General features: G+C 35.1%; 1 protein-coding gene across 1 annotated transcript; it reads right to left on the bottom strand.

Moving 5' to 3' along the window:
- Positions 1 to 3,995: 3,995 nt before the first annotated feature.
- LOC136026007 (cytochrome P450 18a1-like) lies at positions 3,996 to 17,362 on the bottom strand. Its single transcript, XM_065702156.1, has 6 exons — positions 16,957 to 17,362; positions 14,045 to 14,166; positions 12,537 to 12,803; positions 11,361 to 11,788; positions 7,845 to 8,175; positions 3,996 to 5,516 (listed from the first exon to the last, which is right to left on the bottom strand). Exons 1-6 carry the CDS (start codon positions 17,297 to 17,299, stop codon positions 5,466 to 5,468), a joined length of 1,542 nt encoding a protein of 513 aa, XP_065558228.1. The 5' UTR covers positions 17,300 to 17,362; the 3' UTR covers positions 3,996 to 5,465.
- Positions 17,363 to 72,089: the final 54,727 nt, after the last annotated feature.

Here is a 72,089-nt window from a genome sequence, read left to right on the forward strand (position 1 = left end):
CCTTATTTAGTTTGAATTTTTTTTTTGAAAAATACTTTTTATTAATTTTTTAATTTTCAATTGTCCTATTAGGGGATATTTTTGGGAGTATTTGTAGATTTTTTTTCAGTTTTTATTCCTAAAATATAAATATTGGACTTTTTTCATTCTTAAGTTTTTGGCAAATCTAAAAATCCAGAATTTTTTTTAGCCGTTGTTTTTTTTTGTAATAATTCTTTATAGTAGATGGGGGTTTGTGATCACATTCGACTGAAAACTGGCATAATATTTAACCTTCTATTTGAAAGAAACCATCCTGACCCAACTCCGTAGACATCCTGGAATACACGTACCTTGATCAAATATTTTATTAAAAGAGCCTTTGAAGCTCTATATGGTTGAAACTGTTGTTATAAATAAAAGTGCTGTTATATATATAACTGTTGTTATATATAAACTGTTGCTATATATATAAATAAATTTATAAAAGGAGTTACATTTTGTTGTATTGAAGAAACCAGATTTGTTTTCTGAATTTTTCCGTCTTAATTGAGGCTCCTTACACATTATCTACATGCACTAATTCATTGATGAAACAAACTATAACTGATTCTCCAGCAAAAAAAAACATTTATTTTTTGTGCTTTTTTATTCAATAATTTCTCCATTTCATTTAATTCGTCCTATGTTAATTCCAGGCAGCTTTCCCTTATAGTATCAATAATATCTCCTAGGCCATATGTTGGTTTGTAATATTTTTAAGGTATTAAAATGTATAACATTTTACTGGTATGCTTTCACACCAGTAAAGCTGCACATACTTTCTTAAACAAAACTGCCATTCAATTTATAAATTTTAAAATATTAAAAATCAGGGTAAATATATGACTGTTCATATTAATGACTTACCAATAAAGTGAACATACCACTCGATTACCTTTTTCTATGCTCTTTACGTATATAATAGTGAATAATAAAACTGACAGATTTTCAATTAATATTTTCTCAATGCCAAAATTATTTATAATAAATTTAGTTTAGGTTAGTTTGGGTTAGGCTAGGTTAAAAAGTACTTAAATTTGAATTTGCAATAGAAGCGATTATTATAATCGTAAAAACATAAAAAAAGGCACCGAGTGGTATACTCGCTTTATTGGTAAGTCAATAATATGAACAGTCATATATTTACCTAAATCAGAGCCAACATTATAGCGTTGCCTATAGTGAAGGCCATCAAGCTTCAGTGTTTTATTATTTATTATGTTTTCTGGACTTTTTTTGTCTTCATTGAGGCTTCTTTCACCCTATTTACAGGCACTGTAGTTTTCTGGCGGGTCAGTGAAAAAAAATCCACGCTCCGAATCAAACAACCAACTTCTTCTATAAAAGTGGCTGTTCTTATTGAGATCTCCTTAATCCCGAGTACTTGCCCCGATAATTTCAAGCTGATCTAAGATACCAACGTTAGACCTATTTGGGGATGCCACGAATAGATATAGACCTTTTTTTTTTGCAATGTTAGGTAAGATTTATCCAGTATACTTGCCTGTAGGTTGCATTCCGGTTGGAGACGAAACAGATCTGAGAAAACACAGTATGTTGGTCCAGTTTCAGGTCCAAATGCCAATACAACCAATTTTCCATATATATTTTTATTTTCATTGAGTCTGTCTGGTCCTGTATACATGCCCGATAAGTTCCAAGTCAATATTCAATTCAAGTCAATCAAGTCAACTCTAATAATCTTGCTCAAGAGAACGATCCCGAAGGGTTCTTAGTTTACCATTAGATCAAAACTAAACATTAACACCTTTTCTAGTTAAGCCTGCAACTGAAATCTGGGCAGTTTAAATAACTAAGGACCATTGTATTTGGGGTATTTAGGGGTTTGCTAACCCCAACAAACAACAAAAAAACAAACAAGCATCCGTGATATTTTTTCTGGTAAAATAATACAAAATTCCACATTTTTGCAGATAAGAGCTTGAAACCTCTACAATAGGATTTTCTGATAATCTGAAACTGATAGTGTGATTTTCATTAGATTCTATGACTTTTAGGGGGTGTTTCCCCTTTTTTTCAAAAAAAAGGCAAATTTTCTCAGGCTCCTAAATTTTCTACATGAGACACTTGCACCACCCCGGGCCAGATAAAGGGCGATTGGACCGATTGAATATAATCATTCCCCAAATTTGAAAGGGGCCGCGTTACCATAAAAAGGAAAAAGACTTTTAAGTTTAAATGAAATTATTTTTGATGATAAGGGATAAGTTTTAAGATTTTAAAAGAACTATAATGTATTTGTTAAGTTTGCATTGCTGAATGAGATTTATTAATGTGTTTATTATTATATAATATATACTTTATAACATAGAAAACTGATACCCGTAAAAACTCATGTCAAATCTATTGAATTTAACCGGGATAGCACTACCTTAGAGATTTTGTACTTTGTTCGTGAACTACTTTACATACGTAAATTACTATGCAGTTATATTTTATTTAAACAATTAATATATATATATATATATATATATATATATATATATATATATATATATATATATATATATATATATATATATATATATATATATATATATATATATATATATATATATATATATATATATATATAGGGCCCCGCAAAACATGCAATTGGGTCCTGTACTTATTCAATCCTGTTCTGATGCCGGTGAGTATAAGCAGTGCTGATAGCCATTACCTTTTAAACGTTTAATACATTTTTACTTTATAACAGCTGAACCTATTAGGAAAATGCTTGAATCTTTGTTAATTATAGCAAATGGAAATTTCGTGTAACAAAATTATTATCGCACATTGTGTGGTTAAGAGCTATGACTGCATGAAATCAATTTTTACTGGGAAAAAGATTAAGATCAGCTGTTTATGGTAATTCAATCAGGGGAATCACCAAAAGAGACATATTGCAAGGTCTATAATTGTATATTGGTGACTCAGGAGTTATTTTTAGAGTAAATTGATGTTTTTAAAGAGTTTGATGATCATCTAAACTTTGGTTTGAATTCAAAACATCTAGAGTTATTATTGGCAAAAAATTAAAAAAAATCCCCTTTTGCTGCATTCCCATTTTTATTCGACATTAAAACCATCCTAATGATCAAAATTCAAGACACAGAATTGACACAAACTTTATACCACAAAATTTCAGTGTCACTTACTGTCCAGGTCAGGTGTTAATACAAGGTAAGAATATTACATTGGTTGAATGAATTGATAAGTTGACATAGCAAAGTGAGCGTCTTCAAGATGTTATGATTTTCAGAATACAAAATCATTTTCCACTTTTTTTCAGAGCTAGAAAAGGTGCTCAAATAAGCAATTTGGACTTAGTAGCGTTGCATAAAAACATTTAGATTTGCTTATTTTATCGCTGATTCTTCTTGTAGTGTTCAGGATTGATTTGGTTTCCGGAATTCTACTGGTTTGGCTCACCCCTGAAGTCAAATGAAGAAGAATTCAAAGGATCAGCGTAATAGTTCAGAGTAACCGAACCAAATAAATCTGTAACTTTATTAAAGGAGCCACATATTAGAAACCTAGTGAACCAAGTGAACCATACTTGGTACCCTTTCATGCTGCGAGTATAGTTAACTCTGTATTAGCTTAATTATAGACTTATTAATAATTGTTGTCTATTTAAACACGGTATATATCAAGGCCGTATCCAGGGGGGCGGCTAGGGAGGTTCTGAGCCCCCCCCCCATATGTTTGTCTGACTCGTAAAAACATAAAAAAGGGAATATAAACAAAATGTTGATATTTTAAAAGTTTTTGTACACCCCCCCCCCCCCCCAGAAAAATTATCTTGTGTTTTTCAAAACTGCTCCGCAAAACTCATGAAGCATTTCAATCAATTCAGTCATTATTATGCGCATTGGTGGGAGAGTCTTTTCTAGTCTAATCTTAAACATTCACATCCTCTTTCAAACACTCCATAACCTGTTCGATGAATTAATTAAAAAGTAGGACAATTACTTGATAACATTGTAATATATTTTATCAAGACGCTAGTATAAATAAATTAAGCAAATCACAGTCACAACATGAACCCATAATGTGTATTCTAACACTTTTAATGTAAACAATAAACGTGGGGAAAGCAAACACATTCAATGAAATCAACTAATAATAAATACTATCTTGAAACACCGAGTTTCTTTCCTATAATCCAACCGATTAATTCAACGGAAAAAGAAAATAAAGCAATGGATGACTAAAGGTTAGAAATAGTTAATTTTACTGCTTTTACTATATGTTTAGTGATTTCTTATAGGAACTAAGTCCAGAAATTAATAGATAAGCAAATAATTAATTCAGTTTCAATAATTAACAGCCATTGATATTCAGGCTCTGTTCTGTCCTACATAAAAGAGGTTTGACATCAGTTTTCTGTTACCAGTTACTAGTTGAGTAACTAGTTACTTGTAATTACTAGTTGATATTGAATTACACTTAACGAAGTTTAGGTTGTTAACTAATGTTTAGTAGGTAAGTTGCCGTTATTCATAGTTAAAAAAAACAACAACTTTTAAACAAATTTAGGATATGGGTTCATCATCCAGGTCAGAAACACAAACTTTAACCGGACATATAAGCAGAAATAAGGCACTAAAGGGCGTAAGAGCATATACAATAAAGATTTTGCTGTTTTTTGTGCTTAACACACACCAGACCCATGTTTATTTAATTTAATTTATTATTTTATTAAAATTAAGAAAATGGAATTTCTGAATGTCTGATAGATAAAGGATTTTTATCCGGGATTTTGTAGCAAAAATAAAAATTAATAAACGGACTAAGAATCTATTTTCTTTGTTTTTTTTTTCTATTGAGGATGACCGTCCAAACCGAAATATGAGGCGTGTAAAATTCAGGTTTTGGTTATTGCTCTTTAAAGTTCAAGGTTGGATTGAAAATTAAACACTTCGAACCGGTACAAAACATAAAGAAGACACAGAATGACAAAAGCACTGCCATCTGTCTCAAAGAATTATTCTTTGTAAGACTTTTTCATAGTAGCATGCATTCTTCCAGATGTTTCCTAAAATATCTGAGCTAAGAATTTGCACCACATCTAGCCCCAAAACAAGGAACACAAAAAATAAGTCAATTCTTTTGGGCCGAGTAACTGACACAGTTTTGGTATTAGAAGAAGCATTTGTCATAAGTGTTTTTTTTTTTTTTTTTTTTTTTTTTTTTTACAAGGGTCATTTAAAACAGCAATTATCATGACTAGATAAAAACATAACTAAAACAAGGCTTAATATACTACTGGGACTATCAAACGATTCATATAAAAATATAATATAAGCTTTTTCGCCTCCCTTCGGTGGGATTCGATCACAAATGGCTTATTTCACAACCATGCTTTTTATGGCAAGCATAAAAATCGGCGGGCTTGTTTCTAAGTCTTCAGCTCCTCACTTGGTTCATGATTTGTCCTAGGCTTCTTTCTTTGGAATAGTTTCTATTTGACGAGGAATGGCACACATCTGCAAAAAATTACTTTAGTAAATAAAAGGAGGGTTTAATTTGAATTCAGGCAGTCAAAAGGCATGCTTGCACATAAGAAAATAGAAAGCCTTTTGCCAGACCAAAACTTTTTGATCCTTTTCACAAGAAAATTTCATGAGAAATTAAAATAGGTAAGATTCAATTGTTTGGTCTTATTATTAAGTTTTTTTTTTTTTAAATAGGTCACAATTAAATTTCTCATCTTAAAGTTTTGGCTGCATGAATTAATACCAAGGGTTTAATTTAGAGGAAAAGAGGAATGACCGTTTCCAAACTTTTGACCAAAACCTAGTTACTTTCCTTGTCAACATTTCTGTGCCTAAACATTTACTGTCCTCAAATGCAGTCCTCAAATACCCATCAAATGGATATAGTCGTAGTATTTCTCTAGGACCATTAAACTTTAAAAAGCCTCACAAAAGATAAATGTTTTTTCTTTTTTAATCCCTGTAATGTAGTCAAATTAGCCAAATTACAAGCTGATTGTCCTTCCACTTTTTACTCTTAAAAAGAACACAAGATCTTTCAATTTCCTATCAAATCAGCCCCATCCTATCCGAAGCTTATACGATGACCATCGATTCCATAAGAACCTTATATGCCTGGGGCATAACTTACAACCCTCGAACCTGGGCTGTGGAGGGTAAATGCGGTCCTCAAATATCCATCAAATGGATATTGTCGTAGTATATGTACTAGGACCATTAAATTTTGACAGAAAAGCCTCACAAAAGATATTTTCCTCTTTTTGTACTCAATGTAATTTAACCAAATTCTGGTAAAGAATATATATTAATATGTATACTCTCTTTAAATATATATATACGTATGTCTTTTTCTACTTTTAATTACAATAAACAACTTTTCATTGTAGATCTGTAGTAATATTTATTTAAAAGCAAATAAACTTATTGTTCAAAATGAAAAACGTTTAAGTTTTCAAAAAATGCGTTAAGTAAGAAATAATTTTCCAGTTGGTTCCCTCGCCAAATGTGAAGAGGTGCATTTATTTCATGGAATGTAAAGGGAGAGGAGACGGGGCATGGACGGGGACGAAAAATGGCTTATTAGACGCAGTTAATAGGCTTCCAGGCTAACTTTAATACACTATTCAATGATATAAAAAGCCAAATTGTTCAGCCGTATAACGTTATTTGAAAAAAGAAAATGCTCCCTTATTCAGCTAATTCAAAAAGAACTGTTGGGCCGACAAGTTAATAAAATTTATTTTGGCTTTCTTATAAAGATCATAAAAATGTGAAATACGCCCTTCCACTTTATTCGTGACGCGCAACTAGGCAATCAGACCCCTTCTTAGGCCACCTTATGGCCACAAAATCTGTCGCGGCAAAGAATGATATCGCATCAATAATTCTTGGTATAATCTGTCAAATTCTACTGAAGTTCTAATACATTTTTTTTATTTTCATCTTTATTTATTTCAAAAATTCCTTTAGAGCCTGCATTCAAATAGTATTGATACATCAGTCATTATGTCATTGCTCAGTCATAATCAGTCATTGATACATCAGTATACATCAGTCAAAATGTATTTTCATAAGAAAAAAAAGCATTGAGAAGAAATTTTAAGAGTCATTTTATCACCATTGAATTCCCCTTTTATATTTTAAATTAATTTTTAAAACTTCTTCACAAGACAAGTTTTACAAAGAAAAGTAAAGAGCTCGATTAAGCCAAGAATGAGCTAAAATTAAGTCAAATAATCTTCCAAGCGTAAAACTACGACAAATCACTAACAAAAATAAAAGACACTAAAAACGAACAGAAATTACAATAAATAGCCGAACCAAACTCAAAACGAGCAAAAATTAACATGATTAGGGCTAATAACCCCTATGCCTTCTCAAGACCATAACACAATTTGCGCTTCACTGAAAAAAACAAACAAACAAAAGAACTTGGATTATCAGTTTAACTGACATATACTGACATTTCTTCCTTAGTATTTTGATAATTTTTCATTTATGAAAGTAAGAAAGGTGAAAATATTTCAAACGTATTTTGTTTTCAGTAAAGCGCAAATAGTGTCCCGATCTTGATTTGAGTTTTTTTTTTTTTTTTTTTAGTGATTTGTGGTAGCTTTTTCAATCAAATAACCCTTTCGAAGTTCTTCGACAACTCCCCTCGATACGAAATGCCCTGGTCTAAACAAAAAATTATACATTGTGCTCACATAGCTCTTTACTTAAGTCAGTGCCATTGCGCTGCCTACGATTTTATTTTAATGCTAAACAAAAGAATTGCGGTGCCATGAAGAAAAAAAAGGAAGAGAAAGGAAGACTTACTAGGAACTTATTAGGTGTCACTGTTGCACCAACGTGTCCTTTAAGACTTGGTAGTGGTTCGTTTTCAGTTGCAGTTATTGTGAACACATGCAAAAGGGACGAAAATACAAGGAACAATTCAGCCTTTGCTAAGGTATCACCAAGGCACATTCTTCGCCCAACTCCAAATGGGATGAAATAGTCTGGTTTGTGTATGGTATCATCTTGGATAAATCTATCGGGACTGAATTCTTTTGGATTTTTCCAAAGGGTTTCGCTCATATGTACAGCATGGATAAGTGGTACAACTTGAGTTCCTTTAGGAATCAAATATCCTCCTAAATATGAATCCCTGAAAGAAAACTGGTTTTAGAACACGGATCGGAAGACAAATACTGAACAGGGCAATTAGTAAAAATTTGGAGAGAGTTTCTTGGATTATCTTTCAGGTTAAGAACGATAACACTGACCTAACTTTTAATTCATAAGGTTATATATGCCCTTAAATGACGGCAAGACCTGTTATAATAGTTTTTAACGCCTTAAAGATAAGTCGGATACAAGTTATGGTTAACATCACAATGTAACTATATATGAACTATATATATGTATACTAGCTGTTGGGGTGGCGCTTCGCGCCACCCCAACACCTAGTTGGTGGGGGCGCTTCGCGCCCCCCCCCCAAGCCCCCCCGCGCGCGTAAGTCGTTACGCGCCATAATAGTTACGCGCCATTGTAGTTGTGTCCCTATGTCCCACCTGTGAATATAGATATATATATATATATATGGTTTTAACTACGTAAAACTTGCGAATATACAACATTCTTTGCTGTCCCATTGTCTTTGCATATAAATAGATTGTCAGGTTATCCCCCTGTTTCCCCCGGTGTCCCCGTTGTAGTTGTGTCCCTGTGTCCCGGTCGTCATTTATATTCCCTGTGTCCCGGTTTTTTCTTTTTAGTTTTTTTGTAGTTTTTACCTTCTTTTTAGTTTTGTTAATTTTTTTTTTTACTTGTGTCCTGGTCGTCATTTATACTCCCTGTGTCCCGGTGCTTTGTTGATTGCTGTTTTTTTAGTTTTTTAGCTTTTTTATTTTTTTTATTAGTTTTTAGTTTTTTTTGTAGCTTTTGCCTTTTTTTAGTTTTTTCAGTTTTGACGTCACCTGATCCAGTTTTTTCAGGTGACGTCACCTGATCCACGATCCACAGATCCACAGGCAACTTATTTTTATATATATAGATAGTTTTTTTTTTTTACTTATGTCCTGGTCGTCATTTATACTCCCTGTGTCCCGGTGCTTTGTTGATTGCTAATCGAACATTCCTTTTGTCCTGGTCGCTTTCTCTTTGAGTGTCGTCATTTATTAGTTTTTTCCTTTTTTTTTTAGTTTTTTATTGGTTTTTACCTTTATTTTAGCTTATTTTTCAGTTTTTTCCTTTTTTTTAGTTTTTTTTTTTATTTTTTATTTTTTTTAGTTTTTTACCTTTTTTTAGTTTTTTTAGTTTTTTTAGTTTTTTAGCTTTTTTACTTTTTTTATTAGTTTTTAGTTTTTTTTTGTAGTTTTTGCCTTTTTTTAGTTTTTTCAGTTTTTTTTTTAGTTTTTTATTGGTTTTTACCTTTATAGTTTTTTTAGTTTTTTAGCTTTTTTATTTTTTTTATTAGTTTTTAGTTTTTTTTGTAGTTTTTGCCTTTTTTTAGTTTTTTCAGTTTTGACGTCACCTAATCCAGTTTTTTCAGGTGACGTCACCTGACACATCCATCCACACATCCACAGACAGACAACTTATTTTTATATATATGTATATATATATTCAGATATACTGATAATGTGGTTAGCATGGTAATGCGCCAACCCAATTTGTGAGTGACTCTTCTCCTGCTATTATTCTCGATAAAACTTAATCACCAATTCTAAACGAGCCTTGGATCTTATTTCTTATCATTCTTAGGTGATAATACATTCCAAAAGACGTTATTCGCGAGGCTTGCAAAGTGAATAAATTATATGGCTGAATTGGTCTCCCAATGCTGTCAGATCGATTTTCACGACAAGCCAAACATTGGTTGTTTTTTTCTTTTAGATCAGGGCACTTCGTATAAAAGGAGTTGTTGTAGAAACTTCAAAAATGAATCATTCGATTGGAAATTCAGAGGGCTAGTGCACTTTTAAACAGTTGAAAGTGATCCAAGGATAAACGGTCATCCGCATCCATCATTTATCCAAACAATTGTGATCAAAATTTTGAGATAGCCATTTTGTTCAACGTAGTTGAAAATGAATCCAGGCTGATAATTGAAAGTGTTCCTGGCAAGTGGGTTTTGGTGCCAAACTAAAATGTTTATACTCATCTCTACAAAAAAAAATCTACAGACTTCATATCTTTAAACATTCTAAATGGTTAAAATTTTGCAGAATTATAGGTGAAATCCAATTAATGTTGACAGTTAACTGATATAAACTGATTTGGACAATGGAAGCGTAGCTGATTTTAAAATATCTAACTTTTTCAGTTGAAACTTACGATAATTTTTTTTTAGTCAATCTTATTAGCTAGCAAAACTTTCAATTAGATTGTCACGGCTGAAACTTTCAAGCTGTTAGGGCTAACCATCGTGATTTTTATGCAATGCTGTTTTTTTCTACGTAAAAAAAAAATTAATAACAGTCGTAATTTAAAGGACCTGGTTTATTTATGTTTATTTAATTTCTGAATAAAAAAGGAGAAGAAGGCTGGTTTCATTTTTTATCATTTGTTTCTGACACTATGAAAGAAAATTAAATCTTGTCAATTGAGTTTGTTGAATAGAAGCGTAATTCACGAGAAATGAGATTAGTTTTTCTTTTGATTCGACAAGTATTCTAGAAAACATATGGTATTTTAATTTCGTATTTTTAATCTTTAAAGGAGTAAAAAAATCATTTTCAACTTTATATATTTTCTTCCTATAAGTCATAAAAGCTGCATAGTCTAGTTTCAAAGGAACACTAGCTTCTAAAATTTTAACTATTATAGTAAGTTTCATGCGCCACCACAAACCAATTACAATTTAAAGAAAATCCCTCTAAAACGCTTTATATAATAGCTTGTTTTTCATTTTATTTTTCCACCGGATCCTGGTCGGTGGCATTTGTTCATTGGATAACAGCAATTATTACAATATCTCACCTGGTCAGTACGATATCTCACTGATGAACCTGATTTTACTATTATGCTGAGTTTCCAAGCAGTGCCGTCACTGGGATTTTTCAATTGTCTTAAAGAAACTGAGTACGAATAAAATTAAGTGTTCATCTTAATACACGGCTTGTCGCAAAACCCCGGAAACCTATGAGATTTTCTCAAAAAAGAATTTTTATTGTTGAGTATTTTAGTATAAGAATTGACACCTTATTAGGCAGAGTTTATTTAAGAGACTATTTAGTGCATTTTTAAGCTATTTAAGTAAGTTACTTTTTACAGATAAAATATAAATTTTATATTAAAATAGTATATTAAAATGTATTGGGAATTCAGAAATAAAAAAATAAACCGTACCTGCTTGTTGAATGAATAGTTCCCAAAGGTACGGCAGTTGACCTCCTCATACACTCCAAAATAAATGCTTGTGTGTACGGCAGGTGAGGAAGATCATCCAAAGAAGGTAATCTGGAACGGCCCACAACCCTATCGAGCTCCTCTTGAACTTGTTTTTGCTTATCTTGTTCTCTTATTGCAAATATTATAGACCAAAGTAAGGTCGTTTTGACAGATTCAGATCCAGCACTGAACATATCCCCGATAATTTGTTGAATTTGTTTGTCAGGGTTTCGTCCTTCAAAAAGGGAGTCGAGACGATTTTCTTCTTTTGCCTGATGAATCGCCAAAAGGTATGCATCAACTATATCACGCACATTATCTGGGGAGAAACTATGGCGATGTTCATCGACAATTTGTTGGAAAAATTCGCCAATTTCGTCACGATTCTAAAAAAAAGAAATTTTATTTCATTGGGAAAGTCTGGATAAAGTAAATGTCACTGGGTTGGAGAGAAAGATTACTGGAATCAGATGAACCTCAGACAAACATTATCCTGTTACAGAAACTAAGCTAGAAATACATTAATTATACTTGGAATAATAGTATTTTTAAGCAATTCTAGAAAAATACTTATGTTTTGTCTCATTTTAAAAATTGATCATCTGTTTTTTACGGAAAAATGATGACGCTAAAATTTTGCCTTAAAAACAAGTTACAAAACCAAGATTTATGTTTACCACTTATCTTCACTCAATTTCAAATTAATAACGCACGTGCAAATATTCATAAATATATTGTACCTTATTCCAAATTTTGCCCGATGATTACATTTTCTGTTCAGAAGAAATGGATCTTTTTTTTTTAATGATTCTTTCTAAGTAGAATAAAAGGTTATGATACTACCGAAGCGTGAAAATTTGTTATGGTCTATTTCAATTCAAAAAGCTGCGACAGTTTTAGTCGAAACAGATACATCATATTTCAGGTCTATTCGGAATGAGGAAAGGGGAATAATAACCAACTTTCCCAGAACATCAAAAAGTGACTTTATTCCGTGTTTATCTGCTTCCAATTACTCATTTTCTGCAAATATCTTGCAAATTTTTGAAACCGATTGTTTTCCATGATCTAGAGAATCAGAATTTAGTTTTATAGAGAATCAGAATTTGTTCTAATTCACAATTTTATTATTACCTTGCAGATTTGGGTGTAGGCCTTGCTCATTCCTGGAAGAAATCGAAGAAATGGTAGAAAAGCAGCGGCAGCCATAATAGTGAAAAGTCGGAAGCCTTCATCCAAAAGATGTGTAAATCGCTTGAATTTGGAGTCGTCATGATGAAATCTTACTGACATTAACATAGAACATATTACGTTGGACACTGTGCATGATAAATGTGTAGACAGATCAACCGGAGCTGAGTTAAGACTTCCCAGGTTTTCAATTAATTCCTCAACTTCCGTCTGAAAGAAAATATTAGGCTGTTAAAATTGAAAGTATTTGATATTTATAAACTTTAAAAAGAATTGCTTTAAAAAATACTTATTTATTTTCACAAAATGCAGAACAAATCAAACAAAATTATGTTTGAAGATGTTTCTTTTTAGACACCTATGTTACAAGCCTGACATTATGGATCAAAACTATAATTGTGTATGATCTGCCAATTAAAATTCATCATGATTAATAAGGTGGTTCATTGCATAAAATATTCAAATAATGAGTAAATAAATATTGGTTAAAACCTTAACCAAATGTGACTATTGACCTGGATAAGTTTTGCTTATTTTGACAGTTATTTAAGGTAAGCTTGATCACACACTTTAAAAAAAAATAGAGTTTCAAACGTTTTTATTTTCGTAGAACTTAATAGTATTTTGAATATCAGAACTGGCAGGATGACAAAATATCAAGAATGAAGAAGTAATCACATCTCTTCTGAAATATTCAAACATAAGATTTCGTAATTAATTAAATACAAAAAGTGGGTATATGGACCGGAGAATGGATGACTGCCAACCTTTTCCTACCAACCCTACACCTTAAGCATGAGGTTTCAAAAAAAAGTTATATTCCGGTTTTCACTTTCACGGGTCGTTGTCCAGAATATATTTGACAGCTTTTTTTGGCAATATGTCTGTTACTGTTTATGGCTATCTTATAGAGTAACTAAACAGGAGTAAAGAGTTAATTGAGGGCAGATTTCTAAATGAATAATTCCTCTGGCCAGTTGTATTGATATACGAGCTTTTGAACACCCAGTGAAGTGTTTTCTTAAATTTTTCAGAGATTGAAGAAAAGGATATTCAAAACGGCGTTAACTTGGAAGTGGTTTCAAAAATCACGTCTTACAAGGTACAAATTTAATTCTGGGTTCCGTCATCAACGAGCTAAATATTGCATTCCGTAGGAGATTGCTATATCTACCTAACATAAGAGATATGGACACATAAATTTATTTGGGGGGATGGGGAAGCTGGCACTATTAAACATGGGCAAATTTCCGTGAAGAATATTGGAAATTATAAGGAAGTCGTAAAAAACCGATATTTCGGTGAAAGATGACTTAGACTCCCTCCTCCCCATGCGAGGATGCGAGGATGCGAGGAAACGAAAAGTTTTCAAATCATAATTGGGGTAAGTTACTTCTTATCATTCTAAAGAATACCGGAATATTGACATTAAATTCGAATTGGTATCTCACCATAATTCTGTCTTCCATCATTTCACGTCCATTGCCTGCATGTTTAATTCCGAACGATCTTAAGCGATCATGCAAAAATCTTCGTTGATCCTTCCAGAGCTTCCCTTCAGCATTTATTATGCCTAAAACGAAAAAAAAATATACCATATTCTTTTTTTCTCAAAGCCAAAAAAATACCTAGTATACGTTAAACAGCCAGTGCATGCGAACCCTAAGGGATATACAGTAGAATTCCACCTAGCCCATAATACCACCAGTAACTGTAACGTTAGTCAGACCCCCAAAGACCAATGACCTAATGATTCATCTATCCAGCCTGACAGATTGCCACACAAATCAAATAACGGGGGGCTTGACCTTGGGGCTCCAACCTGTCTGGATTTAAACTCGATAAAACAATTTATAATGCCTAAAGGCTTATTCAAACTGAACCAGACAACCAGCCGTCAAAAGAGACGTGATAAAATGACCAGAAGTACTTACACCGGGAAACCCCCTCTGCCTGGAACATATTTACGTTGGTTTACTTTAGATTAAGTAAGCTTTCCAACTTTCAAGACCTTTATTAAGCAGGGCCGTATCCAGGATTTTTTCGGGGGAGGGAGTATTTACAATAGGAATTTTTTTATGGGGGAGGGATACAAAACAAACTTCAAAAAACGCATGAAAAATTCGTTTATACTCATTTTTGTTACGTTTTTACGAGTCGTACAAACATTTTGGGAGGTGGGTTGGGGCTTTAATCCCCTAACCCACACCCTGGATATGGCCCTGGTATTAAATTATTGTCAAGATCCAACTGCAATAAACTTGACTTTTTCACTCGACCTTAATGTATTTTGAGTTTCTAATACTAAGTTAATGGAACAAATACCCCCTTGACAGTTATTTTGAGCAACACTAGCTAAGAAGGAATACAAACAAAGCTTAAAAATGCCAACAAAATAATTTTGTATGGGTTTTGCGTAAAAGACAATAAATTTTGTTAAAAACAGCATTTTTGGGTGACGGGGCATAAAAATGCAAAAAGTATAACTTTTTATAATGGTTTGGAAGGATAAATACCTGATGTGGCCTGGCCAGGGGCTGGTATAAAATTCAATAAATCTATAAAATCAGATATTATTTACAGCACAAAGTTGTGCCTTATTGGATTGAGTAAGTCTCTTAAAATTCTTATTTACTGTTGAGCCTATGATTTACGCAGTATCTAGCATTGATTTGAGATGGCTTTTAACTACGGGTTAATCTTTTATAGACTGTATAAAAGTAGCTCTACAAAGAAACATAAGAACACAAACGGAGACGGAATTTTTTTTGTCTTTCCTGAGATTCTAACAAGATGAGTTTTGTGTATCTTTTCTAAGGATTATATGCCCCCCCCCCGAAAAAGTCCTGAATACGACCCTGACAACATTACATTATACAATTGATCAAATCACTAAATTATTCGAAATCCACACTATGTTAAAACATATTTAAGTAAAATGAACACTGCACTCAATTCCATGGGAGCATAACTGACATCACCAACACTTTATCAATGAAAGGGTGTAATACAAATCCTAACGTGTATTTTTCACTTTAGCCTCTTGCTTCCCTCTGGGAGCATCCGTATAGAATTTAAAATGTGCATCATTTAAAGGGTTTGATTTATTATAATACATAATGTTAATAGGCGCTTTTTTCTTACGAATCCTGAAATACTTATTTGTTACTATTTCACGTTCCGTTTTTCCTATCTTCACACCAAGCCCTAAACGTACTGCAATTTTTATTTCGTCAATTAAAAAGCGTTAACTGTAAGGAATTTTGCATCTTTTTACATACTTCATTGAATACAAGATTACTGAGACCGAAAAATTGATCCCTGTATGTTTTTATTCCACTATTTCTTATCTAAAATACATCAGAGTACTTATTGTACTATATGGTCTTTAAAACGACTCTTCGCTTTCCCGGAGTGTTCTTTTATGGCTATTTGTCAAAATAACGAATTTTCAATGCTTAGATTCTTTCTCTGATCGGGCTAAGATTAAAATTTCAGAATATCTAAGTTAAGTGTAACAAAACATCTGAATTTACAAGATATACCGAGTCTTTGTACAAGGCTTCATTTCCTTATTAGCATTATGGCTTAACATACTTTTGTTTGCTTGTTCTTAATAGTAGTAGCAAACGTATTAAAATAGCTATTAAAAATGTTCTAGTTGAGTTCATTGGTAAAAACAGATTGTACACTGCTTTTGCAGTTTTGGTCTAGTATACAGACAAATTTATGCTTACCCTTTTCTGAATTAAGGACCTGGTATTAGTGGGATCACGGAATGTTGGTTTCAATTATGTTAAAACTGTGTGTTATGAACTTTTCACTATATTTGAAAGTTATTGAGCTAGAATTTGACATACCCCGCCGGGTAGGCGTTTCAGTATCCTTAATTCTGTCCCTCCTTGAAAGCGATGAATATGGAAAAATTTGAAAGATTATGTACTAAGCAGACATAAACTTCACAAATAATCTTGTATCCTGAATAATAATCTACAGCCCAAATATGATTCAGGTTTATAATCTCCAGCTCAAGCACTGAAAACCCCCCGTCAGAATCTTTAAAGCCTTACAAGTAAGGAAGTATTGGTAACGGAAGCTCAAAACAACGTGTCATGGGCTTTATATCAAATTCCTTGAAGATTAGATTCACCTTGCTCTATAGCTTATCAAAATAGTTAAAAACCCCAAACTTTTGCTTTACCCACTCTCCCTTTTTTAAATATGAGCCATGGTATCACGAACTAGGTTGTTGTGATATAATGTCCGGTTCTGCATAAGCCTTTCAAACTATTTCGCTATTTGACCAGTCTATTCAGCAAAAACATGAATATATATAAAAGGATATAAGTCATAAGTAACTTACCGAGTCCATCTAATATCTTCGAAAATGTATTTTCCGGTCTTGCGCAAAACTCCTCTTTTCTAAATGCTTCGCGAATCAATTTGTGGTCACTTAAAACTACAAAAAGCTCTTGTCCAAGTCGAACACTAAATATTTTGCCATACTGATGAGATAGATCAGTTAAATTCTCATGAAAATCTCCTTTGATAAATGGTAGGTATCCAAGGATAGGTAATCCATTCGGTCCAGGTGGCAGTTGTCTCCATCTTTTGTGTGTTGTGAGAAGCCAGTTCAAAGTGAATATGAGAAATAAAACAGAAAATCCAAAAACTAAATTTCCGATAACAAGGACATCTCCAATCATTGTGACTTGATGTTCGAAGAATACTCTTCCAATTTAGTTAGTTTACAACTGAAAAATTTCACTGTACATTTTCACTTTATATAGTGCTCGGAATATAGTGCTTTATCAGAGAGGTGGGAGCACAGCGTGTAAGCTCCGCCTACAACCCAAAGGTATAATCTATGCCTAATCCGTCAGATTTATATCTAGTGCAAACATTTCATTGAATAAGCTGCTATAAAAAAAATACCCATCGTAGTCAAGGATTTGACATTTGACTTTCTCTTTCCAATAAAAACTGGTTATAATAGCTTAAAATTTGTCGGCTTTCGTTTACGTATTTAATCATCATCATATCTCGTCATAAACATAATGGAATCTGGAAAGGATAATTTTGTCCCAAAGGTGACATAAAAGGCTTTCCACAGTAAGCAATTTAGAGTGTAACGTGTGCATAGACCTCTGGAAGGGAACCCGCGGTCACGCAGAGTCTAAACTCTGGGACTGAGGTATATGTATTTTATTGCTTTATATAGCTACCTCTGGCCCCAATATTTCAGAGTTCCACGCATTTTGATTGATTTTCCCGAGACAATCCCCAGGGACTGCCGAGTTTTAGAAATCCCGAACACAGAGAAGCATTAGGCAAGTGTGGCAAAAGTGTGCCGGGCATGGCAGAATTGTGCCAAACATTGTGCGAACTCTGCTTAGTGTGGCAGAGCTCTGTGGAGCACATGTCACTTCAAGATATGCATCAGGTGACGGAAAGCGCGTGACCTCCTGGATATTCCCAAGAGGATAGGTTTCTTATATAGGTTTCTTTCCCCCCTTTTTCATCAAATTATAGACATAACTGAAATAAACAGTATTTTAACCCAAAAGTTCCACTCGAAATGGAGAGGGAGAACCAATTTTTTCTTTTTGTAGAAAAAGGAGGCTGATACTGAATATCATATTGAATTCTATGTAGTTTATGAAACCCACGTTCTAAATAAAAATATCACATGCTCCCCCAACATTTTAACAGCTTGTATTAAAATTTTAAGAAGATCATCAAAGTATTTGAAGAAGTTCCCCTTCCCGCTTTCCCCATGTTATCATGTGGTATGAAGCACCCATATACCTAATTAATCCAAAAATTGCGAAGTTTTCTGATTGAAAGCAATTTAAGTTTTCAGTCAAATTACGACAGCTTTTTTTAGACCAAATCATGGTAATACAATCACAGTCAAATCATTCCTAGCAATTAGTAGGTCAATTACGCAAGAGAAAAACAGTTAACCATTCAAAAGTGCAATTCTAAATCTCTGTTCCACTAAAGGTGCTCGCTCAAACATTATGGGCTGCCAAGCTCTCAGGGTTATTGCAGAATTCTATTATTATTGTTTGTAGGTAGATTAACCCGTCTTCCATCCCAGCCAGTGAAGAAAGGCCAGATAGAAAAAAGGTAATAAATTGCCACGTACGAAGCAATGAAAAAGAAAACGAGTCGGTTCCCTCTATTGCAGTATTACCATACGCTTTCAAGTTGGATACACTTCAAATATATCGCAGCATCTTCATATAGTCACTGAAAGTTAGGCGTTAAATATACAAAACCCTTTTCAAATGAAAGCAAGAAAAATATCAACTTTAAGATCAACTTAGTCTGTATAAATATAACCTTTATTTTGATTGGTGGATTATTTTAAGCCGACGAATGTTAACGCATTTTCTATTCTCACGCCAGGTAGCTAGCGGTCCGGAGTGACAATATGAAATGGCTATGAATCATTTCGTACTTCTCTGTTAGCCAGTACACACTCGAGAATTTAGATCTGCAGGTACGGGATGGAAACAACTGAGACGTTTGGGAGATATATGTCTTAATAGTCGTCGATATATGTCGCTTGGGAGATTAAATATATATATATATATATATATATATATATATATATATATATATATATATATATATATAATATGGGCTATATATTTACACATTAGGGTGGGGGGGGGGGTAGGTATAGCGGGGCTGCATAGAAAGTCTGACCTAACCTAACCAAAAAACCAACTAAATATTTATTAAAATATTGCTACAATATAGTTTTCCACTGAGCCAAAGCTTTACCAGTTATTACCTCATAGATCCAAATTTTCGAGTGTGTACTGGCTAACAGACAAGTACAAATTATCATAAACGAAAATGTTTCCGAACTCTGAAATACTTTAATACTAAAGTTTTATAGTTGGTTTAGCGAATACTAGATATTTTACTCCAAATATCCCAAGTTGGGAAGATTCATTTTTCAAAGGGAGTGTCAGCCCCCCCTCCCCATTGAAATGGATAAGCACTATGTTTTAAGAACTATCTTTGAATTTGTGAGGATGAGTAGCAAACAAAGAGATTGTCCGACAACTGAAAATGACTACGAATTACCGCTAGCAAAACACGCCTAGTTTTTGTGTACTAAGCGGTCACACCCTATAGTCAACACACAAACGAACAAGACCTAAAATTATCAGTGAAGAGCTTAAAGATGAGGACATCAGACGGCTGGCTTACTGGGAAGGCAATAAAAAATAATCCTGTTTTGGCTTCGTTAACAAGGAAGCCCCTGTGAATTGGATTGTCTGCCGATGTCAAAACCGTTTTCAGCATTGCAGGCAAGATTTTGGCTCCCTACTAGACAAGACCAACATTTACAAACAGTAGAAATTTTGGTAAAATTCTAGTTAATTGACTTCTTGCTATCTCGGAAAGGGTTTAGGTTATGAAAATGAACTGGGTCTACAGGCTAAAGTATGCCCAGGGAAGGTATTTTAAAGTACCCACCTCCACTCCTCCCTCTAGAGGGCCCTGAAATTTGCCTACATGACAGGTCTATACCTATTGAAATTTGGACAAAACAACATTTTACCTTAATTTTCAGTTACTAGTTGCTTTTTCTCTGCCCTTGGTTCTGAAAATGCAATTCATGTTATTTGAGTAGAATTTTGAGCCATATCAATGTTTTTTTTCAAAATTTAGGAAATGTATTTGCATATCTTTAAAACCTTATAAATTGGAATTGAGTAAAGTTATGAAGCTGAAAACAATTTCGTTTGTACTTCAATTAAGCAGAAGGTGTATTTTGCAAGGTTTTGCTTTTATAACACACATATTTTTAAAGGTCATCAAAGGTCAGGGCCGTCTTGAGGGAGAAGGAGTGGAGGTAATTGTTTCAAAATACCTTCCTGGGACATACTTTAGTCTGTAGATTCATCCCTGTAAGTCTCACTTTCCTAACCTAAACCCTTTCTGAGATGGCAAGAAGTCAATTAACTTGAATTTTACCGAATTTTTGAAATCCGTATTTTGGAATGATTTCGGCTCCAATTTGTTTATGTTTTATTGCACTTAAAACGTACATGGAAATAATGGTAGCCAGTAATTTAATGGTAACTACTTGAAAATGGACAATTCTGATAGCTATATTATCTAACGCTAAAGTTTTTATCGTTTTAAAAAGTAGAGTTGCGAGAAAGAATCAAACTTTAGCGCAAGGAGCGGGGTGTTGAGGAGGAAAAGCCCCTTTCATATACGGAGTAATTTCTGTTCGTTTTAAGTTTTAATGTCGCTCCTTACTTTCATTTCAAAAAACTTGTTTTTTTTACTTAATTTCTGAAAATTTTTGTATTAATTCATGTCTGATTTTGGCTCTCCGTACATAAATTATTAAAATTAAATTTGCATATTAATTCTTTTTTTGGCTAAATGGCTTTCTCTTAGTTTTGATCAGACGATTTTGAGAAATAAGGGGCGGGGAAGGAGGCCTAGTTCCCTCCAATTTTTCGGTTACTTATAAAGGCAACTAGAACTTCTAATTTTTAACGAACGTTTTTATTAGTAAAAAATATATGTAAGAATTAACTTACGTAACAAACTTTTATGTTCTTATATTTTTATTATATATATGAGAGGGTTTGTCCCCTCGTTAATACCTCACTCTTCACACTAAATCTTAAGTTTTGTCCCAATTCTTTAAGAATGACCCCTGAATCAGAAAGGCCGTAGGATAAATAGTTGAAATTACTAAAAATAATTTAGCATAAAGAGCGAAGTATTTATCTCCTCCTAAATACCTCGCTCTTTAAGCTAAAGTAATTTTAGAACCCCTCATATGCGTAATAATCTCTGCTCGTTTTATGTTTTAATGCTTCTCCTTACTTTCAATTGAAAGACTTTTTCATGTTTATATTTTCATTGTTTTTTTTTTTTAATAGTAATGCTAGAAAATCCTGCACCTTTTTCATTGAATTTCTCTTCCCCTATGAAATATTCCTCCAAGGAAAGATCCTCCCATATAGCCCTCTCCCCTGAACCCCACACCGAAACAGAAAAATCCCCCTGAAAACGTCGGTACACTTCCCAATAACCATTACTGTATATAAACATTGGTCAAAGTTTGTAACTTGAAACCCCTCCCCCAGGGACTGTGGGAGGTAAGTTATCCCCAAAGACACAGCTATTATGATTTCTGACTATACGGAACAAAATGGCTATCTCAAAATTTTGATCCGTTGACTTTGGGAAAAAATAAGCGTGGGAGGGGGCCTAGTTGCCCTCCAATTTTTGGTCACTTAAAAAGGGCACTAGAAATTTTCATTTCAGTTAGAATGAGCCCTCTTGCGACACTCTAGGACCACTTGGTCGATCCGATGACCCCTGGGGAAAAAACAACAACAAACAAACAAACGAATAAACACGCACCCGTGATTTGTCTTCTGGCAAAAATTCAAAATCCTACATTTTGTAGATTGGATGTTGAAATTTTTTCTATAGGGTTCTCTGATAAGCTGAATGCGAGGGTATGATTTTCGTTAAGATCCTATGTCTTTTAGGGGGTGTTCCCCCCTATTTTCCAAAATAAGGCAAATTTTCTCAGGTTCGTAACTTTTGATGACAAAGACTAAATTTGATGAAACTTATATATTTAAAATCAGCATAAAAAATCCGATTCTTTTGATATATCTTTTAGCATCGGAATCCCTCTTTTTAGAGTTTCGTTTACTATTGAGCCGGGTCGCTCGTTACTACAGTTCGTTACCACGAACTGTTTGATTCAAGCTTTGAAAACAGCCAACATTTTTTATCTCTAAATGCAAAGATCCCAGGATCTATCTTCAGTTACTTCATGCTACAGTTCACTTTGATATCGGCTGGAGAAGGAAAAACAGAAAAAGATGGTGTTTAATTTGCTTGTGTTTCAAATTTTGATAGATATGTTTGATCTTAGATTACAATGAATTTTCGATCCTAAAACAAAGTAAGACTTTATATCGAAACTACTAAATGTAGCAAAGCCCAGATTAAACATATGATACTTTAGAGCGCATATGCAGAAAATTAACTCAAGGGGGGAACAGGTTTGAAGAAAAAACAGATAAAATAGGTGAATTATAAGGAAAATATAAAAAATTATATCTATAATCGTACGAAGATGGTGATTTTAGGCAGGAGATGAACGGGTTTAATTCCCCACTTTCTGATACTGTTTTCTTAGGCAGGCCTGCAAATCAAATCCAAAAACGGACATTGTTAAAAAAAAAGGTGAAGGCAAATGCTCAAAGCCGTAGCCGTTAGAGGAATTCGTTGCTATCATAAGAGCACTGAGCTTTTATCAAGATATATCACTGAGCATAGCACTGATATGAGCATGAGCATATAGCACTGAGCATGTGCATATAGTATGAGCATGTGCAAAGCTCAGTGCATATAGACTGAGCATGAGCATATAGCACTGAGCTTTTATCAAGGAATTCGTTGCTATTAAAAAGCACTGAGCTTTTATCAAGATATATCACTGAGCATAGCACTGATATGAGCATGAGCATATAGCACTGAGCTTGTGCATATAGTATGAGCATGTGCAAAGCTCAGTGCATATAGACTGAGCATGAGCATATAGCACTGAGCTTTTATCAAGGAATTCGTTGCTATTAAAAAGCACTGAGCTTTTATCAAGATATATCACTGAGCATAGCACTGATATGAGCATGAGCATATAGCACTGAGCACGTGCATATAGTATGAGCATGTGCAAAGCTCAGTGCATATAGACTGAGCATGAGCATATAGCACTGAGCTTTTATCAAGGAATTCGTTGCTATTAAAAAGCACTGAGCTTTTATCAAGATATATCACTGAGCATAGCACTGATATGAGCATGAGCATATAGCACTGAGCACGTGCATATAGTATGAGCATGTGCAAAGCTCAGTGCATATAGACTGAGCATGAGCATATAGCACTGAGCTTTTATCAAGGAATTCGTTGCTATTAAAAAGCACTGAGCTTTTATCAAGATATATCACTGAGCATAGCACTGATATGAGCATGAGCATATAGCACTGAGCACGTGCATATAGTATGAGCATGTGCAAAGCTCAGTGCATATAGACTGAGCATGAGCATATAGCACTGAGCTTTTATCAAGGAATTCGTTGCTATTAAAAAGCACTGAGCTTTTATCAAGATATATCGCTGAGCATAGCACTGATATGAGCATGAGCATATAGCACTGAGCACGTGCATATAGTATGAGCATGTGCAAAGCTCAGTGCATATAGACTGAGCATGAGCATATAGCACTGAGCTTTTATCAAGGAATTCGTTGCTATTAAAAAGCACTGAGCTTTTATCAAGATATATCACTGAGCATAGCACTGATATGAGCATGAGCATATAGCACTGAGCACGTGCATATAGTATGAGCATGTGCAAAGCTCAGTGCATATAGACTGAGCATGAGCATATAGCACTGAGCTTTTATCAAGGAATTCGTTGCTATTAAAAAGCACTGAGCTTTTATCAAGATATATCACTGAGCATAGCACTGATATGAGCATGAGCATATAGCACTGAGCACGTGCATATAGTATGAGCATGTGCAAAGCTCAGTGCATATAGACTGAGCATGAGCATATAGCACTGAGCTTTTATCAAGGAATTCGTTGCTATTAAAAAGCACTGAGCTTTTATCAAGATATATCACTGAGCATAGCACTGATGTGAGCATGAGCATATAGCACTGAGCACGTGCATATAGTATGAGCATGTGCAAAGCTCAGTGCACATAGACTGAGCATGAGCATATAGCACTGAGCTTTTATCAAGGAATTCGTTGCTATTAAAAAGCACTGAGCTTTTATCAAGATATATCTACAAGCAAAAAATGCAAATTAGACAAAATATATCAGGCATATACAAAGCCTCTATTCCCTATAAAGGAGGGGGAAGGTAAACATACTATTTAAACACCAGCTCACAAACAAAAAGAAAAAGAGATGGAGAGAGAGCGAGGGATGGAGAAGGATTTGAGCAATAATAATAGTCTGATCTAATCACTTGGCAAAAACTAGACCGGCTCCAACGGAAGCCCGACAATTATAATTGCTATTGAGAAAAAGTTATTATAATAATCAACAAAAATAGCACAGAAACAAAAAAACTGTCACTACTCTTTTGAATATGGTAAGCGTGTGTTTTTTTTTTTATTGACAAAACAGGAAATATATTCCATATAACTTGATACGCAAGTGGAGGATTAAAATTGAATCTCTCACTTGGAGTAACTGGAACATGGATACTCTGAGAGCCATGGCCGTGACAGTTCGACCGAACTGACAGTGGAGGTGACAATTCAGCCGAACTGATACAAAAGATAAAATAAATCTAAGGTTGGCGCACAGTGAAGATCACCGTGCAGTTAAAGAAAATTCAAAGGCACACAAGAAAGATACTTCAGCTTTCCAAAATCATGTAATGGCTTAGCTACTGAACGATTTGTTTCTAGGATAAGATGTATGTAAACTTTAATATAACTTTAATATAAACGTTTGGAATCAGTTTCAGAAAATAAGGAAAAGATATGCTTGAGAAAAGATGGCTTGAGCATGCTTGAGATCATTCTGTGAGAGCATTCAAAACTCTTAGGGCCATTTTTTCCCAATTTTTGTGAGGGAGCTTTCAGATAAAGGGTAAGAGCGGATTTTCCCCTAGCATTCATTAATTTGGAGAATATGTTTTGAATAAGCATACAAATTTGATTTAAGGGTGTAATATCTCCACTTCTGGAGCAGAAACGGTTTTAGCGTCAAAAAAAAAAAAATCTTATACTTGCTTACCAAAGATTTCAGGATTTTCTTTCAATTTATGAGAAATCTCTAATGTAAAATACATAAACACAAATAAAATCCTTTTAGCTCCTTCCACAAATGGCTTGGGACATATAGATCTTTTGATTTACCTCTGCCGTTCGTCCAAGTAATTTTTGATCTCCAATTGCCCCCTAACAGTCCGTGAAATATTCAGCTCAACCCCTAAGCTGTTCCTAATGTATTACAGATACATTATTTGACAACTTGAGTAAACACAACATCTTTCGATGTATCTCACTGCTTCAACATGAAAAGATTCTATTTTAATGGTGGCGGCCTAAGATTTAAAGCGTAAACATTTTAATTTGGATTGGAGACGAACAAATTTTAGCTCCCTGACCTTCTTTATTCCCCCCATACAAAAACCTGGTCTGCTAAACCCAGCCCCATAAAAAATTCAATGCCTACTTGACCCCCCTCCCCAAATACTCCTTGAAAGTTTCAACTCTACTCCATTAGCCGTTACCAATACATGACTGATAAGCTATTTTTTTGTCCTTGGTACACATAGTATCTAGCGATTTACATCAATTCCCTTCCCACCCACATGAAGTTGTGATCCACTTGGCCTCCCAACACTCCTTGAAATTTTCAACTGGATCCCCTGAGTGCTTTCCGAAACATTCCAGACACCCTATTTTGATGGCCTGCTACTTCAACCTGAAAGATTTTCAAATTCTTAGGTGCTTAAAGCGCAAAAACTTTTGTGCAGATTGTAGACCAAAAATATTTTATCTCCTCTCACTTTCTCCCTCTGATACAAAATTTGATACCCTGTAGGCCCTAGTTATACTTCCTAAAGTTTCAGCTCTAGTCCCCAAACTGTTCCCACAATTCTGATAACCTGTGGACACACAGCGTCTTAACATTTATTACCTCACTCCTTCATTATAAACAAAAGGACTTCAGAGGCTTACAGCCCAAAATTCTCAGTTGGATCAGAGACAGAAGATTTTCGGGCTCTATAGTCACTCCATCAAAGTAATCGTAGACAAGGAAAGCGAGGGAAGCCGGCTCTTTGGCTAGTATCGTATAAAGTATTTAAGACAAAATACTGTCAAAATTGTAGAGTGATAAATACAAGGACCCGAGGGAATTGAGGGGAGTAACAAAATTTCGCTATTTTGCTAGTATCGTAGGTTATTGATCATCATAAAAGGCCTTTTTCCGTAGAATGGTTGTGGATTGGACAAATTCCGAATATTCTGTAGGCGTTTTTTCTTGAACATTAGACTGCATTCGATTGATCTAATAAATATTACCTAGAAGTCAAAACACTGGAGATAACATAACAAAGCCAATGTTTAAGTTTAAACAAGGTTTTCAGTGTTGTAATATCCCCTGCAAGAATATTGCAAAATCAAATTTTAACAATGATTTAAAATTAGTTGTATGTGTGGAAAGTCACGTTCAAAAAAGTCCAGTTACCAGACTATAAAATATTTAAAAAGACTAAACTTAAGCTTTATTATGTGATTAACCTTGCTGTCACGTAGAGGCTTTATAGGTCAGCGACCTAGAATGGTAATAGATTCCCAATATTTGAGACAGTTGCTTAAGTTATGAAGGTGTGATCTTGCTGAAAACACACTATGAAATCCAACAGTTCCAAAAACTATCCAGCGGAGGTTTCAAGCTCCTGTATACAAAAAGACAAAATTTAGTACTATTTCATCAATATAGGTAGCATTTTTTTTCAGAGATCGTCAAACTATTAGTCTTAAGAATATTGGGAGAGGGCTAATTACTGGTCATATAAAGTTTGGAGGGGACTCATTCAATTGCAGATTAAAAGTTTGAGAGTCCATTTTAAGAGTAAAGAGTGATCGAAGGGGAAACCAGCCCCCGCCCTTTAATGCCCACATACATCAGATAAAAATTTCGGGATTGCCATTTTGTTCAAGACCGTCCAAATAATCAAATAACCATGCCACCGGAGTAGACAACCCCCTAGCCCCGAGGCATGGGTTGTAAGCTATGCAAGTTGTCCACATTTAAGATACAAGGTTTTTATGGAAAGGGTGATTGTTTAAACCTGGAGAGTGGTCTTTCAATTGGAAGTTCCAGTGCCCTTTTTAAGATTAAAAAGTGATCCGAGAGCAACCATCACCACACCCTTTTCCCCCCAAATGCAACTGATCAAAATGTTGGGGGAGCCAATTTATTCAAATAGTTCAAAGTTCGAAAATTATGCCTCCGGGTTTACACCCCCCCCCAAAACCCAACGACAAGGGCTGTAAGCTATGCAAGTTGCTCATTGTTAACATAAAAGGTATTTTATTTTTATTTTATTTAGAAAAGAGGTTTTGATCCTGGATCTTCAAAAAGCTTAGAGCATTAAAGTGAAAGTTTAAGGAAATATTGAGAGGGATAGTAAAGACAAACAATAGACACTTTGTCTTTGTGGGTTGTGAAAAGGGAATGTCAGCAATATCTATGGAATGGCTGATGGTATTCGGTTGAAACTTTGAATATATGTTTAGGATGAGTTTAAGAGAGATTTAAGGGCAACCGGTCCCCTCCTTTCTCATTGCCCTTTTTATGTGTCCCCCTCTCCTTAACAATGGTCAATATTTTATAAAATTTGGAGGGGGCTCATTTGATTACAAATTAAAAGTTCTAGTGTCCTTTTCAAGAGTCAAAAGTGCCTGGAGGGTAACCAGCCCCACCCCCGGTGTTTTTCTGGGATAGGAAAAACAAATTTTTAGATAGCCATTTAGTTCAAAATAGTGTAAAGGTCAAATAAAACCATACCCCAGGTACTGTAACTTATGCAATTTGTCTATTGTTCGCATGCAGGATTCATCATTAGGAAAAGGGAAAAGATTGATTCTGCGTGTATCCGAAAGGGCCAAGGGTAAAAGGGAACACTTTGGAGAATGTTGAGCGGTATTTTAAACTAAATTAAAAGGCACTATGTGCATCCAGTTTATCAAAAAGGTGGAACTGGGACATCTTAAGAGCGACTTAGGTTATTAAGTCAAAACTTTGAGGACATGTTGAGGGGGATGTTTTTAAGTGGCTGGAGAGATGCCAGTTCCCTTCCCTTGCTCGCTTAATCTCTCCTCCCTCCAAAATCATTTGATCCAGATTTGGAAATAACAATCAATTAAATAGTCTAAAGTTAAAAAAAACTTTGCCTATGGGGGGCATAACACTCCACAGTTTTGGAGAGGAATTCCGAGTATAAGTAAAACACACTATGTGCAGGCTAGTTGTCAAAAGGGAGTAACAGTAGTATCTAACGAATGGCTGAGGATATTAAGTTGAAACTTGCAAGGTATGTTGAGGATGATCTGCTAGACGTTTTCAAGAGAAATTGCCTACGAATCGTTTTGGGTACCCCGCTGACTGACCGTATTTCAAACAGTAGGCTCTCCGAAAAGTTGGGTTCAATACCGCTTTCTAGAGCTATAATGAGAAAAAGGTTGAGATGGCTAGGGCACGTTCCGCGGACGAAGGATGTCAGATTTTCAAAGATTATAAAGAAAGGCTCAAGAGAAATGGGAACTTCCTGGGAGGTTGACCATAAGGAAGGATTAAAAAAAATTTCATCGGAGGTTATAAAAATGAAGCTTTGAATAGATTGGGATGGAGGAGGAGTTTGCTTAGCTGTGTTGGCCTCAGGTGGCTCGGTGCTGCGGTGAGTTGTTAATAGTCGAATTGTATTGTGAGGCAAGTCATTTCGGTTAAATAAAGCACTAAAATAAGCACCTGAAACATTTTTTTTTGTTTTTACAATAAGAAGGAGGTGTCACGCTGTATTACCCTTGTGGACATTAACCACATTTTTACACGGAAAAAACCTTGTAAGAGACAGTATGATTCCCGCTGAAAATTTACCTCGGCCAATTCCCCCTGTAAAATTCCCTCCATAATTAAGGTTGCGCATCCAAAGAGAAAGAAAGAGAAATAAAAACAATTCCGCAGATGAATTGAGGAAAATTCTTCACAAGAGATTTCATTCCCACTGAAAATTCTCCCCCTGGAAATTCTTGCGCCCCCCAGTAGAAAACTCTCCCGTGAAATATACCAGTATGTTACCCAATAGCAAATACTATATGTAAACAATTGATAAATATCAAAACTTGCAGCCCTTTCCCTAGGGGCTGTGGGGGTCATGTCATCCCCAGAGGCACACTTATTGGACCTTTCAACTATGATGAGCCAAATAGTTACCTCAAATTTTCATTCGGATATATTTGCCGAAAAAGAGGGCATGTGAAGAGGCTAGTTGCCCTCGATTCTAATTGGTCACTTAAAAGGGCACATAAACTTTTAATTTTTGTTCAAATGAGCCCTATCCCGATCTTTTAGGATCCTTTGTTCGATACTATCAACCCTGAAAAAAAAACACACACACACATCCATGATCTTTAAATAACGATGAAGACCACTCTACCTTTTTATCATAATTAAATAAAAAAAAAACTAGTTTTTTTAACTGAAAGTAAGGAGCGACATTAAAACTTAAAACGAACAGAAATTACTCCATATATGAAATGGGTTGTCCCCTCCGCAGTCCCTCGCTCTTTACGCTAAAGTTTGACTCTTTGCCACAATTCTACTTTTTAAAACAACTAAAAACTTTAGCGTAAAGAGCGTGAGACTGCGGAGGGGACAACCCATTTCATATACGGATTAATTTCTGTTCGTTTTAAGTTTTAATGTCGCTCCTTACTTTCAGTTAAAAAAACTAGTTTTTTTTATTTAATTTCTGAACGTTTTTGAATTAATGCACGTTTGATTTTAGCTCTCCGCACATAAATTATCAAAATGAAATTTGCATATTAATTCTTTTTTGGCTTAGTGGCTTTCTCTTAGTTTTGATCAGACGATTTTGAGAAATAAGGGGTGGGGAAGGAGGCCTAGCTGCCCTCCAATTTTTCGGTTACTTAAAAAGGCTACTAGAACTTTTAATATTCAACGAACGTTTTTATTAGTAAAAAATATACGTAACTTAAGAATTAACTTACGTAAAAAACTTTTATATTCTTATATTTTTATTATGTGTACGAGGGGGGTTGTACCCTCGTTAATACCTCGCTCTTTACACTAAATCGTAAGTTTTGTTCCAATTCTTTAAGAATGACCCCTGAATCAAATAGGCCGTAGAATAAATAGTTGAAATCACTAAAAATATTTTAGCATAAAGAGCGAGGTATTTATCTCCTCCTAAATACCTCGCTCTTTACGCTAAAGTATTTTTAGAACCCTTCAAGTGCGTAATAATCTCTGTTTGTTTTAAATTTCAATGCTATTCCTTACTTTCATTTGAAAAAACGTTTTCATGTTTATTTTTTCATTGTTTTTTTTATAGTAATGCTAGAAAATCCTGCGCCCTTTTCATTGAATTTTTTCCCCCATGGCATATTTTTCCAAGGAAAGATCCTCCCACATAGCCCCCTCCCTCAACCCTACCCCTAAAACCAAAAAAATCCCCCTGAAAACGTCTGTACACTTCCCAATAACCATTATTATATGTAAACACTGGTTGAAGTTTGTAACTTGCAACCCCTCCCCCAGGGACTGTGGGGGAGTAAGTCATCCCCAAAAACATAGTTATTAAGATTTTCGACTATGCCAAACAAAATGGCTATCTCAAAATTTTGATCCGTTGACTTTGGGAAAAAATGAGCGCGGGAGGGGGCCTAGATGCCCTCCAATTTTTTTGGTCACTTAAAAAGGGCACTAGAACTTTTCATTTCCGTTAGAATGAGCCCTCTTGCGACATTCTAGGACCACTTGGTCGATACGATGACCCCTGGGGAAAAAAAAACACAAAAAAAACAAAAAAACAAACAAATAAACACGCACCCGTGATTTGTCTTTTGGCAAAAAATGCAAAATTCCACATTTTTGTAGATAGGAGCTTGAAACTTCTACAGTAGGGTTCTCTGATACGCTGAATCTGATGGTGTCATTTTCGTTAAGATCCTGCGACTTTTAAGGGGTGTTTCCCCCTATTTTCCTAAATAAGGCAAATTTTCTCAGGCTCGTAACTTTTGATGGCTAAGACTGAACTTGATGAAACTTATATATTTAAAATCAGCATTAAAATGAGATTCTTTTGATGTGGCTATTTATATCAAAATTCAAATTTTTAGAGTTTTGGTTACTATTGAGCCGGATCGCTCCTTACTACAGTTCGTTACCACGAACTGTTTGAAAACGACAAACTCGGTACCGTTTTAGTTTTTCAATTTTAGTTTTAAAGATCCTATTTTATTTGAAGTTTTATTTAATTTATATGCATAGTTTGCTGAGGACGGCTCTTGGATATAGAGCCAAAATAATCTTAAGGTTTAAACAAAGTTCACTGTCTTGGGTTAATTCCCAGTTGTTTTAATTGTTGTTGTTTTTATCTATGATCATACTTTTGCAAAAAATACACAATGACAAATTTTTGTAGATGAGAGCTTGAAACCTTTACAATAGGGCTATGTGATCGTTTTGTAGTTAAGGAGGGGGCAGGTACCTCAAAATGAGCGTTTTAATGCCAATACATCCTAAATCTCATTGAGCCTTCAAGTAAATACAGAAATGATTCTAAGGAAAGGGCGGGGGTGGAGGCGAAGATCGGTATATAATCCATCTTGATTTCCAGGAATATTTCTTGTGTATGCTGTTTTTATGAAAGTAAAAAGTAACATTAAACCCAAAGATGAGCAGAGTTTATTCCGTAGAGGAGGGGCTGACTCTTCCTTATCCCCAACTTCCTTACGACCAACCTCGTGGTCGTAGAAACTTCGGAGGACACCCATTCGATCGAAATGAGTGTTTTAGTCCTTTTACTGGAGACCAACCAGCCTCTGTCCTGGAATGGTTTTTGGTATCTGGTTTTTTTTACATCTGGAAAGTGATCACACATCCATGAAATTCCTTTGTAAAAAATACACAATTTCAAACATTTGTAACCAAGAGCTTTAATCCTCTACAGTAAGGTTCTTTCATTGTTTTGTTGTCAGGGAGGGGGAATATGCTTCAAAGGATGCATTTCAATGCCAAAACATACTAACTCTCATTGATCCTTCAGACAAGTTGCCTTAAAAGTTGAACTAAGATCAAGTTGCCATCAAGCCATTGACCAATTGGAGACAAAGCCAAGACAGGTACTCTGAGTGAGTGGACAAGCTGGTATAAGCCTTTTTCAGGGTTGTATAAAAAATTATGTCATTTTCACTTGTTGTTAGATTTTGTCTTTCATCCATCTATCAAACCTAGGGTAAAACTAAAGTAAATGGCCATAGAGCTAAGAGATGACCGAGATATTTGGCTTTACAGGGTTAGTTCTAATGAAGGGGGTTGGAGGTGAAAACTGATTTGTAATCCTTCAATAGTTCTTGGTTTTCGGGAAAAATTCTGGTCTACGCTGTTAATATGAAAATGAAGAATAACGTTAAATCCTAAAATGAATAGAATTTATTCCACTTAGAAGAAGAGCTGCCCATTCCTTATCCCAAACCTCCTCCTCGTGGTCATAAAAATTTCGTAAGATCCTCACTCGATCGAAAATTGAGAGGCTTAGTACTTTTTTTTAAGTCGAAAGTGATTGAAGACCAACCAGCTCCTATCCTAGAACTGTTCTGATGTCTGGTCCTTTTGTTACCCCTTAGGACATCTGATCTACATTTTGAGGTACCCATTTTGTGTTTTCTCTGTAACTGCTCAATTTCGCGTATGGGAGAATTTTCCATAGGGGAGAATTATCTGGGGGGGGAATTTAAAAGGGGAAATTTTCGCGGGGAAATTTACCGTTGGGGTGGGTCGTAGGAGTTTTCTACGGGGGATTTTTTAGAGGGAAGAATTTTTGGGGAGGCTCCAATTTTAGAGAACTTACCACTGCTTGGGAACCTATTTGTCCCTAAACATATTTGTAACGCCTACAAAATAAACGGTTAATATGCAGTTTGAACGGTTACTGATATACCATTTACTCACTAATATTACAAGCTCTAAAGCGTTACATAGTTGCGTACAAGCTATTACAGAAGGACCGCTGGATCTTGTTTAAGCAGAGGGAGCGGGAAACTAAACCCTCAAAAAGTAAATTTTCAATTTTTAAATCAAAGGCTCTTCAGATAAACATGGAGAACCTTCAAAACAGCCAATGCCTTCAAAACAGTTGTGGCCCCAAAAATATGACAGATTTAAATGGACAATTATAGTTTAGCTTTAATTAACTGAGTAGATTAAATTGGAGCTTCAGAAAAATTATGCAAAGCGGTGCATGTTTGTTAATCTGCAAAAATGGAAGCGAACCAGTTGAAATTTCTATGGGAAGGTGGATTGAAGCCTGACAAAGCATATTTTGGGGCATACAGTTTCTGACTGTTAGTGAGTCTTCAGATAAATGTAGAAGGATGTCGATGGGGTGAGAATCTCCCCTCTAACTTTTTTTTACATGCTAAGAAATGTGACTGAACTATTCATGTAACATGGCTCTTGCGAGGTGAAATTCCCTTCTTGTTGTCGATATATTTTAAGTTTGACATGAAAGATTACATTAATATGCTTGTCAGTACACAAGGAGAAGGGATGGGGGATCCCCTGTAAAAAAGATTTGATCGAGGAGTTTCTCTAGAAAACACTAAAAATAATGACGCTAAAACTCATTTTGATATTTCAGACACTACCTGAGATATATTTTAAGAGCGTGACTACCATTGGGGGTGGTTATCATTTGGGATGGTCTTCATATTGCAAGTATTGTTACACGAATAGGAAAGTGGCAGCTTACTTCCCATCTAAGATAGCCCTGTATCAAAAGGCTCGTTGTAGCTAAAGTACAAAAAAAAATCAAATCATGGCAGTGATAGCTGCAACCTAGTAAACCATGGCCCATAATAACCAAAAATTTAAAAATGCGCTTCTAATAAAACTGCCTAGTGAAAAAAGTTACTATTTATCGCTGATGCAAGAAAGATAACTAGTAAAATTATTTATCTCAATAGTAAAATATTTGATTTGAAAAAACTTACAGAAGTTTTAAAAAAGAGCCTAACCTCCCCCTCCAGGATGGAATTGGATTGAAATCTAAAGTACAATATTTGAATTTCTATTGTCAAAAACCCAACGTCTAAAAAATTTCAGCCCCTGACCTTGAACAACAAAGAATACTTTTTTTGCATTTATGGCCTTGCTGTATCCTCTTTTTGTTTCTTTTTTCTTCGCCGCTAGCGGGGCACTGAAACTCAAAGAAATATCTTTAAGAGCTCATTTTAAAGCTAATTTTTATGTCTAGTTCCTTTTTATAAATTTGGATTGATAACATCGTCAAAAAGTGCTAAATGGCAACCAAAAAGTGGAGTTTAGGTACCATTTCTGGAATGGAAGGCTGGGGCAAATGAAAGCCGTACCATCATATTCTTCATAGTTGAAAAACCTAAACCTGAGTTTTAAATCCCCCCCTGCTTGTACGCTCCTCGTACAACTCCCATTAATATTTTTCATGAATTGTCTATTGACCAACAGAACTGGGTTAGTTTTAGTGGCTAGGCTAGACTAATTGTAGGCCAGACTAGTGATATTAATTCAAGAAATCTTGCGGGGGAGGCAAAATGTAATTTAAAAAATGTGTAGATGGAATCAATTTTTTCAGTTGCTTTAATGAAAATATCAAAAAAGGCATTTCCAGATGTAATACTAACAAAAACTGAAAAACTAGTGCTTTACTGAAAATTAAATAAAAAAAACAAGTTTTTTCAACTGAAAGTAAGGAGCGACATTAAAACTTAAAACGAACAGAAATTACTTCGTATATGAAAGGGGCTGCTACCTCATCAACGCCCCGCTCTTTACGCTAAGGTTTGACTCTGCTCCTTACTTTCAGTTGAAAAAACATGTTTTTTTTATTTAATTTCTGAACGTTTTAGAATCAATGCATGTTTTGATTTTGGCTCTCTGCAGAGAAATAATTAAAACGAAATTTGCATTTTTTTTTTTTTTGGCTAAATGGCTTTCTCATAATTTTGATCGAATGATTTTGAGAAAAAAAGAGCTTGGGAGGAAGCCTAGTTGCCCTCCAATTTTTTGGTTAATTAAAAAGGCAACTAGAACTTTTAATTTTTTACGAATATTTTTATTAGTAAAAGATATACGTAACTTATAAACTAGCTTACGTAAACAATTTTTTATTCTCATGTTTTTATTACACATATGAGAGGGTTCGCCCCCTCGTCAGTACCTCTCTCTTTACACTAAATCTTAAATTTTGTCCCAATTCATTAAGAATGACCCCTGAATTACAAAAGCCGTAGAATAAATAGTTGACATTACTAAAAATACTTTAGCGTAAAGAGCGAGGTATTAGGAGGAGGTGAGCCCGTCATATGGGTAATAATTTCTGTTCGTTTAAGTTTTAATGCTGCTCCTTACTTCCAGCTGAAATAAAATTTTTCATATTTATTTTTTCATTGTTTTTTTTTTTTTTAATAATGCTAGTAAATCCTGCGCTCCCTTCATGGAAATTTTCTTCCCCCATGACAAATTCCTTGATGGAAAGTTCCCCCAGTATATCCCCCTCTTCTCAACCCCTCCCCCAACCAGAAAATCCTCCTGAAAACACCTGTACACTTCCCAATAACCATTACTATATGTAAGCCCTGGTCAAAGTTCGTAAATTGTAGCCCCTCCCACGGGGACTGTGGAGGAGTAAGTCGTTTTCAACAGCATATTTATAAGGTTTTTTGACTACGCTGAATAAAATTGCTATCTCAAAATTTTGATCCGTTGACTTTTGGAAAATAATTAGCGTGGGAGGGGGCCTAGGTGCCCTCCAATTTTTTTGGTCACTTAAAAAGGGCACTAGAACTTTTCATTTCCGTTAGAATGAGCCCTCTCGCAACATTCTAGGAAAATTGGGTCGATACGATAACCCCTGGGAAAAAGAAAAAAAAAAACAAAAAAAAAAACAAACAAACAAACAAACAAATAAACACGCATCCGTGAACTGCCTTCTTGCAAAATATACGAAATTCCACATTTTTTTAGATAGGAGCTTGAAACTTCTATAGTAGGGTTCTCTGATACGCTGAATCTGATGGTGTAATTTTCGGTAAGATTCTATTACTTTTAGGGGGTGTTTCCCCCTATTTTCTAAAATAACACAAATTTTCTCAGGCTCGTAACTTTTGGTGCGTAAGACTAAACTTGATGAAACTTATATATTTAAAATCAGCATTAAAATGCAATTCTTTTGATGTAGCTATTGGTATCAAAATTCGATTTTTTAGAGTTTTGGTTTCTATTGAGCCGGGTCGCTCCTTACTACAGTTCGTTACCACGAACTGTTTGATTAAGCTTTATTGAGTTTTTTAGAGTGTTAAATTCTTGTCGCAAAATTTATTGATCTAATGGCTGGTAAAAGACTGTTGGGAGCTTTTTTTGTTTATTTTATTGCAGCCCATTCAATGATTTTTTTTTTGCTTCTAACCCTGTTTTGTTGCGTTGGTTTTCTGTTTTCAGCAAAGTACTGGTTTTTATATTTCTACAACCATGGGGCAATATCACAAGCCAGTGTAATTGAACCAGTTTTTCAAAAATATGGTGCATAATTGTGAAGCAGTAATTTTGTTTGTTTTAAGTCTTAGCTTCGTTCATTATTTTCATCAGAAAAGATTTTTGTTTAGCTAATTTGGTAATTAAAAGAGTTGCAACTTCTAGCTAACACAATTTATGGAATTCATACCTGCTTTGGTAAAGAATTATAAATTTACTGTGAAGAGCAGAGAAATGAGGGGGAGCAGACACATTTATGCACAAGATTTATCTTTAATATCACTCTCTAATTTCATTTGAAATATCTCTTCTTTCTTAAAATTTAACCCATATAGCATCAAACAACCCGTGAGACCCATTTCACCGATGATATTCTTTTATACTTTTTCAATGGTATTTCTATTAAAAAGTAAAACGTCATGTTATTAATTTAGAAATATTTGTTATTTTAATATTGAACCCCTTCCTCTTTTGAATCTATCCCCATTTAAAACCGATTCCCATCCCCCTTTCCAAAAAAAAAACTTGCCTCGGGATCCAAGCCTGCCTGGACTGCGTCTGAAATCAAACAGTTCGTGGTAACGAACAGTAAGCAAGAAGTGACTCGGGTCAGTAGTAATTGAAACTCAGAATCTGCTTATTTTGCTGATTACAAATATATAAGATTCATCGAGTTTAGTGTTACCCTTCAAACGTTACGATCCTGATAAATTTCGCCTGATTTTTAAAAGGGCGAAACACTCCTTAAAATTCAAGAAATCTTAATGAAAATTACAACGTCATATTCAGCGAATGATGCATCAAGGCACCCAAAGGCCAAACTCGATACTTTCGAATTCTATCGGGCGTCAAACAAGGTTGTGTGCTGTCGCAATTACTTTTTGTGATCACTCGACTTCATTCTCCGCAACTTCGGGACCGACGGAATCAAACTTTCTGCCGAAGTGACAGTTGGTGACCTAGACTTTGTAAATGACATCACAATGCTATAGTCGAGGGAGCAACGTCTGCAAGAGCTTCTAAACAGGATTAGCAAAAAAGCAAGCAAACTTTGCCTAAGAATAAATACGAGCAAAACCAAAACAATAGCGACTACTGATTCTTTACTTCATATCAGATGCGGAAATGAGAAAATTGACCAGATCGTGGAATGCAGGCACCTTGGAAGTATAGTGGAGAATATAGTATCGACATTCAAAGAAATAATGACCCTAATAGGTCAGGTGAATGCCGCCTTCAATAGGCTCAAGCGCATATGGAAGTTACCCGGCTTAAGTTGCGCCTGCTCAACAGCAACGTCATCGCAGTCCTCCTTTTCGCAGCTGAAACCTTGAGTTTGGACCAACAACAGGAGAAGAGAATTCTTACATTCGAGAACCATTGTCTTCGAAGAATTTTAAATATTCATTGGTCAGACAGAATCACAAATGAAAAAATCCACAAACTTGCCAACCAGCCTTTGGTGACTACTTACTTGTACTTGTACTTGTGGCGGGAATCAGGCGTTTCCACCTCGCCCGGCATCGGTGATCTTAGAGACCTTCTTGGACCATGTTGATCGATCTTGTGCCAGCTGTTCTGCAAAGGCGAGCCACTGTGTTGACCATCTGTGACCGAATTTTCTGAAACCCCCGATTGGTTCAAGGTCTGACTTGGCCAGGTTCCACCAGTTCTTCCTCTGTCCTCCTTGGCGTTTCTTCCAGTAGCTAATAGGCTCAACTAGAAGTATTTGGCAAGGCAGGTACTCTGGTGGTTTCCGTAATACATGGCCCAACCATGTCAAACGGCGTTCTTTAATAGTGAGCACAACATCTCTCTAAATATTGCACATTCGACGTATATTCACGTTGGAGATACGGTCACGTAGCTGTACTCTGTGAATTCTTCGTAGACAAGTATGCTCAAACACCTTAAGTGTATTCTCTTGTTGTAGTTTTGCCGACCATGTTTCGCACCCGTAAAGGAGAACGGTTCGGACTAGTGCCATGTAAATTCGAACTTTCGGTTGGACACTGATTTCACGGCGATTCCATAAGGGTTTCCGAAGGGAGGCAAAGACTGTCTGCGCTTTCTGTATTCTCTGTTGGATATCGGCGTCGGAAGATCCGTCAGTACAAAGCTGGGAGCCTAGGTATGTGAAACGGTTGACTTTTTCCAGCTGAACTTGGTTGACAGTTAGTGGGAATGGTCCTGTGTCGTGGTTAATAGCCATTTTGGAAGAAACTTCCAAAGTTTCTGGCGAGTGACAGAGTCGAAGGCAGCAATGAAGTCCAGGAACATCAAGATCAGGGGTAGGTTGTATCTTTCAAACTGCTGGATAATGAGGCGAAAGGCGAAGATATTATCAGTACACCCTCTACCTGGTCGAAAGCCGGCTTGATTTCCTCAAGTTCTTTCCTCCCTTGCCCCTTTGAAGCGGTTCAAGAGTATGATCCCGAATATTTTGACGGCAATGTCTATGAGACTTATTCCGCGGTAATTTTTGTATTCGGTTTTGTCTCCTTTCTTATAGAAAGGGAGGATGACTGATGTCTTCCAGTCTTTTGGAAAAGTGTTGGTCCTCCACACTTCGTCGAGAACTGCCATGGAGCTGTTCAGCAGTGACCTCAGGGCCTTTGGTGACTGATATCATCTGACACCCATTTTTCCCCCAAAGTTATCTGACCAAAATTCTGAGATAGTCATTTTGTTCAGTGTAGTTGAAAGATCAAATAACTATGTCTTTAGGTATAAAATAACCCCTACAAACCGTGGGGGAGGTCTGTAAGTTATTAAATTTGTCCATTGTTTACATATACTATTTGTTATTGGAATGTACACAGATTCTTTTTTGGGGGGTGGTGGTGGTTGGGGGTGGATTTCTATAGGGAGAATCTTCCTTGGGAAGGGAAATTTCTGTGGGTGAATTTTCCCAGGGAAATACTACACTTAGAGGATTCGACAAAATTACTATACGAAATTCTTTTTTATTGCTTTACATTCTCTTTACCAAATTTTTCATGCGGAGATGTTCCGGGGAAATTATCCGGGGACTATTTTCCGCGTTTTTTGAGTTCTGGGAAATAATTTCCACGGAAGGGGGTATCTCTGGAGTGACCGAGAAACCGATTAGCGATTGATGTCTTTTCCAAATGAGATATTGTTAAGGAGAATTGTTTAGGCTGAATCGGCCGCAAGCACTTTTACAGGGAGATGGAATTCTCAGCGAGGATGGAACTGTCTGGAGGGAATTTGAAGTGGGGGTGCACTTGACGTTGGATGAAATTTCAACGGTGGAGTGCTCTGTCAGGGGGAGGGGTATATTTCATAAAGGGTGAGCCAGATTTACTGGAATTATTTGAAAACATACCATAAATTATTCCATAAATGAAGGGTTGCCCCCTCCTCAATACCTTGCTCTTTATGCTAAAGTTGAACAGTTTGTCCCAATTTCTTAAGAACGGCTCCTGAAACATGGGGGCCGTTTAATTAGAATAGGAAGCTTTTTTAAAAGTGTTAACAGATTTAGCGTAAAGAGCAAGGTATAGAGGAGGGGGCAACCCTTTGTATGTGGAATAAATTTGCCAAAATTAAAATGCAAATTTGTTTTAATTTGTCATGTAAGGTGAGCCAAATTCCAGCCTACATTAGCTGAAAAATGCTCAGAAATTAAATAAAAAAAAACAAGATTTTTTTTAACTGAAAGTAAGGAGCAACATTAAAACTTAAAACGAACAGATTTTTTTATGTTTATGAAAGGGGCTGTCCCCTGCTCCTTTGACTCTTTGTCGCCACTCTGTACACACTTTGTACTTTTTAAAGCAATACAAACTTTAGCGTAATAAGCGAGGTGTTAAGAAGGGGACAACCCCTTTCTTAGTCGTGTTATTTTCTGTTTGTTTTAAGTTTTAATGCCGATCCATACTTTCAGTTAAAAAAAACCTGTTTTTTACTTAATCAAATCAAAGGGTGAAGGAAAAACAAGCAGAATAGTTCTGTAGCTGAGGAGGACGGCCACCCACTCAAATCCTCGCTATTTGTGGTAATGTGTGACTTTTTTCTCTAAATGCTTATAAAATAAATAAGCAAAGTAAACACAAGATCAGTTTACGATAAAAGATAACCCCCGCAATTTACACGTGACACAGAGTCTATCTTATTTCAATCTATATTTCCCATCTAAAGATGGGAAGGGAAATTTTTTTCAGGGGGGAGGGTGTATCTCAAGCCTAAAAATTTTAATGGATGCATCATTTTCTCTATTTTTGTCTGATGTCCTGATTTTTGAGACAGGTCAATCTGAAGAGCAATGATTCCCCCCGCAAATTCTCTTTATTTCAAGAAACAGTTATACTTAGATTAAGGACTAAGAGTTGGTTATGAGAAAATGACAATTTCTTTAGTTTGCACGAAAATTTTGATTGTAAAATGAAAGATAGTGTTAGATTGCAATCCTATATGCAGAGATAGCTAAATCATTGATCCTAAGGGCTCTCTCCCTATTGTAAAATATAAGCTAGTTAAGAATTGGCATTTTAGATCTTTTCTTCCGTAAGATATTCTTCTTTTTTGTCACAAGAAAAAAAGAGATCAACTATTCATGTCAGGTACATAAACTGGTAGAGAGGAAACTCTTGGCCCTGTACCCCGACAAATGTCAGAATTCTTATATAATTATTACTATAATTTCATATCTTTTCCATATAATATACCTTTTTTCTTTGAACCACGCCCCACCCATCTGGGCTTTGACTCCCAAAAAACAAATTCTTATGCATGAGTCTGGCTCCTCTTAATCAAGCAGTTCGTGGTAACGAACTGTAGTAAGGAGCGACTCGGCTCAATAGTAACCAAAACTCTAAAAAATGGAATTTTGATACCAATAGCTACATCAAAAGAATCGCATTTTAATGCTGGTTTTAAATATATAAGTTTCATCAAGTTTAGTCTTACCCATCAAAAGTTACGAGCCTGAGAAAATTTGCGTTATTTTAGAAAATAGGGGGAAACGCCCCCTAAAAGTCATAGAATCTTAACGAAAATCACACCATCAGATTCAGCGTATCAGAGAACCCTACTGTAGAAGTTTCGAGCTCCTATCTACAAAAATGTGGAATTTTGCATTTTTTGCCAGAAGGCAGATCACGGATGCGTGTTTATCAAAGGAATCACGGTGATTACCATGAAGACTCACTTTTCCGAATATTTTAGTCTTCCTGAAATAAATTCATTTGTATTCCCCTATTTTTGGGGGCCAAAAACTTACCAAAAACCATGTATTCTTTTTAGATAACCAAAAATTATTTGAATTGGAAAAACTGACAAAAACTAGGTGGGCCAACCTAGGCTGGATATCCCTAGGGTTTTGCCCCAGGTTGTTCATATGGATCTAAATACGGTGAGATATGTTCTATTGTTAAAGGGAAAAGCCCCCCTAAATTTACGCATCACTGGTGTCATTTATTTAAGGCCTTAAAAAAAATAGAAGAATTGTCTTGCCTCAAGATTTTGAAAAATATATCCCCACATATTTGTGAACTGACGCCACTAAAGGCGTTGCTTTTTTGTGAGTGCAATTACAAGCGTTTCTACAATCCTTTTGGTACAATTAGTGCTTTGTATGCTGTGAAGTATTACGTTGTTAAAACCGGATTTAAAAAGATAAAAGCACGTGCGTTTTGATTTATAACGATTCGTGTGAAATCTCCTTCCATATTAATTACTGTCTTACTTGGCAAAGATTTTAACTTATCGGTTATTGAACTTCATTTCACTAATGGGACAGCCTCTGTGATTTAGCACTATTTGCTAAAAAAAACATAAAACCAACAATCGACTGCAAAGATAATAATCCTCAATTATTTGGACATTGGTTATACGAAAATTTAAAATGATATGCAATAAACAGTAGCGTTTTTTATTGCGCAATAAAAAATTGCTAGGTCAAATAATACATTTTACAATAAAAGAAATGCCCAAGGGTGGCAAATATACCCTCGTCAGAACGGAGTTAAACAATTCATGGTAACGAACTGAAAGTAAGGAGCAAATCGGCCCAATAGTAATCAAAACTCTAAAAAAGTAATTTTGATATTAAAAGATACATAAAAAGAATTAGCTTTTTATGCTGATTTTAAATATATAAAGTTTATTAAGCTAAATGTTACTCATCAAAAGCTACGAGCCTGAGAAAATTTGCCTGATTTTCAGAAAGAGATAAAACAACCCGAAAAAGTCAAGGGATCCTAACGAAAATTACGCTATTAGATTCAGCATGTCAGAGAACCGAGCTGTTGAGGTTTCAAGCTTCTATCTACAAAAATGTGGAATGTTTTTGCCACAAGAAGGGTCTTAGATGCGTGTTTATACATTTTTTCCCATGGGCGATTGTATTAAATCAATGGTCCTAGAATATCGGGAGAAGGCTCATTTGAACGGAAATCAAAAATTCTAGTGTCCTTTTAAGTGACCTAGAGGATTGAAATAGCCATTTGACTCAGAATATTTGAAAATCTAATAATAATGTCTTCGGGGATGATATGACCCTCTCACTCCATAGTCCTTGTTGATAGGGCCGGAAGCTGCGAAATATCCCCATTATTATAATTCGAACTTCAAATTGAAATGCTATTTGTCATGAATCTTAAATAAAAACGGTTTAAGTTTTTTTTTTATTTCAATAATCAAAATTTGTTTGAAATCGGCAATAACTGGTATATCAACATTAATCGTAGATCATGCAGTTGTGATGCACATAGTGTCTTTTGGTTTAGTTCATCACCACCGACAATTTTCTATGAAAGTTCCAACGAAATCCTTAGCAGTTCCGAGATATTGAAGATGCTCAGCTTTGAGAACCTGGATGCATTTAGTTTCAGGCTGTATATACCGGTACTATGCGCTATAGAGCAGCAACCAAATCAAAGCACACTATGTGTATCCCTACTTTCAAAATGGCGCATCTGCAATATTTGAGGAACGGCAATGGCTTTTAGATTGAAGCTTTGGTATTCATGTAAACAGCCAAGTATAGTAATGTGAAACTTCCAGGGAATTTTCAGAGGGATGCGGAACCAAATCGATAGATTCTCTATGTATCCACGCTGTCAAAAGGTAGTATCAGCAACATCATACGAAAGATAAAGAGTATTAATTTGAAACTTTGGTTTCTCTCTAAAAGACAATATGTTTGGATATCTTCAATATCCTCAGAACGAAGATGGAATATTGAATTTAAAATAAAAGGTTGAAATTATCAAGTGCTCCTCTTCAAAGTCGGAAGTAATTAGATGGTAATCAACCTCTTCCTGTGCCCTTTTTCCTCCCCCCCCCCATTTCCTAAAGAAATCCGACCAAAATTTTTCGATAATCATCTTTTTCAAAATAATCTAAAGGCTCAACAAATGTGTCTTCGGGGATGGCATGACCCCACAACCTTTTGAAAAATAGTCGACCAATATTTGTCTATTTTCAAGACCGGAACATAATGGACGTCAGGATGGATTCAGCCCTATTTAAGACCAGAAAATTTTCAATGTCTCAGGAACGGCTAGATACTAATTTGAAACTTTCAGAGAAAGTCGAGGAAGATGTTGAACTAAATCAAAAGAAATATGTACATCCTGGTTGTCCAAAGGGTGGATCTGTGAAATTTTAGGAACGGTTGAAGGCATTAAGTTGAAACTTGCAGAGAATAATGGGGAGGATGTTGAAATAAATCAAAACAGACTATGTAAATCCAGCTTGTCAGACGGGCGTAAGTGTAATATCTCAATAACGGCTCGGGGGATTTAGTTGGAATTCTCAGGCAATATTGAACTGAATAAAAATACACTACATGCATCCAGGTAGTCAAAAGGACGTACATGCAATACCCGATGAAATCGTCGACCAATATTCGCATGTATTCAAGCTATTACCAGAATAGAGGCCAATAGAGGCCATGATTGGTTGCCTCGGACCTATAGAAAGCCAAAAATTATGCAGACTATCAATCCATGTATTTTAATTTCCCCCTCCCTACCCATTAATAGTTCTATAGGCAAACTACCATTCAAATTTGTTGCAAAAGTTGTCCAAAACGTAAGATGCTGGTCAAAACCTTGATTTTCAATCCCCCCCTCCCCAAAAAAGTAAAAATAATATAAAAAAAAATATTCCGCTTAGTAACAAATAAAAAATATATAAAACGAAAGCATATTATTTTAAAAATACTTTCCAAAAAAGAAATCTTTTTAAGAAAGGTAGAGAGTTACACTAAATCAAAGACCAGCAAAACTAAATTCAAATAATAATTTAAACTTAGAGCGAACAAAAAATTGCTACTGACGAATAAATGAGATTAAAGCGATCGTAAAGCGATAGTCAAACTTAAAACGAGAGCAAAATTACCACAAATAGGAGTAGGGCTAACAACCGTAAGCCTTCAAGCCTTCTTGAGGCCAGAGTATCACTTGCGCTTTCCTGAAAACAAAATCTATTTAAAACGGTTTCTCTTCTATCAAACAGTTCGTGATAACCAACTATAAGGAAGGAGCGACCTGGCTCAATAGTAACCGAAACTCTAAAAAACGGAATTTTGATACCAATAGACACATCAAAAGAATCGCTGATTTTAAATATATAATTTTCATTATGTTTAGTCCTACCTATCAAAAGTTAAGACCTTGATAATATTTGCCTCCTTTTTGAAAAAAGGGGAAAACACCCCCTAAAAGTCATAGAATCTTAATGAAGATCACACCATTAGATCCAGCGTATTAGAGAATCCCACTGTGTAGGTTTTGAAGCTCCTATCTTTAAAAATGTGGAATTTTGTATTTTAGCCAGAAGGAAAATCACGGATAAGTGTTTATTATTTTCTTTTCAGGGATGATCATATCGACCAAGTGGTCCTACAATTCCACAAGAGGGCTCATTCAGACGGAAATTCAAAGTTCTAGTGTCATTTTTAAGCGACCAAAAATTGGAAAGCAACTAGGTCCTCTCCCACGCCTCATTTTTTCCCAAAGTCACCAGATCAAAATTTTGAGATAGCCATTTTGTTCAACATAGTCGAAATATCTAATAACTATGTCTTTGAGGACGATTTAATCCCGACAGTCCCCGGGAGAAGGTCTGCAAGTTATGAACTTTACCCACTGTTTACATAGAGTATTGGTTATTGGTAAGTATACAGACGTTTTCAGGGGGGATTTTTTTTTCTGGTGGGGGTCGGGGGGATTTGGTTACGTGGGGGAATCTTTCCATGGATGAATTTTTTATGGAGGAAGAGAATTTCCATGAAGGGGGTGCTGGATTTCCCAGGATTATTTAAAAATCAATCAGAAATTAAATAAACAAATATTTTTTTGTCAACTGAAAGTAAGGAGTACCATAAAAATTTAAAACGAACAGAAATTATCACGTATATGAGAAGGTTCGTTCCCTTGTCAGTACTTCGCTCATTGCGCTAAAGTATTTTTCGTAATTTCAAAAGAGGTAATTATTCTAATTAAACAGCCTTTGTGATTGATGGGTTATTCTTAGAGAATTGGAACATATTTCGAACTTCCGCGTAATGTAAACTTCAGTGAATATAGGCTTTTCCGTGTTAGATTCATAATTAAATTCTCAAGTTCTGTCAAAAGTCCATTTCCTAGGTGACTAGATTAATATTTTAAATTCTGAGTATTTGCAGTAATTCCTCTAAGCTGACAGATCAAAATAGGTCAGTTCCTGTCACATGGTCCGATGTTTATCTCCTTGTTTTACTGAATATAAGCCACCAATTTACATTGTTCGAGTCAGTTCTAATTCTGTTTCTGTCCTCGCCGTATGTACGTTTACTGTATTATATGTCTTAATAAACATTTTTATGCTCCACACATAAACTTTATAAAAGTTAGAGACGCAAGACATCCTCCACCGGTCGAACCGCATATTGCAGGCCAACGGCACCATAAAATTCTAAAGAAGAGAGCACAGAGAAAACCAAACTTTACAGTAAAGAGCAAGGTATTGATGAGGGGGAAGTTCTCCCCTCGTCAATGCCTCGCTCTTTACACTAAAGTTCAAATTTCGTTAAACAATGGCCGATATAAGCAATTATTTGTTTGTGTTGTTTTCTGGCCAACCTTAGCATTAGTTTTATCTTAAGCAGCCTCAAAACTATGATTTTTATGTGATAATAAACCAAAAATATTGTATGTATTCGGCTTGTGGTTGTTATTAAATAAAAAAGCAAGTTTTTTTCCAACTGAAAGTAAGGAACAGCATTAAAACTTAAAACGAACACAAATTATTACGTATATCAAACAGTTCGTGGTAACGAACTGTAGTAAGGAGCGACCCGGCTCAATAGTAACCAAAACTCTAAAAAATTGAATTTTGATATCAATAGCTACATCAAAAGAATCGCACTTTAATGCTGATTTTAAATATATAAGTTTCATCAAGTTTAGTCTTACCCATCAAAAGTTACGAGCCTGAGAAAATTTGCCTTATTTAAGAAAATAGGGAGAAACACCCCCTAAAAGTCGTAGGATCTTAACGAAAATGACACCATCAGATTCAGCGTATCAGAGAACCCTACAATTGAAGTTTCAAGCTCCTATCTACAAAAATGTGGAATTTTGTATTTTTTGCCAGAAGACAAATCACGGGTGCGTGTTTATTTGTTTGTTTGTTTTTGTTTTTTTTTCTTTTCCCCAGGGGTCATCGTATCGACCAAGTGGTCCTAGAATGTCGCAAGAGGGCTCATTCTAACGGAAATGAAAAGTTCTAGTGCCCTTTTTAAGTGACCAAAAAAATTGGAGGGCATCTAGGCCCCTCCCACGCTCATTTTTTTTCCAAAGTCAAAGGATCAAAATTTTGAGATAGCCATTTTGTTCTGCATAGTCGAAAACCATAATAACTATGTCTTTGGGGATGACTTACTCCCCCACAATCCCTGGGGGAGGGGCTGCAAGTTACAAACTTTGACCAGTGTTTACATATAGTAATGGTTATTGGGAAATGTACAGACGTTTTCAGGGGGATTTTATTTTGTTTGGGGGTGGGGCTGAGGAGAGGGGGCTATGTTGGAGGATCTTTCCTTGGAGGAATCTGTTATGGGGGAAGAAAAATTCAATGAAAAGGGCGCAGGGTTCTCTAGCATTACTATAAGAAAACAATGAAAAATAAACATGAAAACGTTTTTTCAAATGAAAGGAAGAAGTAGCATTGAAACTTAAAACGAACAGAGATAATTACGCATATGAGGGGTTCTAAAAATACTTTAGCATAAAGAGCGAGGTATTTAGGAGGAGATAAATACCTTGCTCTTTATGCTAAAGTATTTTTAGTAATTTCAACTATTTATTCTACGGCCTTTCTGATTCAGGGGTCATTCTTAAAGAATTGGGACAAAACTTACGATTTAGTGTAAAGAGCGAGGTATTAACGAGGGTACAAACCCCCTCGTATACATAATAAAAATATAAGGTTATGAAAGTTTGTTACGTAAGTTAATTCTTAGGTTACGTGTATTTTTTACTAATAAAAACGTTCATTAAAAATTAAAAGTTCTAGTTGCCTTTTTAAGTAACCGAAAAATTGGAGGGCAACTAGGCCTCCTTCTCCACCCCTTATTTCTCAAAATCGTCTGATCAAAACTAAGAGAAAGCCATTTAGCCAAAAAAAGAATTAATATACAAGTTTCATTTTAATAATTTATGTGCAGAGAGCCAAAACCAAACATGCATTAATTCAAAAACGTTCAGAAATTAAATAAAAAAAAACTAATTTTTTTAGCTGAAAGTAAGGAGCGATATTAAAACTTAAAACGAACAGAAATTACTCCGTATATGAAATGGGTTGTCCCCTCCGCAATCCCTCGCTCTTTACGCTGAAGTTTGACTCTTTCCCACAATTCTACTTTTTAAAACAATTAAAAGCTTTAGCGTGAAGAGCGAGGGATTGCGGAGGGGACAACCCATTTCATATACGGAGTAATTTCTGTTCGTTTTAAGTTTTAATATCACTCCTTACTTTCAGCTAAAAAAGTTATTTTTTTTTATTTAATCTTTTAAAGATCTTTTCTTTCATTCATTTGAGAATTGCTCAACTTGCGACTTTAATTTTTATAAAATAGTTTCGGAATCTTTGGTCGTTCTGTTACTGTGCCTTACAAAATTAGTTCCGCAAGTATCACTAATTTAAGTTACGTGGTAGAATCTTTCCATGGAGAAATTTCTCGTGGAGGAAGGGAATTTTTCATGGAGGTGGAGCTGGATTTCCGACATCATTTAAAAAACGATCAGCAATCAAATAAAAAACAAGTTTTTTTCAACTGAAAGTAAGAAGCAACATTAAAACTGAAGACGAACAGAAAATGTTAACACATGACTGTTTGACTGTGAACAGTTTGACTATTTGTCCCAATTTCTTAAGAGCGGCTACTGAAACACGTGGTTGTTTAATTAGAATAGGAAGCTTTTTTAAAAGTGTTAACAGATTTAGCATAAAGAGCGAGGTATTCAGGAGGGGGCAAACCTTGATATTTGGAATAAATCTGCAAATTTTCTTTAATTTTTCATATACGGTGAGCCAAATTCAAAATCTAAATTAATTCAAAAACGTTCAGAAATGAAATTTAAAAACATGTTTTTTTTAAACTGAAAGTAAGGAGCGGCATTAAAACTTAAAACGAACAGAAATTATTCCGTACATGAAAGGGACTATCCCCTCCTCAACACCCCGCTCTTTCCGCTGAAGTTTTTTACGGTTTTAAAAAGTAGAGTTTTGAGAAAGAGTCTAACTTTAGCGTAAAGAGTGGGATGTTGAGGAGGGGACAACCCCTTTCACATATGGAATAATTCCTTTTCGTTTTTTAATTGAATAACGTTAATAAATCCGAAATTGTTGAAATTTTTTTGGAATGAATATTTTATATATTCTTATTCTACTTTCATTAGCTCTTTTAAGTAGTCTTCTATTAGTAGTCGGCTATTAGTATTAGTATTAGTTATTATTACTATTATGGCTATTAGTAGTAGTAGTAGACTCTTAAGTAGTCTTGGTTATTAGAGCGATTTTCTTTCCTTTTTGTTGTGTTTTTGACGTTTTGACGAATGAAAACCCAATTCTTCACAACACCTATCGTTTCCAGTGGAATGCAAATAATATTCATGCCGCGTAGAGATTACGAGAGGGAAGGAAAGGGACAGGCAGCACTTCTTTAGTTTTCAAACTTTGAAAAGCCTCGAAATATATTTTTTTTTGTTCTATTGTTAACAAAACACGGTATGCAAAATAGAAATTGTTTTCAGCAAATGCCACAAGTGGCGCCAATTCATGATAATGTTTGGGGAGGGGGTAAAATATATTTTTAAAATTAGAGGTTGTAGTTTTTTAAGTGAAACTATCTAGGGAGGGGGTAAATAATCGAAGGAGTAAATATTATACATTCCACTCGAGTGGACTCCAATGAATGTCGCTCTACCCTTTAGAACAATTAAATGACCTTAGCCTTACTCTTATTTGTAGCAGTTTTTGTTTGTTTTAAGTCTGACTTTTTTATTCATTGTAATTTATGTTTTTTTCAGGCCTCATTTGTTCTTTGATAGAGATTTATGGTCGTTTTAGCTTTGAATTATAATTGAACATTGTATATGCTTCTCTTTGGGTAAATGCAGCTCTACGTTTTTAGATTTTTAGAACCTACGTTTTTAGATTTTTTTTTAATTAGTTCCATAAAAAGATGAAAAATACCCAAGAACACTGCACAAAGAAAAAAAAAATACCAAAGGAACTCAAATGGTGTTGGGCGATGTCTTAAGTAAACCATATATCATGTTTTTACTTTCAATATTCGATATATCGATTTCAATATTTCTGATCAATTTTTTTGCTCAAATTAACTTTAGGGTTTGGCAAAATTTAATAATAAAATTTGCAAATGAAGGGTATTTTGCAAATTTAAATTTTAATTGTACGTAACTTGAATTATTAATAAAATAAATAAGCTTCCACTACATGAATGAACATTACAAAAACCGTGATTTGGAATTAATAGGGCTCAGGATAAAGAAAAATGAACTACTGTTTATTTTTGGCTATTTAAATCAGCAACATGTCAATATTTTCTCCTGTGAATTGGTTCTGTCTTTCAGTCATGAAAGATATTTTAAAAAAAGTTTTTTTTTCAACTGAAAGCAAGGATCAACATTAAAACTTCAAAGAACAGAAGTTTTCCCGTACACAACGGGAATAACCCCTCCCAATACCATGTTCTTCACGCCACAGTTTCTTTTTGTATTTTAAAAATGTCCTGACTTTAATTAAACGGCTCTTGTATTTCAAGAGTTGTTCTTAAATTATCGCGACAAAAGTTAAAATTAGTATAAAGAGCGAAGAATTGAGGAGGGGAATCCACCCTCAAACACGGGATAATTTCTGTTCTTTTTAATGTTGCCCCTTACTTTTAGTTGAAAAAATTAGTTTTTCATTTAATTTTTGATCGTTTTTCAAATCTTGCAGGAAGAGCCACCTTTTCTCTTCATGGAAAATCTACCCAAGACAATTTTTCCTTGGAAAGTTTCTCCCATGTAAGTTCCCCCTACCCCCCAGACATTTCTAGCCCTGCTGAAAATTCCCCATAAAAAAGCTTCTTTCGGCAATTCCGCCTGGAAAATTGTTTTTAACCTACTTTCGTTTGAAAAAAGACTTGTTTCTCTTTTAATTTTTGGGGCCTAAACTAATGTTCAAGTGGCATATGTCCTCTAGGTTTAATAAGGTGTATTTAGAATACTTGTTACCTCTATTAAAGCAAAAATCTCTAAGTTCAAATATGGCTGCAGAATGTTATCATGTATATTACTCATCGAGTAGCCTCATTGACAAACAAGGTTATTTGACCTTCGTCAAAGTTCATTAAATAACTCCTTCCTAAGGTTGGTTTGTACGGCGGTAATTTAGGTGAGTGCAGGTTGACGAACTCATTTGAACTATTAATGCATTTGTATGCGGGGAACCATACCATGTCTAAACCTGTTAACATTCCAGATAACAAAGTAACGGTCAGAAATTGCTAAGAATGGGAAAACCCGAAAGAGATGCCGCGAAAAAAGTAGACGACCTGGTACCAGTGGGACTTATCCCTATAACTTGGGACTTTTTCTGTATAATCTTTGTTTCGGCAAGAAAAAAAAAATCTTGTTTTAGATGTATTACACATGTTAATCACTTATGTTGCATTGACTGGTGACGCCTATAGCATCACTTGGACTCTTGCTTACGATCATTCCCACTTCAAAGGTTGTGGACAGCAAGACAATCATTCTAAAAGAAACACGAGGGAGATCTTCGATCTTAGGATTACAGTTTTTTTGTGTTCATGTTACCGACTATTTTTTGTCATTTCAGGGGGTTCCAAAATCCAATACCCAAAATTCATAAATAGGCTTTCAGAAGTGAATGCGACCAAGACAATGACAAAATTTAAAGATAAGTTTTTTTTTGCTGGAATCAATTCATCTGGGTGCATGATTTTGGGTTACCCCTAAAAATTATTTACAAGGTAGGGAGGATTTTGCAAGATTTTGGAGTAGGGTAAATGAAATAATGGGTTAGGTATCGAAAGTGGAGTCGAAATAATGATAGAAAATGTTTAAAAGATCGGAAGGAACAGGTTTGACAATATGAAAGAAGCCTTTGTAAATACCTGCATCTCCACGCAGTGGTAAGGGAGACATGGGGTAAAGGAGTGTTTTTCAAGATGAATTCAGGAGGACTTAAATGAAGAGTCAATGGGTTAATAAAGCAGGAATTGAAGTATATGATTGGATTGTTAGTGAATATTTTACCACTCAGGGCAAAAAGAAAATGTTTAAGGAGGAAGGGCGTGATGGTCTTTACTATTACCCTACGTGTTGAGATATGGATGACAATATGGGTCCTAAGAGGTGTGAAATTGAACAATTGAGTGAGTTGCGAAAGAAACTATATGGAAAGTGTAGGGTTAGTTAAAAATGACTTTGTGAGTATAGTGAGTGCTTTGCAAGTGTTAAAAGGTTTGGACCATTTCTCAGGCTAGCAATTGAGCTTAGAAATAGATTTTTTTAATTTTATATTATTCTTTCTTTTTACTGTGTAAATTCACTAGATTGAATTTTATATTGCCACGGCTTTAGCTAGAGCAATAAGCAGTTATTGCTACTATTAGTAATATTATTATTTAGTATCCGATGGCCAAAAATGTCATTGGATATCATGGTGAACTTAACAAGTTAAAATCCAATCAATTTCTTGACTGTTATAACCAGGAAAACTGTAAAACGAGGTCATGGTTAGATTTGATTCCGAAAGACTCCATTTCTTACTTTTGAAATTTGAAATTAACTCTAAAATACGTATTTACAAAATAAACTATAAAGAAGGATCCAAAATGTGAAATTGATATCTACTCCATTATGATTTCTGGGAATATTTCAGGCTTACGCTGTTATTATGAAAGGAAACACCAATATTAAACCCACAAATGAGCAGAATTTATTCAGTATAGGAGACGGCTGCCCCTTCCTCGTCCATACCTTCACTTCATAGTCACAGAGACTTCGGAGGGTGGACATTAGATCATAAATTGAGAGTTCTAGTCCTTTTTTTTAAATTTGAAAATAACTGAAGACTCTTAACAAGGGTGCTAGAGCTTTCAATTTCTAATCCAATCAATTTCAATTTTCAAATATATTGCTGAAACGCCCTCTCGACAATCTGTATGTAAATATTATTTTCTGATTTAGTTTCAATTTTCCCTCATAATACTCGCCACAGTAGCGGTACCTGTAGTGGTAGTAGTAGTCGTAGTAGTGGTGTGCAAATATTGTCTTTTGGTCAATTGATCTTCTTTTTTATGCATTCCTTGAAAATTGTGACTTAATTTTTTTTATTATAATTATAATTAAAAGGACTTTCAGGAGCTATCCTAAAAAAACTGGGACATACAGTCACACTTTAACGTAAGGAGCAAGGTATTGGAAAGAGGGGCAACTCCTTCATATACAGAATAATTTTCGATAGACATAAACGGATTCGGTCAGAATTTTGATTTAATAGTCTTTTGACCCTGCTCGGGCCAAAATGTTGTTTTAGATATTTTTGAAGACCACACTGCCTTTCTATGACGTACAAATAACATTTCAAACAGGGATAAATCGTTTTATTAGACAGTGAAACAAAATAATAAAAGTTCTGGATATTTCGATCACATACGCGCCGACCGTCATCAGCAGATAAATCGTCATCAGCAGTTCAGCCGCTGATGACAGTCACTGTGCATGTGATCAAAATACCCAAAGTTTTTGTCATTGTTTTCATGTCTACTAAAAGGATTGATTCCTATTTGAACTGTTATTTGTTCGAAATTGTTGATTTGCTGTAAAAATGGCAGAAATTGGCGCATTGCGTGGAACTGTTGCTTTTGTTAATAGAAAGAAGCTTTGGAGCTTTGAATTTTTGTTTGAATAAGTCCTTCTTCAGTTCTATACGATCAGTGGTACAATGGTATAGCTCTGGTATATTAGTAGCCTCAGCAGAAATATATATAACGAAAACCTATTTCTGCTGTGATGGTAACCTGCACCCATGACCATCCTTTTCAGGAAACGTATATAAATTTATATTTTTTTCAATTTTTCACCCATAGGGGTCTTAGACCTCCGTTTAAAATTTTTTGGACGTGTTGAATTCGGCAGTGTAATTTTCATCACGATCGAGTTTTCGACTTTGGGAGCGCAGCCCCTTTCTTACAAGATAACGCAAACCCCCTTATCATCTTAATACTTGATGGGTAAATTTGAACTCAATACGTTTTTCATGCTCGGAACAAGGGCACTTGTCTTTTATCCAGAACACACTCAAGAAATTTGCTTTGTTTTATCTGAGTAAACCGGTTTTTCTCTCACATTCGGTTATAATTAGCTTAATCTGTCATAAAATAAACTAAGATGCAAGTATATTTTAATATGTATTTTAATATTTCATTAAGTATTTAACATATAGAGGTGGTTAAGTTTGCTTGGGTGTTTAATATAATATGTTCTGGGCAGCCTGCTTTCCATAATTCTTCGTTGTAGTTTCCATAATTTTGTTACTAAAATATTTTATTTAATCATATTTTCCTACATTTCATAATGATTAACCTAACTTCACTAATTAAGTGCATTCTGGATAACAGACAAGTTCGGAACAAGTACTAAAAGCACATTCTCTTGGCTTGTTTTTTGTCAAAATTCTGTTTTTTTGTTGTGGTTTTGTCTTTTATTGACAGGGCTCACTTTTTTACTTATTGTTCTATCCCATGAACAGTTTAAACATAAAAAGAAAAAGAAAAAGGTATTATGTTTACAAATCCAGTCCTTGTAATGCTGAGTTTTCATTTTTGTATAATAATTCTTCTAAAGATGTTTACATATCTTGTTTATATTTGGGTTGTTACACATGGTCTATAGTTGTAATGTAGTTGGAACAAGTTTTACCAGTTATATATTTGTATAATTGCCTAAAGATTTCTTGAATTCTTTGATCTGAAAATAGGTCTATGAATAGCTTATTCATATTTTTTACATTTAAGGATGGTCACATACCTTTTTTTATGAATACACCATGGCTGATATAAATTATAGTTGCATTAAATAGGTTCAGATTCTGAGGGAGAGCAAAGCGAGTGATTTACAGTAATATCACTGAATTTAATATGGCTGATGCCTAGTAAGTCTGAAAAAAGCTAATTTTGAACATACCGTATCCCACCCGTAATCATAGAGAAAATCCTCTTGCTTTACCCAAGAATCTACCATAAAAATGGTAGAAATCACCATCTGCTTTCATGAAAAAATTAGTTATGATTTACAGGATTTAGAAATTCGGGTCTAAAACAAATTTTTGTGAATTTTATCACTACCAAAGAGAAACCGTCTAATCCCCTTCCAGTTTTCTCTTCGGAGTAATCCTTACAGATTTCGTTATGATTTTATTGTGTGTAAGTGCTTTCACAAATTTCCCAACTGAGGAAAATTGTATAGTCAACATTGGTTCCCTTTTAACTTATTTAAGTACTTCATCTGTCAAGTCAGATCTATATTTACGGTACTTACGCACTATACCAAATACACTCGAGAAATGAAGTCAGGTTAACCATAATGAAATATACAAAAATCTGATGAAAATACAATATTTCAGCAACACAATTATGGAGACTACGATAAGGAATTATGGAAAGCAGGCCACCCAGAACGCATAATATCAGATACCTAATATAACCTAACTTAGCCGAAATTCCAACTCTATATATTCAATGTTTAATTAAAATACACCCACATAGTAGTTTTTTCATGATCCTAAGCTAATTGTCTCTGAATACTGATAGATAAAACCGGTTTGTCTCACATTTAAGAGAGCGAATTTCTTGAGTTTGTTTTGTATAATACAAAGTACCATATTTACTAATAGCTACGTATGTCAGCATTACTATGCAAGTGATGTACACGTTTCAACCCCTTAAAAAACCAACAGCCAAAACAAAATGATTCCTATAGGACCCTATAGTATTCCTATAGTAATACTATATTCCTAGAGTATTTTTTCCGACCCAATTCCTCGAAAAGGCTCCTGAAGATTATCTTTTAACTCTAAATTAACAAGGGAAGATTGATATAGAGATTCATAGGATTCAAACGTTTTATATAGAGTAGATGAGGATTAACCTCCCCTACATCCTCTCCCCTGATCTCCTTTTGCCCCGAAAATTTAGCCTTCAAGATATTCTTCATAGTATATCACTGTTTATACTTCAAATACAACCGTCTGAAAGGAATTCCTGCGTATTTTCTGTTCGTTTTAGGGTTTGATGCTGCTACTTCCTTCCACCTGAAAAAACTTTTTTTTTCATTGTTTTTTTTTAAATAATGCTAGAAAATCCTGCGGCCCCCTCGTGGAAATTCTATTCCCTCATGATAATTTCCACTGCGTAAAGATCTTCCTACAGAACTCCCTCCCCCCGGCCCCCTCCTCAACGCAAAAAACTCCCCCTGAAAACGTCTGTACACTTCCAAACAACCATAACCATATGTAAACAATGCTCAAAGTTTGTAACTTGCAGCCCCTCCCCTGGTGACTGCGGGGGATTTTAAGTCGTCCCGAAAGGCATAATTATTAGATTTTCGACTATGCTGAACAAAATGGCAATCTCAAAATTTTGATTCGTTGACTTCGAGAAAAAAATGGACGTGGGAGGGGGCCTAGATGCCTTCCAATTTCTTTGGTCAATTAAAAAGGGCACTAGAACTTTTCATTTCTGCTAGAATGAGACCTTTTTTGACATTCTAGGACCGCTTGGTCGATACGATGACCCCTGGGAGAAAAAGAAAACAAATAAACACGCACGGTCTTCTGGCAAAAAACACGAAGTTCCACATTTTTGTAGATAGGAGCTTGAAACTTGAAACTTCTATGACTTTTGGGGGGTGTTTCCCCCTATTTTCCAAAATAAGGCAAATTTTCTCGCACTCGCAACTTTTGATGAGTAAGACTAAATTTGATAAAACTTATATATTCAAAATCAGCATAAAAATACGGTTCTTTTAATGTATCTTTTAGTATCAAAATTCCGTTTTTTTAGAGTTTCGTTTACTATTGAGCCCAGTCGCTACTTACTACAGTTCGTTACCACGAACTGTTTGGAACCCTGCTCCCATCTCTCTCTAATATATTCTTGCTTATGATTGATCCAGCTTTATTGAATTTGGCTCGACTTGGCTCTGTGTTGAATCGGGCTCAATTCAACTTTGTTGAATTAAATTTTAATTTATTTAAAAAAATAAATTTAGGTCTAAAACATAACAAAAACTGAAACCACGGAGATATTCACATAGCATTTGGTGTGAGCATTTTAACCAGATTATGTATACAAAAATAAAAATAAAATTAAAGAAATAAAATTAAACATAAACTATAGAGTTTTAAAAATCCTTTTTTCTTAACGGGGCTCAAAAAACTATGTTATACACACGTTAAACATTAACGTTAAAAGTTAAACGTTAAAATGTAACACAAGTTACATTTCACACGTTAAACAAGTGCAAAACAATGTCTAAATTATAATGATGAATTAGCCATTTGTTTCGATAATCAGTACCAATAAAATCAGAATCAGAATAAAATCATTCGATAATCAGAATCAAGTACCAATAAATACTTTAAAAAAATTGGGTGTAGCAAATTTCGGTGTAGCAAAAAAAAGAGAAAAAAACAGTTAAAAATTGTCTTGATGAATTATATTGTTCAAAAGACAATAAAACTCTAGGAAAATGATTAAAAAAAATAATTTTAGCATTCCTCGAAGTCAAAACACTGGCACCGATAAAAAATTTCTATATTTTATGAGAATCTGTGACGTATATCACAAGGGAAAGTATCTAACGATTGGATTGCTTAAAATTCAGTTGAACTATTTTTCGATAACTTCAAGAAAAACATTGAATGAGCCAACCCAATAGAAATTCTCTCGATCAAACAGTTCGTGGTAACGAACTGTAGTAAGGAGCGACCCGGCTCAATAGTAACCAAAACTCTAAAAACTTGAATTTTGATATCAATAGCTTCATCAAAAGAATTGTATTTTAATGCTGATTTTAAAGATATAAGTTTCATCAAGTTTAGTCATACCCATCAAAAGTTACGAGCCTGAGAAAATTTGCCTTATTTAGGAAAATAGGGGGAAACACCCCCTAAAAGTCGCAGTCATTTTTTCCCAAAGTCAACGGATCAAAATTTTGAGATAGCCATTTTGTTCAGAATAGTTGAAAACCATAATAACTATGTCTTTGGGGATGACTTACTAGCCCACAATCCCTGGGGGAGGGGCTGCAAGTTACAAACTTTGACCAGTGTTTACATATAGTAATGGTTATTGGGAAGTGTACAGACGTTTTCAGGGGGATTTTATTTTGTTTGGGGTTGGGGCTGAGGAGAGGGGGCTATGTTGGAGGATCTTTTCTTGGAGGAATCTGTCATGGGGGAAGAAAAATTCAATGAAAAGGGTGCAGGATTCTCTAGCATTACTATAAGAAAACAATGAAAAATAAACATGAAAAGTTTTTTCAAATGAAAGGAAGAAGTAGCATTGAAAATTAAAACGAACAGAGATTATTACGCATACGAGGAGTTCTAAAAATACTTTAGCATAAAGAGCGAGGTATTTAGGAGGAGATAAATACCTCGCTCTTTATGCTATTGTATTTTTAGTAATTTCAACTATTTATTCTACGGCCTTTCTGATTCAGGGACCATTCTTAAAGAATTGGGAGAAAACTTACGATTTAGTGTAAAGAACGAGGTATTAACGAGGGTACAAACCCCCTCACATACATAATACAAATTAAAGAATATAAAAGTTTGTTACGTAAGTTACTTCTTAAGTTACGTATATTTTTTACTAATAAAAAAATTCGTTAAAAATTAAAATTTATGTTTGCCTTTTTGTGTAACCGAAAAATTGCATGGCGACTAGGCCTCCTTCCCCATCCCTTATTTCTCAAAATCGTGATCAAAACTAAGAGAAAGCCATTTAGCCAAAAAAGGAATTAATATGCAAATTTCATTTTAATAATTTATGCGTGGAGAGCCAAAATCAAACATGCATTTATTCAAAAACGTTCAGAAATTACATAAAAAAAAACTAGTTTTTTTTAACTGAAAGTAAGGAGCGACATTAAAACTTAAAACGAACAGAAATTACTTCGTATATGAAAGAGGCTGCTTCCTCATCAACGCCCCGCTCTTTACGCTAAAGTTTGACTCTTTCTCTCAATTCTTCTTTTTAAAACAGTAAAAAACTTTAGTGTAAAGAGCGGGGCGTTGATGAGGAAGCAGCCTCTTTCATATACGAAGTAATTTCTGTTTGTTTTAAGTTTTAATGTCGCTCCTTACTTTCAGTTAAAAAAACTAGTTTTTTTTATGTAATAAGTAAATAAAACTTGTAGAAAGTGAGTAAAACTCACATCTTTGAAACAAACTCAATGAAATCGACTACACAAATAAAACGTTTTGTATTACCAGTGGGGCTGTATAGAATATAAAAGACATGCAATTTCATGACAATTAAATTAAATCTGAAAGAAAATTGTAAAATACAATAAGTACTCAAAGCAAAGTATTCTAACGATATAAAACTGGTATTTTAAAACAGTTCGTGGTAAGTAACTGTAGTAAGGAGCGACCCGGCTCAATAGTAACCGAAACTCCAAAAATGAAATTTAGATACCAATAGTTACAGCAAACGAATCATATTTTTATGCTGATTTTAAATATATAAGTTCCATCAAGTTTAGTATTATCCATCGAATGTTACGAGCCTGAGAAAACTTGCCTCATTTTAGAAAACAGAGGGAAACACCCCCTAAGAGTAATAGAATCTTAACGAAAATCACACCATCAGATTTAGCGTATCAGGGAACCCTACTGTAGAAGTTTCAAGCTCCTATCTACAAAAATGTGGAATTTTGTATTTTTTAGCCTCAAGATACATCACGGATGCGTGTTTATTTGTTTTTTTTTTCCCAGGGGTGATCGTATCAACCCAGTGGTCCTAGAATGTTGCGAGCGGACTCATTTTTACGGAAATTAAAAGTTCTAGTGCCCTTTTTAAGTGACCAAAAAATTGGAGTGCATCTAGGCTCCCTCCCAAGCTCATTTTTTCCCTAATTCATCGGATCAAAATTTCGAGTAAGCCATTTTGTTTTTATTAAGAAAAACATGATAACTATGTCTTTGGGGATGACTTACCCCCCTCCCCAACAGTCCCCGGGAGAGGGGCTGCAAGTTACAAACTTTGACCAGTGTTTATATACAGTAATGGTTATTGAGAAGTGTACAGACGTTTTCAGGGGGATTTTTTGGTTTGGGAGGGGGGTTGAGGGGAGGGAGTTATGTGGAAGTATCTTTGCTTGGAGGATTGTGTCATGGGGGAAGAGAAATTCAATGAAGGGGGCGAAGGATTTTCTAGCTTTATTATAAAAGAAACCATGAAAAAGTTTTTTCAACTGAAAGTAAGGAGCAGCATTAAAACTTAAAACGAACAGAGATTATTACGTATATGAGGGGTTCTTCTCCTCCTATATACCTCGCTCTTTACGCTAAAATATTTTTAGTAACTTTAACTATTTATTCTACGGCATTTCTTATTCAGGGATCATTCTGAAATAATTGGGACAAAATCTTAGCTTTAGTGTAAACAGCGAGTTATTAATGAGGGGACACACCCCCTCATATACATGATAAAAATATACAAATATAGAAGTTCGCTACGTAATTTAGTCCTTAAGTTACGTATATTTCTTACTAATAAAAACGTTCAATAAAAACAGAAAGTTCTAGTTACCTTTTTAAGTAACCAAAAAACTGGAGGGCAACTAGGCCTCCTCCCCCACCTCTTTTTTCTCAAGATCGTCTGATCAAAACTAAGAGAAAGCCATTTAGCGAAAAAAAAGAGAATTACTATTCAAATTTCATTTTAATAATTAATGTACGGAGAGCCAAAATCAAACATGCATCAATTCAAAAACGTTCAGAAACTAAATTTAAAAAAAAACTTGTTTTTTTAACTGAAAGTAAGGAGCGACATTAAAACTTAAAACGAACAGAAATTACTGCGTGTCTGAAAGGGGCTGTTCCCTTCTCAACGCCCTGCTCTTTACGCTAAAGTTTTTTACTGTTTAAGAAAATAGAATTGAGAGAAAGGTTAAAACTTTAGCGTAAAGAGCGGGGCGTCGAGAAGGGAACAGCCCCTTTCATACTCGGTGTAATTTCGGTTTGTTTTAAGTTTTAATTTTGCTCCTTACTTTCAGTTAAAAAAAAACTAGTTTTTTTTATAATTTAATTCAAGGCAAAACTGACAATTCCTACAACGGCAACTGGAAACCACGATGAATATACCCTGAGTTCGGAAGGATATGAACCTTGTTTAATAGATACTGTTTACGACCAATGTTCTCATAAGCTCTTCAAAAGAATTCTAAAAATAATAATAATAACAATTGTCATCTATCCGTATGAAAATTATTGCTATTTTGCCACGTATTTATCCCGCGGTTTCAGTTTTTTTCATGTTTTTGATTTAAATTTAATTTTTTAATTAAATCTAAAATTAATTCAACAAAGTCGAATCGAGCCCAATTCAACAAAAAGCCAAGTCGAGCCAAATTTGATAAAGTTGGATCAATCATAAGCAAGCACATATTGGAGAGGGATGAGAGCAGTGTTTGCTGGACAAAAACTGTCAATTCCTACAACAGCAACATTGAACAACGATGAATATACCCTGAGTTAGGATTTCGGAAGGACATGAACCCTGTTTTGTAGATAGGCCTGCTGTTTTCAGCCAATGTTCTCATAAGGTCCTTAAGAGCAGTCAAAAAATAATAATAATAATAATTGCCATCTATCCGTATGATAAACATCGTTATTTTTCGACGTACTTATTCCAGGGTCTGGGATATTAATATTAGATATTAAGCTATTCATGCTTATATTAAAACTATTAAGGTTATGTGAGTTCAGGTTTATGGTGAGATTTTCTGAGAACACCTTCATCAGTGAAATAACCCTTGAATTACGTCAACCATGGCAATGGTCACATATTGGTAAACAGAGTTAACCTTGAAATGTTACTTTTCTCGATTTTGGGTAATTGACATTTTGTTTGTAAACAATCAAAATCCGGTAGAGACTGCGTTTTTTCTACTGCTTTCTCCTGAAGGTCTAGTTGCCTAAGAATATAACCGACTTCAAAATTCAGGTGAATGACTGTCGCACAATGCGTCTCAGAATCTAATGAAGAAAACATAACATGTTTTAAAGTACTAAACTCTGAAAGTGAAAATTTACTTTAAAGATTAAAATAATCTTGCCTTAAAGTTTGGCAACCAAAAATATGAACACTAAAAAGCTGAAACTAATAAAAAAGTTATCGTTAGAAAGCATAATTAGCAATAATCACTGAGGTCAAAACACTCTGACGCTTAAAAAAAGTGCAATTCTTTCCTATTATCATTAAAGAAAAGGAAACTGGCATGATCTTCGAGATGTTGAGCAGGTTTAAAACTTACGTAGGGATCGGTCTTAACATTATAAAGACAATGGGGTTTCCAGCCCTGTCCCTGTCCTCCAACATCACGGAACAATTCCTCCTTTGTTGAAAGCATTAAAGGTGTCGATTGTAGTGCTGAACGAAATGATAATTTCAAAGAACTTTATTTTTTTTTTGTTATTTATAATCTTTGGATTAAGTCTATTGAAAAATGCCGCAAGAAACTTCTTCTTACTCTAACAGAGCACAACTATGAACCTAAACATAGAACTAATATAGCACCTCTAACATAATACAGGACATTCCTCTACTACCTTTTGTTTGGTGCCCTCAAATAAAAAAGAATGTGTGTTCTTTTTCAATGTTCACAACTCTTCGTTGGAGTTAATCAGGTAGTAATGGAGTAATCAGTAAAGTAATGGAGTTAATCTGGATTTAAATGGAGTTAAAATAGAGTTAATCAGGTAGTAAGGACTCAAAGGATTTTCAACTCAAAATTAATCAATTAAAATATTACTTGATTAAAGTGGGAATGTAAAGTTAAAGTATCTTCCAGGAAGTGCAAACTCCATTCTCGAGGCCTAAGCTCTACCAATATTAGATTAACTTCTTTATTTACTTATTTTTATTTTGCTATTTACAGATCCTTCAGTCAGCTAAAGTTTTGTAACTAGATCAGTTATAATCCTTGGTGCCAATGTCCCGTGGTGTGTTGTAATAAACAGAATTGTCAGATCATGAACATTTAAGAGAGGAGAGGGGGGGAATGTATTTTTGAGATTCTAATGGGGGAGGGGTAGACATTTCTCAATACAACATCAAAAATGGTATTTTCAATGAACATACCCCCCTCAAAAAGTACTGGGGAAAGAGCTATAATTTGTGAAATTTGTCCATTGTTTACACATTGATTATGTTATAGAAAAATATACAGTTTTTCAGAGGATATTTTCTGGGGAATATTTCCACGGGAAGGAATTTTTATAGGGAGGGGATTTTTAAGGGAAAGTTTTACAGTAGGGATTCTTTGAGAACGACTCCTGAAAAACGAGGATCGTTTAGTCGGAATGAAAAGCTTTTTCATAGTACTAAAAAATTGGCGTAACGAGGAATTCAGGAGGGAAAGCCCCCTTTTGCATGCGGAATAATTTCTGTTCGTGTTAATTTTTATGTTTCTATTTATTTTCAGTCGTTTTTTTTATTTAATGATGCAAAGTCGCATCAATAAGCACTTCCATTCTTGAGTAATTATGAAAAAAGAAGCTATGACTTTCTTCTACCCTTTGTTCCTGGGTTACTACTAAGAAGAGTTAAATTCTATTTTAAGGGTTGGAGCGTTGAGAAGAGGAGGGGGCCCCCTCATATACTTATCAGTTTCTGTTCGTTTTAGATTTGAATCTGGCTCTATACTTTCGTTTGAGAAAACTTGATTTTTTATTTAGTTAACTTTCACTTTCAGGACAAATCTAGGTTTATATTAATTTGAAGGTGCAACCAACCCTCAGCCCTCACTCTTTATATTGAAGTTTAACCAGTATATAGCAATACTCCAAAAAGAAAAGTTCATTCAAGGCATTTACCAAAATATTTTCACAAAATATATGCGATTCTTCCATATAAAAACCTATATTTTTCATATAATTTACCTGATATTCGTATTGACATCCCACCTCTGAATTCTATGTCTCTTCAAAACAAAGTTATGTCTGTATACCAATCTGTCTGCCACACTTTAGCCTATGCCCTTACCTCTGGTGCACACGACACGGCCCAAGGTGTAACTCTTTTGCTACCACTTTTTGAAAATGAATATAAACACAAATCTTACCACAAGTGATGCATAACCATCATCATCTTACCGTAGATAATAATTGTGATCAGCTCTCTCCTTTGCTACTCAATATTGAAAATAAAATTCACGATTAGCTCACTGTATCTCAGTAGGTCGTGTCGATCACTTAAATGATAGGCTACATTTATATGTGCTCATTCGAGCTCTCATAATTGAATTCACATGTATTAGAATATATCTCTTTATTCACATTTATGCACGTAATATTGGTCTTATTTTTAAGTGTTTTTGCAGTTTTTTTTGTGTCTAGGCATTTCTTTCATAGCTGCAAAATTATTCAAAAGCATACAGTTGCTGACCTCGGTGCCCCTCTTGCATATTTATTTGAAATCCTTATAAATTCATTTTAATTTCTTATATTTCGACCAGATCCAGCGTTTCATTGAGTTTTAGCTGAAGAAATCGCTTGATTCTAATAATTTTTGACATTGACATTCAAAGCAAAGAAACGTGTGAAAGCATTCCAAGGTTTTTGCTCACTCTAATAGGTAGCACATGTTAATTAGAATAATAGTGGATTATAATCTTTATTTTTTACGTACTACATACATTTGTGGTGCGTTATAAAACTTAAAATCTGAAAATAAAAAGAGATGAAAACAAAAAGAAGAAAAATATAGACTCTTTCTTTTTTTATAAATAAACCTATCTTTTTTAAATTATACTATACTTATACATATTATATTATATTGTATGTTACTATTTTATTTTTATGTATTACTATATGTATTACTGTATTATAAATTACAGTATATTATAGTATATTTTGTATATTGTATCCATGTATCTTTTTATTTTATATTTTAATTTATATATTTTATTAAAATAATATCTTTTTTGGATCTTTTTTTTTATATCAAGAAAGTCTTTTAGAGGAATGTTTTGCGCGGAAGGATATATACTGAATGAAGGGGAGTAAGTGAAATTTGCAAAATCACTTAAAGTTTGGCGAAATAGTAAAAATCAGACATTGGCACATGACGAATTTTCGAATTAGCACAGAGAGACTGCTATACCTTAATTTGGCAAGAATCTTTTGGAGTGAGATAAAGCAGAAAAAAAACAATAGCGACAGTTTGGTTAAGGCGAGTATTATGAAAATATTTGCTTCAGTGTGACTAATTATTAGTTACATACTGACTAAAAAAGCGATCGAACACTACGCCGTAAAAGTTCAGTGACACGGTACCAGTACGCATTGAGCCTTAATTAGAAAACGAACTAAATCTAATCTGTGGACTGGCTTGGTGCAGACTGGCCTGGGGCAGACTGGTCTGGCTTGCATGCAGCAAGCTATATCCCAACGGTGCAAAAACATGTCTTGACATGTTTATATATTATAGCTTGCATGCAGCAAGCTATATCCCAACGGTGCAAAAACATGTCTTGACATGTTTATATATTATAGCTTGCATGCAGCAAGCTATATCCCAACGGTGCAAAAACATGTCTTGACACATTACTACACATTACTCACTGCTTGTGAAGACAACATAAGTCTTACATGCATTCGTCTCCTCCCCAAACCCCACCGCAGAAAAGTGCCAACTCTCTTGGCAGTAAGGTTTGAATGTGGTACCCTATCTTATTCTAATGAAAAGTCTCAAAATATGTTCAAACGATCTTAGATGCGTAATTTGGACTTGTTGCTCCACTCTCCTTGCATCCAGCATCAGATTTTATCAGCTGCAGCTGCAGCTGCAGCCACAAAAGATTTCACCAAATACCAGCTGCAAAATTTTGCAAACAATAGGCTATACATTTTACGCCTCATATGGACAGGAATAGCTCACAGAATTGTAATCTCTAGTATCGAGGGCCAAATATGGCCCTTGGCCCCTGTGTCATCACCCTGAGAAACAACATCTGGGTAGAGATGTGGGAATTTGGCACCTTCTTTGAAATGGAATCACAAAAGGAACTTCAGTCTATGTTGTTGGAGGCACAAAGTGAATACGTGCCTCCTCCATCAATACACCTACAACCAAGCTCTTTAAAGAAATGTGAAGAAGCTCCCTCCACTACCGGCCCAAAGGCCAGCCAAAGAATTTTGTGCTGCTTACTTTTGCGAAACTAAATGCAAGCATCGTTATTGAAAGAATCTTTTTAACCACGGATGTTGACTGCACAATACGGGCTAACGAAATAATGATAGTTAAAAAAACCCCATTAACCCTAAATACTACTTTGCCAGTGGCACTCCGGGAAGGGGTCAGATCTTTTTAGCTTCTATATTTTGAAAAAAAAAAATTTTGTTATTTTCATTGAGAATTTTCCATTTTTTTTGGCATTTCATTGAAGAATGTTGAAAAGATATCCCCCCTCGATTTTGAATCATATATCTTTCCCGCCCCACCTGCGTTTTGTGAATTGGCTCCACTCTACTTTTTCCCAACGTGTCATTGTTGCTCAAGTGACTCGCAATCCAACAAAAGAAGAGTTGAATTTTTGAGGTTCAAGAAGTTGAGAATTGTTGGATCAGACTTGGCTTTAAAATCTACTTTTAGTACAATAATCTGTTTACTAGTATTATAAACTATTTTTGATATCAACTTTGATTCGATCAACTGAAATGACCTGAAAACTCTTATTTGCTTGTTATAATAAAACTTTTGACTTGTTCGGCGATTTACCCTATGCGGGCGTTTAACAGCGGACGTAATTTAATAAAAGAGATGGAGAATAGTGTTTAGTCTTAGATTATGAATTTTTTGAAGTGCGAGCAGAGAAACTGTCGGGGGAGGTCCATTGGGGGTATTCCGCTTACAGGGCCCAAAAAGCTAAGAAGTATTGGTCCAATATACTAAGGCTACAAGACAGGACATGAGTAGAAATCTATCGGTGTACGTCATCGTGGTTATGTGTTCCGTCGAACCAGTAAAAGTAAAATAAAATTTTTAGGAAATAGTTGGGAGAATAGTAAAATTCTGATATATTGGTTATTCCAATAGTCCCACCCTTTAAGTTTTTGGTTAGATGAGCCGCATACATGACCTTGCATGGATATTAGTCACCAATCAGACTCAGCTGATTAGGGTGTCTAGTTGATTTGGTCAACTATAGCTTAGTACATCAAACAGTATAATAGTAAAAAGAAAGGAGACTAAAAGTTGAAGTCCTTAAATTCTGCCTTGTCATGATTTTTCATAGCTTGAAACTAAATAAAAAAAAAAGACAAAAAGAAAAACAATATGATGTCTGCAAGACCATTGTCTCGCAGGGAAAGAATCGCATCAGTGATTTAGAGCAGAAAATGAACAACAAGAAACTATTTGGACTGAATATAAAATTTGTCAATAGGTGCTTCTTTTCAAAATTACTACTTTTAAAATTTCATCTGGTCAAAAAAGCCCTAAACGAAAAAATGCGATTACAAGTAAAATAAACATATTGCGCTCAATCGTGTAATTTGTTGAATGATAAAAGACGGGTCTTTACCATCACTATCATTTTTTGCTTCATGCATTAGTAATAAAAACAAGAGCTAAGAGCTCATATGGCACTTGTGACGAGTTCGGAAGAGCCAAGAGCCCATATGGTATGAGCTCTAGCAAAATTTTAAAGAAAATCAGAGGCTTAATGCCTATCGGGATTTAAAATAAGAGCTCTGAGTCACGAGGTCCTTCTAAATATCAAAATTCATTCAGATCCGATCACCCACTCGTAAGTTAAAAAGACCTCAATTTTTCCAATTTTTCCTCTCCCTTCAGCCCCCCAGATGGTCAGACGGTCGATGTCGACCCAGACCATTGTCTTGTAGGGAAAGAATCGCATCAGTGATTTAGAGCAGAAAATGAACAACAAGAAACTATTTGGACTGAATATACAATTTTTCAATAGGCGCTTCTTTTCAAAATTACTACTTTTAAAATTTCATCTGTTAAAAAAAGCCCTAGACGAAAAAATGCGATTCCAAGTAAAATAAAGGAAAATCAGTGGCTTAATGCCGATCGGGACTTAAAATACGAGCTCTGAGTCACGAGGTCTTTCTAAATATCAAAATTCATTAAGATCCGATCACCCACTCGTAAGTTAAAAATACCTCAATTTTTCTAATTTTTCCTCTCCCTTCAGCCCCCCAGATGGCCGAATCGGGTAAAATGACTTTATCAAGTCAATTTGTACAGCTCCCTGACACGCCTACCAATTTTCATCGTCCTAGCACGTCCAGAACCACCAAACTCGTCAAAGCACTGAACCCCACCACCTAACTCCCCCAAAGAGAGCGGATCCAGTCCGGTTACGTCAATCACGTATCTACGACATTTATAAGCGTTATCCAAGATTTCCGGTTTTCCCATCCAAATCCCCCCAATGTCAACAGATCTGGTCGGGATTTGAAATAAAAGCTCTGAGACACGAGTTCCTTCTAAATATCAAATTTCATTAAGATCCGATAACCCGTTCTTAAGTAAAAATACCTCAATTTTTCCTAATTAACAACCCCCAGCTCCCCCAAAGAGAACGGATTCGTACCAATTACGTCAATCTCGTATCTATGACTTGTGCTTATTCTTCCTATAAAGTTTCATCCCGATCTCTCCACTCTAAGCGTTTTCCAAGATTTCCGGTTTCCAAGATTTCTGTTTCCCCCCTTCAACCATCTACGTCCCCAGATCATATACGAATTGAAAATGGAGCATCTGAGACATAAGATTCTTCTATATATAAAGTTTCATTAAGATCCGATCACCCATTTGTAAGATACCTCGATTTTCACGTTTTCCAAGAATTCCGGTTTCCGGGATGAACCGGAAACCGGGAGTTCTAAAGCACAAGATGCTTCTAGATATTTAATTTCAATAAGATCTGATCAGCCGTTCGTGAGGTACAAATACCTCAAAATTTCAAATTTTTCAATATTACCCCCCCTAACTCCCCCAAAGAGAGTGGATCCGGTCCAGTTATGTCGGTCACCTATTTTGAACTTGTGCTTATTCTTTCCTCCAAGTTTCATCCTGATTTCTCTGCTTTAAGCGTTTTCCAAGATTTCCGCCCCCCCCCTAATGACACTGGATCCAGTCGGGATTTAAAATGAGAGATCTGAGTTTTGAGGTTCTTCTAATTATGAAATTTCATTAAGATACGATCGCTCTTTCGTAAGTTAAAAATACCTCATTTTTTCTAATGTCTTAGAATTAACCCTCCCCTCAACTCCCCCAAAGAGAGCGGACCCGTTCGGGTTATGTCAATCGCGTATCTAGGACTTTTGCTTATTTTCCCACCAAGTTTTATCCCGATCCCTCCACTCTAAGCGTTTTCCAAGATTTTAGGTTCCCCCTTCAATTTCCCCCAATGTCACCGGATCCAGTCGGGATTTAAAATAACAGCTCTGAGACACGATATCCTTTCAAACTTCAAATTTCATTAAGATCCGATCACTCCTTCTTAAGTTAAAAATACATCCTTTTTTCTAATTTTTCAGAATTAGCCCCACCAACTCCCCGAAACAGAGCAGATCCGTTTCGGTTATGTCTATAACGTATCTAGGACTTCTGCTTATTTTTCCCACCAAGTTTCACCCCGATCCCTCCACTCTAAGCGTTTTTTAAGATTTTAGGTTCCCCTCCAACTCTCCCTAATGTCAAAGGATCTTGTCAGGATTGAAAATAAGAGCTCTGAGATATGATATCCTTCCAAACATCAAATTTCATTAAGATCCCATTACCCATTCGTAAGTTAAAAATACTTCCTTTTTTTCTATTTTTTCCGATTCGGGAAAATCACTATTTCTAATTTAATTTGGTCCGGGCCCTGATACGCCTGCCAAATTTCATCGTCCCAGCTTACCTGGAAGCACCTAAAGTAGCAAAACCGGGACAGACCGACAGACAGACCGACAGACCGACAGAATTTGCGATCGCTATATGTCACTTGGTTAATACCAAGTGAAAAATCTTCCAAGTGAAAGCAAGAGCAATGTTGAAATTTGCAGTAAATGGAAATTATCTTCCCTCTGAAGGGGATACCACCCCCAGGCTCTCGGATTTTTTTTTTCTAAAGCTTGACTCCCTACTTTATTTTTAGACTATTATCCATCAGGCATCCAGAATAATTGCATTAATGCATAGCCATCAGTATTATTACTTAATCGTCTACAATAACCGTTTGTTGTTTATGCATCACATATATATTTAGCGAGTAATGCGTCACTGCAAACCAAAGACGAACAGAGAAAAAGTCAAATAGTAATTCAAACTTAAAACAAATAGAAATCACTATGTATGAATCATGAGACCCAAAAACAACAGAAATTACAGTCAATAATCAAGCAAAAATTGAAACGAACAGAAATTACAACAAAAAAGGGAAGGGCTAAGCCCATGAGCCTTCTAAAGGCAAAGTGACATTTGCGCTTTACAGAAAAATTTTTATCTCGAGAAGTGGCTTTTATTTGTTAACACAAACGACGCTCAGCCTTGAAAAGACCTGGGGGCGTTTGCCCTACTCCTGTTTATTCTATTTTCTATTCATTTTAAGTTTTACTTTATTATTCATTATGATTTCTGCTCGTTTTAAGCCTCTTTTATTCATAGATAATGAGTTTTGTTCGTTTTAGGCTTGAATTATAATTTTACTTTATTTCTGCTCGTCTTTAGTATTGTGCAGCATTTTTTCCTACATTAGGCTTGTCTTAGCCTAAGGATTTAGGGCTACAACTATCAGACTCATCGGAACAATTTTTGACCCAGTTCCTGATCCCCTAAAACATTCTCCCTTCCCCACCGAAATATGTAATCAACTTGGAACAGAGAACGATTCCTGAAAAGTTTGGGAAAATCGGAAATCCAGCATCGAAAATGCACCCCACCACCTTTTCCACGGTAAAACCTATTCATAAACAATCGGCAATTTGTATAACTTACTGTCCTTACTTCAGCTGCTTTTGTTGCTTAAAGCACGTTTATTTGATATTTAAACCAATTTATTATGAACAAAATGGTAATTTCAAAAAAAATTGATACAATATCACTTAGCATTAATGGGAGCTGGGTAACGAAATGAGCGGGAGGTGGACTGGCTACTCTCCAATCACTTTCAGCCACAAAAAAAAATCCAGTAAACCTTTAAATTAACAATCTAATGAGCCCATTTATAAGTTTATAGAACTACCCTTTCTGTACACAGATGTAAGGATAAAAAGGATAAAGATACCCCAGAGCCATTGAAGGGGCATCGGTTGCGAATGGACGTCCCAG

This window comes from Artemia franciscana, chromosome 4, assembly GCF_032884065.1.
Source record: "Artemia franciscana chromosome 4, ASM3288406v1, whole genome shotgun sequence".
Classification (NCBI taxonomy): Eukaryota; Metazoa; Arthropoda; class Branchiopoda; order Anostraca; family Artemiidae; genus Artemia; species Artemia franciscana.

Excerpts from the sequence above, each read along its gene's own strand:
- LOC136026007 (XM_065702156.1), bottom strand. The coding sequence starts at position 17,299 with ATGATTGGAGATGTCCTTGTTATCGGAAATTTAGTTTTTGGATTTTCT. Across the intron at positions 14,167-16,956 it reads GAAGATATTAGATGGACTCG|GCATAATAAATGCTGAAGGG; the intron begins GTAAGTTACTTA and ends TTTTCGTTTTAG. Across the intron at positions 12,804-14,044 it reads TGATGGAAGACAGAATTATG|ACGGAAGTTGAGGAATTAAT; the intron begins GTGAGATACCAA and ends ATTTTCTTTCAG.